The sequence below is a fragment of the Prionailurus viverrinus genome, chromosome C2, assembly GCF_022837055.1.
Source record: "Prionailurus viverrinus isolate Anna chromosome C2, UM_Priviv_1.0, whole genome shotgun sequence".
Classification (NCBI taxonomy): Eukaryota; Metazoa; Chordata; class Mammalia; order Carnivora; family Felidae; genus Prionailurus; species Prionailurus viverrinus.
In genome coordinates this window covers 100,668,906-100,735,960 of record NC_062569.1, presented here as the reverse complement: position 1 = coordinate 100,735,960, position 67,055 = coordinate 100,668,906, and the positions used below count along the sequence as shown (strand labels likewise).

The window sequence follows — 67,055 nt, the reverse complement described above, 5'->3', positions numbered from 1 at the left end:
ATTGTGACATCATGTCATCACATTCAAATTTGCTGTGCCCAAACAGTAAATGCATACTGGGTTTCATTCCATGGGAATACCAATGTACTTAGTTAACTGGACTCAGAAATTGTTTCAGAAAATAAATCACCAGGAAGACCTAAAATGGCATCCTAATCTCCTTTAGCTTTTCTACATAGTCTTTACCATATCGGATATTGCTAAATCTATCAGTGAAATCAGTTTATTTTCATCCTCCACAGTCTACTGTTAACCTCTGGGAGACATCTGCCTTATGTACTGGAGCCAGACAGGACTCTTAAGGGAGCTAGTAGGAATCAAAACTCCCACTTCAATTATTTCCATCAGAGCAGTTATTTTTTGATGCTTCCTGGAATTCTGCATTTATGAATATTTACTAGAAAGGAGGGCTAAGATAATTCCAAAGATTCTCATGTGGCATGGCCAATTAAAATTGGGCAAAGGTTGAGGACATCAGGCTTCATTCATGTATAATATCATCCCATTTACATATTCAGGTTAAGGTGATGATGACCAAATAACTCTCCAGCCACATTTTTTCAATGGGCAACATTCCCCCGTCTTAGTTCTCTTCATCTGTGGCATCTGCATGTCCTCCCAATTTTACCTTCAGGCCTTTGGGGACACCTTCTTGGTCTCCCAGGTTTATCAGGGAATTTTTCCTGCCTATCTTCTTTCTTTCTTGGGAGTTCACCAGTAAAGCAATATGGGTTGCAGACCCACTGCTTAATCATTTCCTTCCCAAGCACCATTCATCACCTGCTCCCCTGCCTAGCTTACATCTCTCTAAGACAAATGAAGTACATAACCACCATTTATGAGATTAGTTGGATTAGATTAGATTTTCTAGGAGGGGAGCTTCAGAAATGGATTTTTATAGACAAGTTTTATTGAGGGAGTAGTCTTCAGAACGAATCTCTAAGACAGAATGTGAAGCAGAAGAGGGAAGTAGAGAAAGGTAATCAGGATGTGACTTCAGGTACAAAATAGTCTGGGTTGGTTCCTTGGGGGTGGGGGTGCACTGGAGCATAAGTTGCACCACAGAGTTGTTCCCCTTTGAGATAAGGGGTTGATCTATCATACCTAGTATGAACTAGTCACTGATTGCTTATAGGCTATGGTGAGGGAGTTGGCAGTCTCCCAGAGAGGTGACAACCATCATCCAAGGAAGTAGGTGGATAGGTAGCTGTGAGTCATTGGCAGTCCACACTTCCAACAGTTTGGGAATTTGTATAACTGCCGGTAAATGCAATTGGGAAGAGGTAACAATGCCATCAATACACATGCCCTATTCCACCTATTTGACTTGAGATAATTGACTTGAAAACTCTAAAAATGTATTAAAGAGGAAACAGAAAACAGTTTAGAAATGTTGTTGATGAAGTGACAGATGTACATGTAACATTAGTGAAGTTGATAGTATGCTTTGTGAAATGAAATAGACTGCACTGGGGTTCCCTTCAGACATGTGGATACATACAGATTCAGTAGAGGTAAGAATACTGATAAGTATGGGAGCTTACCAGTTAGGGCAGAATTTACAAAATTTTGATGGCAGGAAATTTGTCATTAAAAAATTGTATACAATTTGAAATTTTTAGCAGGCATTCCTTTTGAAAACCATTACCTGTGCCCAGTCAGAGGTGATTTTTTTGTGTAATGTTTTTTATTTGAGTGTGGTTGCCACACAATGTTACATTAGTTTTGGGTGTACAACATAGTGATTCAATTTCTCTTTACATTACACTATGCTCACCACGAGATGTGATTTTGGAATAAATTCATGGGTAGCATTTCTTTATTTCTTTATAAAGATGAGAAAACTGATCTCCAATCTATACATTTGTTATATATTATATATATATATATTATTGTTATATATTATAAGCATATATATATGTATATATATATATATATGGAGAGAGAGAGAGAGAGAGAGAGAGAGAGAGAGAGAGAGAGATTGATTGATTGATTTTAAGGAATTAGCTTACATATGAAGGCTGGCAAGTCCAAAATCTACAGGGGGAGCTGACAGGCTGGAGACCCAGGGAGGAGCTGATGTTGTAGTTCTAGTCCAAAGGCCATCTGGTAGTGGAATCCTTCTTCTGAGAAGGTCAGTCTTTTTCTATCAAGGCCTTCAACTGATTGGATGAGGCCCACCCTCAAATTATGGAGGACAATGTGCTTAGCTCAAAATCTACTGATTTAAATATTGATCTTGGGGTGTCTGGGTGGCTTTGTCAGTTAAGCATCCAACTCTTGATTTTGGCTCAAGTCATGATCTCACACTTCGCGAGATAAAGTCCCACATGGGGTTCTTTGCTGACAGCACAGAGTCTGCTTGGGATTCTTTTTCTCCCTCTCTTTCTCTGCCCCTCCCCCACTCATTCTTTCTCTCTTTCTCTCTCACTCTCAAAAGTAAATAAACATTTAAAAATATAAATATTGATCTCATTTAGAAAATACCTTCACGGAAACTTCTAAAACAACATTTGACCAAATATTTTGGTACTTTGGCCTAGAGAAATTGACACATGAAATTAATCATCATATTGCCCAATCCTTTACAAACCTCTAGAGTATTCAGCTCCTTTTCTTCTCTTATATTTCATAGTATAACTTCTCCTATGCTGAGCCTTGTGCATTTATTCACCAGGCTATTCTTAAATTTTCTATTCTTAAATTTTCCTGGTTCAATGTATTTCACACATCAATCACATCCTCCCCTGAATTAGTTGGAAAGTATAATGTTCTATACTTTTTTTAAGTTTATTTATTTTGAAAGAGATGGAGATAGTTTAAATTTAGCTTTTTAAGTGTATTCATTTTGAGAGAGATGAATGGGGGGAAGGGCAGAGAGACAGGGTGAGAGAAAATCCCAAGCAGGCTCTGCACTGTCAGCACAGGGTCCAATGCAGAGCTCGAATCCACAAAGCCATGAGATCATTACCTGAGCCAAAATCAAGAGTTGAATGCTTAATCGACGTAGTCACTAAGGCGCCCCAGAATGTTTTGTACTTTTGCCCCCTCTGCAATAACTATTTGGGGAGTTGTGTTTTAAGAATGCTGAGATTAAGGTCATAGCAAGGAAAAGCAAAATCAACTCATCTGACATTGCAAATCCATGAGTCACAAGATAAAGCTCACAGCACAGGTAACAAAAGGGAAGTAGTCAGAAAATTTTTTCGTGTATAATTTCAATGTTTTTCCCATCCCAAGAGTTCATTTTGAACAGGCAGCATTGGTTTAAGGGTTTGGAGTTCTTTTAAAATATATAAAGAAAATAAATGATTTAGGAAAATGAGCATTTCTATTACACTAAACTGTCCACCAAAACAACGCAAATAATGAACTGTGAACATTCTCTGAGCTCTCTTGCTTCACATCTTTGGCTATTCTTCCCCTTAACCTGAACTTCCACCAGACAAATTCCAACTCCCTCCATCAAGACATTAAAAAGAAGAGGAAGAAGAAGAAGAAGAAGAAGAAGAAGAAGAAGAAGAAGAAGAAGAAAGAAAGAAAATAAGATAGAAAGAAAGAAAGAAAGAAAGAAAGAAAGAAAGAAAGAAAGAAAAGAAAGAAAAGAAGGTAGAAAGAAAGAAAGAAAGAAAGAAAGAAAGAAAGAAAGAAAGAAAAGAAGAAAGGAAAGAAAAAAAGGAAAGAAAGAAAGGAAAGAAAGAAAAAGCCTCACTTCCAGGTTCTGAGATTTTCACAAAAGTATTCTTGTCTGTGGATAGTTGCTATTTGGTTTTCTGGGGGGGGAGCGGATTTCATTTTATTTTATTTTTGTTTGTTTGTTTTTGTGAAGGGAAAAATAGTGTCAAGAACCTCTCATTCTGCCATATTTATTGATATCACTGTCAGAATTCTATTATTGTTTTTGTAAGAACACTTAACTAAGCAGAATCCTGTAAGATTTATTATATTAAGTCTACTCCTGGAAGAGAGTCTATGTTTCATCAGGCTAAAATTTTATATGGACCATGGGAGTCAATTAAAGAACAGTTAATGATTCAGAATAGGGACAACTTAAGATTTTGGTCACTGTTAGCTCTTAGAGTTACTATTTTAGTCACTATTATCTCTGGAAGAGCAACCATAGTTTTTCATATATATTGGCTATGGTTAAAATCCAAGACTATCTCATATTTTTATTAAATGTTATTCTTGTTATTAGGGGTTTTTTCTTCAAACTCCTGCTTTATGGTATCCTGTGTTTATTAGGAGTGATAAACTTGGATGAGATACGGTAATAAATTTGGGGATTTGTTTCAAGTTAAGAGCTATGCATGTATACTCATGTACAATGCTTGGATTGCTTAGTTATATTCCTTTATGGCTACTGAAGAGTTTCCAAATGCTTTATGGCTGAAGCAGAGCTATTTGGAGAACTGTGTTTTTAAGTTTAATTTTAGAGATTTATTATTTAAGTAATTCAATCATTATAAGAGATTAAAACCATATTGTAGCATGATTTAGAGGATTTAGAAACTTGGGTAGTTTTTGATGGTGAAGAAATCTGCTTCATTTGGTGATTATGCTGTTCGGTTTCTAATGTGTGGGTGTGGTGATTAATTACCAGTATTTTCAAGTCAAGTGGTTTGTCAGTGTTTGGTATTTTTTTACATTACTATGATCACTGAGAATCCAAAAGACCAGAATTGGGAAAATGCGGGAATAAAATTCATTAAGTACTTTCAAGTGTCATTTGTAATTACGTAACTGGATTGATTAGGGCAAGGTGCATAAGCTAGATTTTCCGTTTTTTGTTTTTTTTTTTTTTTTTTTTTTTTTTTTTTTACAATATAATTTATTCCCAAATTGGCTAACATGCAGTGTGTGTAAAGTGTGCTCTTGGTTTTTGGGGTAGATTCCCTTAGCTCATTGCTTACATACCACACCAAGTGCTTATCCCAACAAGTGCCTTCCTCAATGCCCATCACCCATTTTCCCCTCTCCACCAGTCCCCAACAACCCTTAGTTTTTTGTCTGTAGTTAAGAGTCTCCTATGGTTTTCCTCCCTCCCTCTCTGTTTGTAACTTTTTTCCCCTTCCCTTCCCCCATGGTCTTCTGTTAATTTTCTCAAGATCCACATATGAGTGAAAACATATGATATTTGTCTTTCTCTGACTGACTTATTTCACTCAGCATAATACCTTCCAGTTCCATCCATGTTGCTGCAAATGGCAAGATTTCATTCTTTCTTATTGCCAAGTAGTATTCCATTGTATATACAAACCACATCTTCGTTACCCATTCATCAGTTGATGGACTTTTAGGCTCTTTCCATAATTTGGCTATTGTTGATAGTGCTGCTATAAACATTGGGGTACATGTGCCCCTATGAATCAGCACTCCTGTATCCCTTGGATAAATTCCTAGTAGTGCTAGTACTGTGTCATGGAGTAGTTCTATTTGTAATTTTTTGAGGAAACTCCACACTGTTTTCCAGAGTGGCTGCACCAGTTTGCATTCCCACCAACAGTGCAAGAGCGTTCCCATTTCTCCACATCCTCGTCAACATCTGTAGTTTCCTCATTTGTTCATTTAGCCACTCTGACCAGTGTGAGGTGGTCTCTCAGTGTGGTTTTGATGTGTATTTCCCTAATGATGGGTGACACTGAGCATCTTTTCATGTGTCTATTGGCCATCTGGATGTCTTCTTTGGAAAAGTGTCTACTCATGTCTTCTGTCCATTTCTTCACTGGATTATTCGTTTTTTGGGTGTGGAGTTTGGTAAGTTCTTTACAGATTTGGACACTAACCCTTTTTCTGGTATGTAATTTGCAAATATCTTTTCCCATTTCATCAGTTGCCTTTTAGTTTTGTCAATTGTTTCCTTTGCAGTGCAAAAGCTTTTTATCTTGGTGAGGTCCAATAGTTCATTTTTGCTTTAATTTTCTTGCCTTTGGAGATGTGTTGAGTAAAAAATTGCTGCAGCTGAGGTCAAAGATGTTGTTTCCTGATTTCTACTCTAGGGTATTGATGGCTTCCTATCTCACATTTAGGTCTTTCATCCATTTCGAGTTTATTTTTGTGAATGGTGTAAGAAAGTGGTCTGGTTTCATTCTTCTGCACATCACTGTCCAGTTCTCCCAGCACCTTTGCTGAAGAGACTTTTTTCCATTGGATACTCTTTCCTGCTTTGTCTAAGATTAGTTGGCCATACATTTGGAGGTCCTTTTCTGGATTCTCTATCTGGTTCCATTGATATAAATGTTCTTGTGTCAGTACCATACTGTCTTGATGATTATAGCTTTGTAGTACAGCTTGAAGTCCAGGATTGTGATGCTTCCTGCTTTGGTTTTCTTTTTCAAGATTGCTTTGGCTATTTGGGGTCTATTGTGGTTCCATACAAATTTTAGGATTGTTTGTTCTAGCTTTGAGAAAAATGCCAGTGCAATTTTGATTGGGATTGCATTGGATGTGTAGATTGCTTTGGGTAGTATTGACATTTTGACAATATGTATTCTTCCAATCCATGAGCATGGAATGTTTTTCCATTTCTTTGTGTCTTCTTCAATTTCCTTCATAAGCTTTCTATAAATTTTCAGTATACAGATCTTTTACATCTTTGGTTAGGTTTATTCCTAGAAATTTTATGGTTATTGATGCATTTGTAAATGGGATCAGTTTCTTGATTTCTCTTTCTGTTGCTTCATTATTGTGTATAGAAATGCAACCGATTTCTGTACATTGATTTTTTACCCTGTGACTTTGCTAAATTCATGTATCAGTTCCAGCAGTCTTTTGATGGAGGCTTTCGGGTTTTACATGAGGAGAATCATGTTGTCTGCGAAAAGGGAAAGTTTGGCTTATTCTTTGCCTGGGTGGCTCAGTCAGTTAAGGGGCCAACTTCAGCTCAGGTCATGATGTCCCAGTCTGTGAGTTTGAGCCCTGTGAGCCCTGTGTTAGGCTCTGTGCTGACAGCCCAGAGCCTGGAGCCTACCTCTGTTTCTGTGTCTCCCTCTAGCTCTGCCCGTTTTCTTGCTTGCTCTCTGTCTCTGTCTCACTCAAAAATAATAAACATTAAAAAAAAATTAAACCCTGATGTCTTAAAGAGTCCCGCGCCATGTGCCCCAGTTTTGAGGAAGTGCTACCAGTTTCAGGGAAGTGCCACTCTGCACTGCCAGATATATTGTCTCTGGCTGGCAGGCGCAGGCAGTCTTTGTCCTTTGAAAGGTTATATACCTTCTTCCCACAGCACTCCAGGGAGGGGATTGTTTTCTCCTATTGCAGACTGTGCCTCTGAACTAGTCACCAAGCCCAGGGCTGGCTCCCCTCCTCCCCTGGTGCGGGAACAGGGCAGCCAGCCCCAGTCCGAAGAAAGCCCTGCAGTTAGAGATTGTATCTTTCTCTAACCTGGTCTGTGATTTCTCTCTTGTCCAGATACAGTCCTATACTTCCCCTAACCTCTCTTTCTCTTCCCTTTATCTTTCCGCAGGAGGGGATCCTTCCCTTCCATTCCTCCACCACCCATTTTATCTCTCCCAGTTCACAATCACACACCTATGGCCTGCCAGGTCATCCCGGTAGGTCCCTGGAGGTGTCTCTGTCACTTTGACGCCCAGACTCTTGGAGTTCAAAGTCCTTTGGCCTCAACACTACTGTGTTTGAGGGATGAGGGCACTTCGGATCCCCCTACTTCTCTGTCATGTTGGATCTCTCTCCTAGATTTTCCAGTTTTCAAAAATTGGAATTGTAATAACAATTCTCTGATGTGCTAGTTCAATTTTCAGTAGCAAATGTGTATGTAGAGGATCTTATTAAAACTGAGACTTATTTGAATACCTTAAACCATTTTTTTGTGTGTGATCAATTTTTAACTGTTTTGCACTAAGTATGAAAGTTGGTGTATAATCATTGGAAGATATCCAAGTAGGTAAGAGAATCTATTTTGGAGCTCTGAATGTGAAACCAAGAATGTTCAAAGCAGGGTATGTTTAAGTAATCTCAGATGGTTGTGGGTGTGGATTGGCCAATGTTAGAATAATATTTTGAATAAGAACACTGCAAAAATGCTTCTGCTATATGATTTGGTTTATAAAGTAATGCGTGGTTCTAATAAAAGTAACATTGGAAATTGTGACTGACTTGCACAGTTTCTCTAATGCTGTCAAAAAGGTTATTTTTAAATAGTTTGCCAAGTTTTTTCTAATTCTTCTCAGTAGGAACGTGTTAGCCTGATTTACCCAGATCTCCTTTAATAGAAACAGAACATACAGTTCACTTTTCAACAATGCCAAGTATTTGTGTTATTTCTAGAATCAATTATCTAGTCTAAAATTTTAAATTACTAACTTGCATGATTTGTCAAGGAAGAGAATAGCGTTGAAATTTTTTTTCTTAATTTCCAAATTTTAAAATTTTGGGTCCAGTGTAAATAGACTATTTACACAGAGTGGGTCCACTCTATAAACAGAATGTGGTAAACAGATATGGCAATTAAAGTGAGTAATTGGGTACAGATGTTAATATGTGCTTGTGGCTTCCAGGTTAAATATTTAGAATACAAATGTGCAAGGAATAGTGTTTTTATTAACACTAAACTTCCAATTAATAATGACGTGGTAAGTAACTCATCTGAAAGCCCTCTTTTTTTTTTTAATGTTTTCATTTATTTTTGATACAGAGAGAGACACAGTATGAGCAGGGAAGGGGCAGAGAGAGAGGGAGACACAGCATGTGAAGCAGGCTTCAGGCTCTGAGCTGTCAGCACAGAGCCCGACGTGGGTCTAGAACTCAGGAACTGTGAAATCATGACCTGAGCCGAAGTCGAATGCTTAACCGACCAAGCCACCCAGGCGCCCCTGAAAGCCTTCTTTTTAATGAGATATCTTGTTCATAATTTAAGTTGTGAATAACGAATCCTGAATATACGAGTAACAGTCATGAAGAGTGCTTTAATGCAGATATATAAAAACGCTAAATGTCAGTGGTTAATTCTTATTGTACTATCACTAGTCCCAAATGCCTGGAAGTTGAAAAAGTCATAATTTTTATGCCAATTTATGATAAAGCATAGACAGCAGGAAATTGTATTGCTATGGGAGTGAGAATGATGTCATGGCTTGGACAATAGCATTGTTTTGCAGTGTAGGGTAAAAATCCAACTAGTAGGAAAGCTCTTACTATTATGTTTAGCTGAGAATAATGCTCTAACAGGAATTAGATCATCTATGAAGAAAGGAAATCATGAATGGAGGCCAACTTCAGCTGGTTTTATGGATGTTATTATAATTAATCTTAATAAAGTTAAATTGCTAGAAGAATTTAATATAAAATGAATTTATGGCTTTGTTGGTTATGATGAAAAATATCTGTAATATAAATAGCATTGAGATAAAAGTTTTTGTTTTCAAGTTTTTTTTTTTTTAATATTTATTTATTTTTGAGAGACAGAGTAAGACAAAGTGAGTCTGGGGGAGGGGCAGAGAGAGAGGGAGACACAGGATTGGAAACAGGCTCCAGGCTCTGAGCTGTCAGCACAGAGCCTGACGCAGGGCTCGAACCCACAGACTGTGAGATCATGACCTGAGCAGAAGTCGGACGCTCAACCGACTGAGCCACCCAGGCGCCCCTGTTTTCAAGTTTTTAATAGACTAGATTAACTATTGAGAAGGAGATAGAAGATAAAACTTAAAATCTATGAGAAATAGAGACTTATTTCAAATAATCTTTATTTTTATTTTTTTCAAATAATTTTTAAATAAAGGCTATTTAAGCTAATTATGAGGCTATATAAATTATAGTTAATATAAAACTTAAGTTTTTTGACAGATAATTTATTGTTAGTAATATGAGTGTGGGTATAAAATAATTAACATTGAAGTAGAATAGTATATTGGGCATATGAGACTGTATGTATTTGACACTATTACTAAGAATGCCAAACCTACATTGGAATCTCAAGCTACAAATGCTAATAAAATGAGTGGTATTAAAACCAATGATGTTAAATATTTGTTTAGGGTAAGCAAAGTTATATAGAGATAATGCTATGCACTCTAAATTTAATAGTGAAGATATTATTTGGGACTGGTAAATGAAAAGTCACAGTACAGCCACAATGAAACTAGTGAGAAGTTCATTTAAATGGTGTGGGGGGTGCATTGGCATGAAGGAATGAGTGAGTCATAATCTAATGAGTCAGTATTATTTGCATATTGCTACACTATTCATTTGAGTCTTTTGAGGAACAAGCTCTTAATATTATAAGAACAAATGGCAGAGCAAGCACAATTTGTAGATCATATATTCAGTATACTCAAGATAGTGATAATAAAGAGGCAGTCTCTGGGTTAAAGGGCTGGAGGGTGATAGCTACTGGGAAAAATTTTGTTGGAAATAAATGTGTAGATTCTCAACAAGTCTATATTCAGACTGGTTTTTCTGTATATGCATTTAATTGTCATATCATAATACAACAATAATTAATATGAAAGTTAATATTTCATGAGTAGTAGTGATGCCATTTGTAAGTTTATTCTTCCACATTAGACTGAAAATAACTAATTGGAAGCTTGCTATTAGTCAGGGTTCTCCAGAGCAATAGAACCAATAGGATATTACATATATGTATAATATATATAATATATACTATCTTATAAGATATATATATACTACATATATCTATATATCTGTATAAGATATCTATTTAGATATAATCTAGATTTAATATTTATTTATGTTATTTACTTATTATTTAGCGTAAGGAATAAGCTCACATAAGTACAGAGCCTGGTAAGTCACAGAGTCAACTATAGATCCAGGAGTCCTGATGGGTCAGCTCCAGTCTGGGTCTGAAGGCCTAAGAAATGGGAGAGCCAAAGCCATAGTTCTAGTATGAAGGTGGCAACTTCGAGACCCAGGAAGAGTCAGTGTTTCAGTTTGAATCTGAAGGGAGGGCAAAAGCCAATGTCTCAGTCTGAAGGCCTTCAGAAAGAATTCCCTCCTACCTAAGGGAGAATCAGGCCTTCAACTGATTGGATAAGGCCCACCCTCACTGAGGAGGGCAAACTGCTTTACTCAGTCTACAAGTCTTTACTCAGTCTAAGTGTTAACCTCATTCAAAACCACCCTCACAGAAACAACCAGAATAGGGGCGCCTGGGTGGCGCAGTCGGTTAAGCGTCCGACTTCAGCCAGGTCACGATCTTGCTGTCCAGGAGTTCGAGCCCCGCGTCAGGCTCTGGGCTGATGGCTCAGAGCCTGGAGCCTGTTTCCGATTCTGTGTCTCCCTCTCTCTCTGCCCCTCCCCCGTTCATGCTCTGTCTCTCTCTGTCCCAAAAATAAATAAACGTTGAAAAAAAAAATTTAAAAAGAAACAACCAGAATAATGTTTCACCAAATATCTAAGAGCCCTGTGGCCCAGTCAAATTGACACATAAAATTAACCATGACAACATCATAGCTCTACTAAACAAGAGAAATATAATCTTACCAATAAATTAATGTGAATGAAATCCTCAAAATGTCAATATTAAATGGCAACTTCTAGTCTAAAATGGTACGTATAACAGATATATTCACATATATACGTAAATGTTAATTGTAGTATATGAATTTAATTATTTTTAATTATTTAAGGAATAACTGGAAATGTTGTTCCTATTACATATAAATGACAAAATTCCATCTCTCAAAAAATGTTGAGTCATATCCACTATTGGAAGGTGAAATAGTGTCTTGAGTATTCATATATTTGTACCAGCATTAAACCTCTAGGAGAGCGATGGAAATAATTAATGTCTTTTCATTATTCAGACATTGTAAATATATTGCTTGATATTCCTACTATTAGTAAACCTGATATATTAATTTAACTTTATCAAAGTCTAGCCCAGAATTTACCACCACAGTACGCCATGGGGGTGTGGTTGAACTAGGTGTGGTAAACCACTTCAGTGAGGGTATGAGGCCAGCTCCATCTGATCTTTTGTAAACCCAAAGGTATTTTTAAAGGCGATGGGCATTGAAAAGTCATAAGGTTACTAATAAAAGGGCCAAGACCAGGCTCTGTGTTTATGGGTATAAAACAGCATTTTCAGCACTTAGATTCAGATTAAACTATATAACTCATTTTTTTTTAATTGTAAAAAGTCCTTCTTATGAGGGCTTTCAGGAGTGCTATGGCAACACTGATAAAATAAAAAACTTAATCCATATGCATTCAAAAATGTTTTGGAAAAAAAGTCCAAGCTATCGAAATAGAAAAAAAAAATTTAATGATGAAATTTGAATAACTGTCATGGAAAAGAAGTATTATATTACTTATATAACTCCCTAAGATTATCAAGTGCTAGTAAGTAATAGTCATATTTGGGATGTAAATTGTAATATTTAAGTGTCAGGAAAACATGTCTTATTATGCCTTTCGTTTTTAATTTGTGAATGCTATCTTAAAGATTTGACAGCCTGGAAAAATCCGGTTGGTACTTAAATTTATAAATATAAATTTATTTTTAAAGTATACTAATAATTAAATTTATAATTATCTACTTGTTTATTATTACATGTGCATGTATATATATTTATAAGGGTATATGTGTATTAACTTGTGTATGTGAGTGTATACGTGTGTAAATGTGTACATGTAAGTGTAACATTATATCTAAGATTATTATTACATGTGTATTTGCATGTGTTTGTATTATATACGAACAGGAATAATGATATGTGTGCATGTGTATTATTGGATAAAATTTATACACAAAATTCTTGTGTTCACTAGGCATTAAATAATATCTTACAGCAAATGCTGCTAATAGCAAAAGTTTAATTAAAGTCTAGCAACCGCTGTTTAACTGTTAAGGCCTTTGACAGCCATAGCTGCGATTGCCCACCCTAAGTTTGAACATATCAAATGAAAGCCATTACAGTTAAATGTGATCATATGTTGATTGTCATTAGTCTAGGATTATGTCATAGTTAAGAGAAAAAAGTAGGAAACTTTAAATGAGAAGTTTCTGAAGGGCAAACCAGATACCACTTTTTGTTATAGGATCGTGGAGAAGGGTCAAGGAGTTGCTAGTTTCTTGATGCTTAGTTAGTGAACAATTATATTGGAGATAATATGCATAATGGTGAGGATTTTATGGTATAATGATATGTATAATTAAAGGTTTAATCCTATGTAATTAAAAAATGACTGCTTTGAAAGCTGAACCAGACCACATGTGACTTCAGGTCCCTGAGACCTCACAGCTTAATCCTCCTATTCCTCTGGGGCCTGAAAATCCAGTGGGCCCTCTGATGCTCTAGGACCTGTGTCTCAGGCTGTGTAGCACAGCAGAGCCAATTTACTTCTAGAATTTAGAAACCATTTTATTTATTTTTTTAAATTTTTTTAAATGTTTATTTATTTTTGTGAGAGACAGAGACAGAATGCGAGTGGGTTGGGACAGAGAGAGAGGGAGATGAATCTGAAACAGGCTCCAGGCTCTGAGCTGTCAGCACAGAGCCGGACGCGGGGCTCGAACTCACGAGCTACGAGATCATGACCTGAGCTGAAGTCGGACGCTCAACCGACTGAGCCACCCAGGCGCCCCTAGAACTCATTTTAAATAGCGAAGAATATCAGAAACAAAATTACAAAGATTAAATCAAAACTATAAAACAAGAAATGAAATTGTAACAATGTCAGCTCTCTTAATCTATTAATGCAATTAATTAACTAATAAAAATAGTAATAGGTTTGGGAGTGGTGATATTTGTGTTTTTATAAATTCTTTGTGTGTTATTTTTAAAGCTGATCAAAACTTGTTGAAGTATATATTAATCCAATCAAAACATAATAGATAGAAATAGTTAATTCTAGCAGGTGTAATGAAAAGGAAACATATTCATGAGGATTATATTTAAATTAACTACATTCAAAAACAGTATTTTATAAAATGTAATTCTGTCACAATTCAATAAGAGCAGCTGTAGAATCAATTAAGTAACTACAGCTAAATTTTGTTTCTGTTTAGAGAATGAGTGGGGGAGACGGGCAAAGGGAGATGGAGAGAGAGAATCTTAAGCAGGCTCCATGCTCAGTGTGAAGACTGACAAGGGGTTTGATCCCATGACCCTGGGATCATGACCTGAGCCAAAATCAAGACTCTGATGCTCAACCAACTGAGCCTTTTACATTTTTACAAAATAAAAACCAAACTTTTAAACTTGCAATTGTCCTGCTGCGGTTTGGGGTTTTGGGGTTTGACTGCTTTGAAAGCTGAACCAGACCACATGTGACTTCAGGTCCCTGAGACCTCACAGCTTAATTCCTCTGGGGCCTGAAAATCCAGTGGGCCCTCTGATTCTCTAGGACCTGTGTCTCAGGCTGTGTAGCACAGCAGAGCCAAAAAGACCACTCGGGAAAAAGTAGAATTTAAATTCACTTCAGTCATTTTTGTTTGTTGTGACCATTTTTTTAGTGCATTGAACTTTTTCTCAGTCAACAGAGCTGTCAAAAGGAAACTTTCTAAAGCTTTTTCTCTCACGGGAGATAATCTAGCTTTGATAAAAAGGAGTAGATTTTTCTAATTCTTTCTCAAGGTCCTTTATTCCAGGATATTTGTATAGCAAACAGCCTTGGAAGAAAGAGATAATGTCTGCCTCCAGAGCAAATGGCAGGCATGCTTACTAACCAGTTAAAAGATCAGGTTACTTAAGTTTGGAGTTCCTGTCCTGCAACCCACTGTTTGTGCAGGCATCCATCTGGGCATATCTGCATCATCCTTGTGGTACTTGAGGGGCAAGGGTAATGGACACAAATAGGCTGATGCTCATGTTGTTTGCTGTGCCATGAATGAAAACATCCTTTTCTCTGGTCCAAGGATCTCATGTCTTCTCCCAGAACCCATGAAATTGTGGCAGGTTAACTTGTCAGCTTGCAAGTAAGGTAAAATCTCAGACCTTTTACAGTTCTTGCCATTAAACTTAAATTTATATACTGTGTGATTCTATTTATGTCAAGTTCAAAAGCATTAAAGCTAATATATGGTGTTAGAAGTCAGGATAGTTTCATTGGAGAGTAGAGGCATGGCTTGGAGAAAGCATTAGTGGAGCTTCTGCTGTGCTGGCCATGTTCTGTCTCTTGCTCTGAAAATGTGCTGATTGCATAAACTTATTCAATTTAAGTTCAACAATCTTTGTACTTACCATTTTTGCTTTCCTCCCCTTTATGAATGTTTTACTTCTATAAAAGTTCAACTTAAAATTTAAGAAAAAAAAATAATAAAAATCAAAGATAGTGACCAAGATAGCCACATCAATGAAGTAAAAAAAAAAAAGTGGAACTGGGGTACCTGGGTGGCTCAGTTGGTTAAGCATCCAACTCTTGATCACACTATCAAGTCCCGAATTGAGCTCAGCACTGGCTGTGGAGCCTGTTTAAGATCTCTCCCTCTCCCACTGCCCTTCACCTACTCATTCTCTCTCTCCCTTTCTCTTTCTCTCTCTCCTTTCTCTTAAAAAAAAAAAAAGGTGGAACTAATTATCCATAACTCAAAGAAAGAGAAAAAGAACTGAACATTATTAGCTAAAAGGTAAAGAAAATGGAGGAGAGATCCAAGAAGAAAAATACACTTTAGTTGAGATTTCAGAAGTAGAGACGAATCAAGGAAGACACACATTTGGATATATGCTATTTTATATTCAGAATTTCAAGGATAGAAAAATAATCTCTGTAACTGTCTAGTCAGAAAAAAGAAAGACAAGCAAGTTACCTAACATGGAAAAAAATTATATTTACAACAGACTTTGTTTCCATAATATTCAATGTCAGAACCAAATAAAACAGTACCTGCATCATTCTGGGGTTGGGGGGTGGGTGGGGAAGTTATCCAAGAATGCCACGTTACCATCTATATATGTGGCAAGAGAAATATACTCTCAGATGTAGATGGAATCAAAAACTACACCATTTATTTACCTTACTGGAAAAAAATATTGGAAGAAATATTTCAGCTGCCGGAGAAACAAATCTAAATGGACATCCAAAAACCAGGAAGACATAGTGCAGAAGAGAAAACTACTACTAAAAGAGCATTGAATGCTTTTAATAGGCTTATAAATTACCCAGAGATGGTTACATTACCTATGGGACAACGTAACAGTCTTCCTGCCTCTCAGGCCCCCAAATGGCCCTACGGTGGCATACAGCTGTAGAGATTATGCCCATTCTGGGTGAGAAATCTACAAAGATGGAGAAGGAATCTTTGCTATTGTTGGAGCTGTTAAGGCAGGAGTAGGCCAAAGACCCTCCTGGTACCCTCTCCTGCCTGACTTCTCTGAGGTCTCCAGCTTATCCCCCTACCCACTCACCATATATAAACAATTTGGGATATAAAGCAACCCCAAGACATTTCCATCAGGCGGAACCAAGACCAATTTCTGAGACTCCTCCTTTAAGTTCAGACATTAAGTTTTGTCTGAAGTCCAATCTTTCACTTAAACATCACTCTGACATATTTAGCTATCAGATTCAGATGAAACCAACCATTCTCTTCCCCCATGTGCCCAGCAGGAACACTAAAGGTACAGATGGATGGCAGTTTATATACACGAAGCCACCTTCTTCTACCATCCCACAGCTGAATATTCGGATAGATATTAATGTGAAAGCCCAGTAGAAGGCTCTGGCAAGGCTCCTAGAGCAGCCTAAATCAAATACATCAATCAGAGTGAGTTTATTTCCTATTCAGGCTTACAAAACACAACTCTTTTAACTGATCATTTTCACTTCCCTGTTTAAATGGTTTACTGAGACAGAGGGTCATCTGTCACTTCCTGTTTTTGAATATGTACATTTTAATGGGACTAGGAGTTTTATCTTATATGAAATGTCCTTGTTTTGGTGTAGTCAAGCTGCTATAACAAAATCCCATAAACTGGGTGGTTTATAAGCAATGAACATTTATTTCTCACAGTTCTGGAAGCTGGAAGAAAGATCAGGGTGCCAGCATAATCAGGTGAGGACTTTTTTCAGGGTGCAGACTACCCATTGTATCCTCATATGATGGGAAAGGCTGTAGATTTCTCTGAGGTCTCTCTTGTAAGTCATTACTCTCATTCATGAAGGCTCCACCCTCATGATCTAATCACTTTCCTAAAGCCCCACCTATTAATATTACCTTTGCAGTGAGGGTTTTAACTTATGATTTTGGAGGGACAGAAATATTCAGACCATAGCAATTCTCAGAGGATTGAAGTAAATGTCATGTTCACAAACCATTCAATGGCTTTCCCGATGTCTATTAAATATATTCCAAATCTGACAACCTAGCAGACCCACAATGCCTTTCCTAGTGCTAGGGATACACAAAGGCCAATGATATCTTAGTCTTTATTTTCATGCATAAGGACTTCATTTATTTTCTACCTATGTGCTTTCTCTTCTATTCCATTGATCTGTGGGCTCTTCCAGGGGTTCTCAACTGATAACTAAGGTTGCAGATTTTTCAACTACTGCCCTAAATCTGTCAGGTTTTGTTTCATGTGTTTTGAAGCTCTACTAATAAGTTCAAACACATTTAGTATTGTCCTTTTCCTTGAGAGGTTGACACTGTAAAGTGTCCTTTATCTCTGACAAACTCTTTGTCTTCAGTTGTACATTCAACAATCATACAGCCTTTTCAGCTTTATTATGATTGATGTTTGTGTGATATCTTCTTCTACCCTTTTACTTTTAGCTTATGTATTTTTACTTAAAATATATCTGATATAACAGCATATAGTACAGTCTTGTTTTTCAATTTGAAAGTTTCTATTAAGTGGAATCCATAGTTCATTTATATTTAATAAAATTATTTATACAGTTAGGTTTAAGTGTGTAACTTAGTATTTGTTTTTATTTGCCCCATATGTTTTCTGTCCATTTCCCTTCTTTCCTGATTTCTATTGAGTATTTATACTATATTTGTATCTCTTTAATTGGTTCTTTAGCTAGAATTTTTTTTTAAAAAATTTAGTGATTGCTCTATGGATTTCAATTTGCATCCTTAACTTATCACACTCTATCATGATGTATTATTATACTTCCATTTACCACTTTCCCATTCTTTGGGCTGCTACTACCCCATATTTTACTCCTACATATTCTATACAATTTACATTACATTATTATTTTTCTTTAAACAATTATATTTTAAAGAAATTAAAAATAGGATTTCAAATGTGTTTTACATTTACTACTTATTTCTTATGTCGTTTCAATAGTCAGATTTAGAGACAGTTTTTAAGAGAAAAAAAATCATGAATGTATGCTTAGACTTTCAACTGGAAACTTGGATTTCAGGATTCTGAACATCTTTAAGTTTGCTATTTTGTTATATTGTGTTGTACAGGAAAGCTTTATTTCTAAATATATTAACATAGTTATGTATTTGCTTTATCCTATGTTATCTACATGTTTATTTTTAAAATAATAACATCAGGGTAACTGTGAAAAATGCCAAATGCAGATTAAAATATATGTTTTTTTGTTCGTATAATATAATCTCTACAGGATGTATAGCTAAAACACTGATTAAAGTCATTTAACGTAATTACTCTGTATACATGGTTATTGACCTGAGATACAGTTAAGCTTGATTCAGTTTGGTTTATTTATTTATTTTTAAAAGTAATTTTCCGGGATCTTTTTTAAGTTCATTTATTTTTGAAAAAGGGAGCATGTGCGCACATGAGTGGAGGAGGGGCAGAGAGAGAGAGAGAGAGGGAGAGGGAGAATCCCAAGCAGGCTCTGTGCTGACAGCAGGGATCAATCCCATGACCATGAGATCATGACCTGGGCAGAAATCAAGAGTTGGATGCTTAACCAACTGAGCCATCCAGGTGCCCCAGTTGAGTTTGTTTTCAGTTTGGGGGGATTACTTTTTTCTTTATGTATTGTTATTATTTAACTATGCAACTAATTTTCATGATTCCAAAGTTAAAACTCTATACCAAGATACATGTACTGAAAGTCTCATTTCCATCCTTGACTATTCCACACTGCTCTTTTCTTCCACCAAGGGGTAGCCATACAAATTAAATTAATAAATGATAAAATTAATTTTTGTTTTAATTTTTTAAGTAAAATTACATATGCATATGTATTTATATGTCTGTGTATAGGTATATGTATATGTGTGTGTGAGGATATGTGTAGATATGTTACATCCACTACCCATACCATTTTTCTGATGTTTCTGGGATGTGGTAAGGCACTGGGGATACTTGTAATGCAGAATAGGGCAGTGCATTTTACAGACAAAAGAATCTTAACATTGTTCTCGCCACTTGGAGAATCATATACCACGAGGTCAGCATAATTTGAAAAGAGTTGCCAGTTATAAGAGGTTAAAACTAGGACATTTTGTGATATGTGGGTTTTAGCAAATGGGACACTTGATTTTCCCCAAGACCACTAGGGTGCTTTTGTAACTCAGGAGCAGTGAGACTTACCTTCACCGAAATTTTGGTCCAATGATTTTACTCCTGAGACTCTGGGCCTTATTTTTCTCTTGGCTTCATCACTGTTTGTCTAATTGGTTTTTCCAACACATTGATACTTCTCACGGGGAGGAGAGATGGAGCAGTGTTGAGAAATGTCAAGTCTGCCCAAGCCCCATATCTCCCATCACTGATGCTGGCATCCTTAAGATTCACTAACCCCTCAGTTTCACACCGGTCTGCATACTTGTCTTTATCTTCAGTTTTAAGTGCATCACACTGAGACATCAGGTTTGAGTAAGACCAATGTTAGAGACTCCTGCATTCAAGTGCAATTGGCTCAGATCCAGTTGCATTCATGCTGCTGAGCCCTGTGCTAGTCTCCTACCCCATGCTTAATCTCATTACAGTATCCTCATTATACCCTGCCCATTTTTGTATCCTCCTATACGTACTTACCCTGATGGCCATTTTATGATCTGTCCTTGACATCAGCATATGTATTATTCTCTCCAGTGTAATTTCAGGTCCTTGCCTGGTACAATTCCTTTCTTCTCTCAATGGCCCAGAACTGGGAACTGGGAACCAAAAGCATCACTGGGTTACATAGTGTTATACATGGATTGCAGGGATTAGTCCAACATTTTTGGGTCAGCTTCAGCAGATAGATCTAAGGCATTATAGAATGAGTCCAGAACAGCTCAAATCCTTCTCCATTGCTCCTTAAGCTGATGTTGCAGTAAGAACATGGGTTCTGGAATCAGATAACTAGGTTATAATTCAGATTCTACCACTTATTAGCTCTGTAAAATTGGACATGTTAGTTGACCATTATGTGCCTCAGTTTCCTGATCAGTAGAATGAACACAACAGCTACCTACTTCATAAGGTGATTGTATGAATTGAGCAAGTCATACACTTAAAAGGCTTAGAACAATGCTTTACACATAGACAAGCACTCAATGAATAGTATATATCTGTTATGATGAACAATAAGAGGTGGGGCGCCTGCGTGGCTCAGTCAGTTAAGCGTCCAACTTCAGCTCAGGTCATGATCTCAAGGTTCCTGACTTTCAGCCCTGCATTGGGCTCTGTGCTCACTGCTCAGAACCTGGAGCCTGCTTTGGATTCTGTATCTCCCTCTCTCCCTGCCGCCCCCCTCAAAAATAAATAAACATTAAACTTTTTTTTAAAAAATCATAAGAGGTAAAATATTGTCTAGTGATTATTATGCTTGGTTATGGACCATAGAAAGCCCCAGGGCACAAGACTCAATTTAATATAGCAGTCAACCTATGGGCTATAGCTCCACTATGGATCCAATTCTATTTGGATTACTTCCTTGGAAGAGATTCATTATATTATTTAATTTGCACTTCTTAACTTGAGAGACATACTAAATATTAATATCACTCAAATAAAAGTTGAGATTGAGATCTTATATTATTCAATCTCTACATAGAGTATCACTCAAAGAAAACACAAATTCCCAGAAGTCTGAAAAACAATTCAATCTGTCGTTATCCGGTGTGGAGTTATTATCGTTTTTAGCCATTGTAAGGTAGCTGGAGAGAGTTGAAAGTTTCTAACCTGATGAAATTCTAGCCAGTCGTGACCCTCCTTTTATTTTAAAAAACCCCAAATAAAAATTATTTATCAATTGTTAAGCTTTAAGACTTGGATAAGTTTATAATGATATTGTCTAAACTCAAAATAAAATGTATGGCTATATCAGGATTTTAGTTACATACCAAGAAGTGTAAAGAAGCATAAAGAGAAAATAGTTGCAATAGAGCTCTCTGTTTGGCATAAAGTGTTTGGTATAATATACAGGAAAGCACTTTGTAACTACCTATATGCTATTTAGATGACAATTACAACCAAAATTTGGCTCGTATCTTGTCACTTCCTCTAGTAATTTAACACCCACTAAGTACTTACCAAAATTAAAAAAAAAATCATTCTTTTGCTTTCCTCACATTCTTACTCAACTTCTGAAATCGGTGTTTCACCGATCTACCTTCTTGCAGACTTCCCGCACGGAAAGACGATTGATTTCACTGACTGGAGAGATGGGCAGAGCCCCTGGCTCTGTTAACCACATTAACCTTGGGAAGAAGCCCTTGCATTAAAGGCAAAGGAGGCTGTTATCACATTCCTGACTCTCATTCATTTGCATTTAGGGAGGTTTGAGGCAGACTGACATCTCCCACTTGGCTGGTTGGGTATCTCTCTTTAGATCTAACTTTTCCTATAAATAAGTCCCAAAGTCAAGCAGGATTTAGGGGTAGAATTGGTAGGAAACTTATGTTGTCTTTGGACCCAAGCCATGCTCACCAATTTACCATTCCTATTAATATTAGTCTTTTCCCCCAGTCTGACTTCTTTATGTTTCAGGCAGTCAAGGACCTGTAGACACAGAGGGCTGAGAACAATTCAACTATTAGAATATATTTTTTGTTTGGTTTCTATCTCTTCATCTATGCTATAAACAGTGATGAGCAGTAATGGAATCTTTCTCAACCAAGTCACCTCAGAACCTAACAAACTAGGTGCCTAGTCTGTGATCATAGATTGTTTGCAGATAAAGCGATTCCCATGGAACATTTACCCTAACTTCAGAATAGAGTTTGATTTTAAAGATCAATCCCCAGAACTTGCTTTTGAACTTGTAATTTGATTTCTAACATAGGATTTTCAGTTCCTGTCTTCTCAAGTTTAGCACAAACATTCTATAAAGTAGTAATGTTTTCTTTCTCACTTGCCATTTTTACTTTCTGGGCTGGGTGGTGAGGCCCTTCCTGTTCCTGCCTAAAATAGAACTTTCCAAATGAGTCTATCATGAATGTGACTTGGCTTCCTGCCACACCTGACTCCTGGTGGGGACATGTGGGTTCATAAAGGCTAAGCTTCACAAATCATCTGAGTGATCTTGTGAAAAATGCAGATTCTTATTTAGTAGGTGAAGACTGAAATTCTACATTTTTAACAGTTCTCAGAGGATGTCCATGCTACCGACTTGAAGACCATCCTTTGAGTAGCAAGGAATTAGACGACTCACTTCACAAACAATATCATCCATTCCTTAAACACTATTTAATTCTACTGTGTGCCAAACACTGGGAAACTAAAAAGAAACTAATAAGAAACTAAAAAGAAAAACTGGGAAACTAAAAATAAACTAATAAGAAACTAAAAAGAAATGTAACCTAATCTCACCCATAAGAAGCCCAGAGTCTAATATGGCAACAAATTTAACAAATAAATGTTCTGGGGTGGCTGGGTGGCTCAGTTGTTGAGTGTTTGACCCTTTATTTCAGCTCCGGTCATGATCTGGTCATGACTCAGGTCAGGGGATCCACCCCCAAGTTGGGCTGTGTGAAGAGTATAGCACCTGTTTAAGATTCTCTCTCTTACCCCCTGTCCCTCTCCCTTACTTGCTATGTCTCTTTAAGTTAAAAAATATTTTAAAAAAGCAAATAAATGATATGACCATTAATAGAATGAGAAGACAATCCACAACCTGGGAGAAAACAGTTGCAAAAGCTGTATTTCTTAAAACATTGTTCTCCAAACTATGCAAATAAACTCTTAAAACTCAACAATAAGCAGACAAGCAACCCAATTTAAAACATGTGTAAAAGATTTGAATAGATACCTTGCCAAGAAGATACACGGATAGCAAATAAGACTATAAAAAGATGATCAACATCATATGTTGTTAATAGGAAATTGCAAATTAGGACAAAGAGATATTATGACACACCTATTAAAATGGATAAAATCCAGAACAGTGATAACACCAGATGCCAGTGACGATGTAGAGCAACAGGAACTCTCCTTCATTGCTAGTGGGAATGCAGAATGGTACAGCCACTTTGGAAGGCATTTTGACAGTTTCTTACAAAACTAAACATACTCTTACCATCCTGAAATCATACGGTATTTGCTCAAATGAGTTAAAAACTGATGTCTATCTATGCAAAAACCTGCATAGGAATGACTGTAGCAGCTTTATTCATAATTGTCAACTTTTGGAAACAACCAAAATGTAAGTGATTGGATAAATAAACTGTGCTACCTCCAGACAATAGAATATTATTCAGTGCTAAAAAAAACAAATGAGCTATCAATGGGGCGCCCGGGTGGCTCAGTCGGTTAAGCAACTGATTTCAGCTCAGGTCATGATCTCATCATTCCTCAGACTGAGCCCAGCATCTGGCTCTACTGTCAGTGTAGAGCCCGCTTGGGATTCTCTCTCTCCCTCTCTCTCTGCCCCTCTCCCACTTGTGTGATCTCTCTCTCCCCCCCTCTCTCTCTCTTACTCTTTCTCTCTCTCTCTCTAAATAAATAAACATTAAAAAATAAAAAATAGAAATAAATGTGGTATCAATACACAAATAGACATGGAAGAATCTTAAGTGCATATTATTAAGTGAAAGAAGTCAATGATTACATATGGTTCCAACTGTATGACATTCTGGAAAGAGCAAAACTGTGGAGATAGTAAAAGGATCAGTGGTTGTCAGGAGATTGGGGGAGGGAAGGATAAATAGATAGGGCACAGAAGATTTTTAGGGAAGTGAGACTATTATGTACATTACTATAATAAAGGATACATTTGTAAAAACCATACATTTGTAAAAACCAATAGAGTTAAAACACCAAGAATGAATCCTAATGTAAACAATGGACTTTGATTGATAATGATGTGTCAATGTTTGTTCACTGATTGTAACAGGTGTACCATGTACCACTCTGGTGCAAGATGTTGATGATGAAGGAGGCTGTGCATGCACAGGGGCAGGGAATACATGGGAATTCCCTGTACTTTCCACTCAACTTTACTGAACCTAAAGTAAATTGAGAGACAGAGAGAAGAGGAGGGAAAGAAGAGAAGAGGAGGGGAGGGGAGAGGAGGGGCAAGGAGGGGAGAGGAGGGGAGATAATCTGGCCAGAGAATCAATTCTGGGGCCTAGAAAGTCTTCATTGGTAGGCAAAACTGATCAAATAAACCACATATACCAAACTAGCCTCTACACTGGGAAACCTGCATTAAATTACCTGGGATACCTTTCATTGTGAAAATTGTAGAACCGTATTCTGGATCTCCTGAACTAGAACTTCTTAGTGCTAGCAGTTGGTAGTTTACAGTTTATCAAGCTTTTCAGGCTGTTTTTTGTACCATAAAGTTTGAGAATCACTTTCTACTTCATGTCCACACATGTTTTTAGTACAAAAGCCAATACCAAATTGATTCTAAATAAATTTTAATAACTTTACTTTCTTATAGGTAACGATCAACAAGCTTAAAATTCATGAAAAATCTGTTTTCACTTTTATGTGGATCCTGAGAAACTTAACAGAAACCCATGGGGGAGGGGAAGGAAAAAAAAAAGAGGTTAGAGTGGGAGAGAGCCAAAGCATAAGAGACTCTTAAAAACAGAACAAACTGAGGGTTGATGGGGGGTGGGAGGGAGGGGAGGGTGGGTGATGGGTATTGAAGAGGGCACCTTTTGGGATGAGCACTGGGTGTTGTATGGAAACCAATTTGACAATAAATTTCATATATTGAAAAAAAATAAAAAGAAAAGAAAATCTGCATAAGAAATTAAAAAAAGAAATAAGACGCTTGTATCTATTAATAATAAATACTCCTGAATTGTCAAAAAAATTCATGAAAAATCATTAAATTATATACATATTCTTTTTCTCATATTTCCTTAATTAAATACACCATGTAAATAATACTGAGTAGATTTCTTGGGGGAAATACATGTATAACTCTGATAGCTTTTATTAAGAAGGAATAAAAACATCAATGATTTGGAATTTTGGCAGCATGGTACAAATGTAAGAATAAATCATTTATAGAAGTGAAATCTTTACCAAAATTATTTTTACTATAAGACATGCTAAGAATATCCTCAATAATACACAGACATATTTTGTTTAAATTTTAAAAAAATTATGAAGGAACTGTTCAGCATTGTGTGTTTATCTGATAAGGACAGCTAAATGTATCCTCCCCATACTTCCTGTTTCTATATTTAAGAATACCACAAACAGTTATTCTAATATATCTTTTGTACGTAATTGCCCATAAATGCAGCTTGGCTGAAAGAGCCTACCTGGAACTGATTGCTCAAAATTTCGGGTATAGCCATATCATACTGGCTAGATAACAGTGACTCACAATCTCAATCTAATGGGCAAAATCTTAATGCCAGTGTTACATGAGGAAAGCTCCACCACAGAATCCCAGTTTTATCTTCATGGCATAAAAAATTGTATGGGATGTCATACTCCTGTCCCCGCAACTTCATACATTACTTTCATACATTTTCTTTAATGATCCATTTGCTGTAGTATTTTAAACTTTTTAGGAAACTGAAATGGAATGTCAGTTTTGTCAGTTTGTCTTTTTTACCACTTCTGTAAGTCATCTATCCTCCCTTATACACACACACACACACACACACACACACACACATCCCGCATTCATTTGTGCAGCAGCTCACATATTTGTGCAAATGGATCCCAACCTTTGCTGTTCACTTTGTAAGAGGTCTACTGCATTCTTCAGTAGCAGCACCTGAGAAGCCTAATAGACTCATGCTGTTGAATGAAGTTGTAGGCTATTTTTGACATAATTAGACTCAAGTACTCTGGAAATTCAGAAAGTTTGAACCCATCTCTTTTTGCTCTACTCAAGTGGTTGCAACTACAAAATTTTTAATGAATTGTTATGAAGCTATACCACTTCACTCTGGATGATTTGCCCTGACTTCCCTAGAAATGAGTAAGAAGAACAGCAAGATACAGATGTGCTTAGTGAAAGTATGGTGACCTGGGCTGGCCAACTAAATATTCAAGACTTTTCTCCATTCCATTTTTTTTTTTAACATTTATTTATTTTTGAGAGACAGAGAGAGGCAGAGCATGAGCAGGGGAGGGGGAGAGAGACACACACACAGAATCTGAAGGAGGCTCCAGGCTCTGAGCTGTTTGTTAGCACAGAGCCTGACGTGGGGCCTGAACTCATGAACCGCAAGATCATGACCTGAGCTGCAGTTGGGCGCTCAACTGACTGAGCCACCCAGGCACCCCTCTCCATTCCATTAATAGTTCTTTTCATTTGCTATCAGATCAACTATGAAGCAGTTTAAGTCATTAATCTGCATTTGCTCGATGATGCTTATTTTTATGTTTATTTAAACAACCACAAGTATATTAATTCAGCAGCATTATATCACATTCATATACATTAGTCCATGTGACCTAACCACTGAGTCACAACTTTGTTTATAAATGCACCACACATTAATTGCTCCACTACTACCTATATTTGCTCAACAATGTAAAACCATTTGCATGTCAGGTATGGGGAGCATCTGCTCTACGGTAGTCGGTGTAGCCCACATCTTTACGGAACCATTTATGCTTTCCATTCTTTTCTTATATCAAGTCTAAAGTTACTTCTTTACATTAAAAAAAAAAACAGTATTAGAGGGACAGAGGAATATTTCTCATCATGGAAGAATGACCAGAAATAAACATATTATCATGACTGTGTTGATGGTTAGTTAGTCAAATTGGGACATCCTTTCTTTGTCAAGAGAGTGTAGTGAACTGAGCCAGATAACACAAGCCTCTCTTACTTACATGTGTCTCTTATCCTCCAAAAAACATATTAGCTTTGTACATTGGGTAAAATGTAGCTACGTTTAAATATTCTGCCACTCTGCTACTCATAATATCACTTAGTCTTGGAGGGAAAGGTTTTTGTGTTGTTGTTCAAGGGGGTCATATAAAAAGTTCCCTCAGAATTTGGGGGGAGAAATTTTAGTCATTTGTTCTATGAACCCTTAAGACCCGAGCACCAACATGAACCTCCTTAAAGTGAAGCTTCTCAGGTCAAGGAATGTTATTTAACCTTTTGTTGGGCTTGGTAATGGTGTTGACATGCATATCTTTCAGTGATCACCAGTTGGAGATCAAGATCGAATTTAACTCCTCACACATATGGCCGCATATTCTGTAGGTGTTTCTTTCACATTCCTTGATTGTCTTGGGTTTATTCCAATGACAGAATGGTTCAAAGAAGCGTAAACAATGCCCTGCTTGTTTTCCTCCAGACATGGGTTAGAATAAACTTCAGACTCTTCCTGGACCCTGAACCAGGGGTCATTATCATAAGTACCAGTTTCTGATAGCAGTGTTTGGGGATTTTGCCCGGTTCCCACTTCAGTTTCCTCACTCCGAAAGGGCTGGGGAATATCAACCTATAAGAGAAAAAAGATTGTTTTAACTACCATTTAAGGATGTGGTAGTGCATACAATTAGCAAACTATTAGTATATGCTAAATGGAGTCAACACATCACCAGAAATAATTTATTCTTCCTCACATTTGCTGCTGACATCCACATTTTTAGCATATTCTTATTTGTTAAAAGATGAAAGTCTTAGGAACACTATGTTCCTCCCAAGTACTTATTTTGTGCTTTGTTATTGTTTACTTTTGAGGTCACAGAACACTTTTCTTTAAGTTTTATTTATTTATTTAGAGAGAGACAGAGCATGAGCTGGGGACGGGTAGAGAGAGGGAGAGAGAACCCCAAGCAGGCTTAGCACTGTCAGCACAGAGCCCAAAATGGTGCTCCATCCCACAAACCATGAGATCATGACCTGAGCCAAAATCAAGAGCTACATGTTTAACCAAATGAGCCACCCAAGTGCCCCAACAGAATACTTTTCAATCTCTCAGCCCAAATTAATAAGAAAAGCATAAATATACCACAAGAAACTTCAGACAGCTTATAAGATAATGGATAGCATTAACACAGCTTAGAAGTAAATGATTAAAAATAAAATAGAACAGATGCCCTCTAAGGGGTCAGAAAGAATAAATATGACGAGTTATCCAAGATACATTATTATGATTTAAAACCTGGAATTAGAAATTGCTTTCAATTTTGGAAAAGGAGGGCCTAACTGCAGGAAAAATTTTACAATATTTGGATTATCACAAGAAAATTATTATACTTCCAAATAATTCAAATATCTTAAAGCTTCTGAGAAAGAGGTGAACTTAAAAAAAAAAAAGAGAGGGACACCTGGGTGGCTCAATCGGTTAAGCATCCAACTTGGGCTCATGATCTCACTGTTTGTGAGTTTGAGCCCCGCATCAGGCTTTCTGCTGTCAGCATAGAGCCTGCTTCGGATCCTCTGTTCCCCGTCTCTCTGCCCCTCCCCTACTCGTGCTTTCTCTCTCTCAAAAATAAATAAATATTTTTAAAAATTAAGAAAAAAAAAGGGGAAAAGAGGTGAACTTACAAAAACTAAAATAAAATGTGTCCTGATGCTTCTCACTCTTTTCAGTTATTTGTTACCCACTCCTAACTATTCAAGGACATTACCAGGTAAAAATGAAGATATTATTTTAACTCTAAGAGTTGTTAATTCAATTTTTAATCACAATTTTGCCAGTCAATTTACATACATGAAGTTTGGTCTAACTCCGTGAAGGTATCAGATCCACAGTCTTTGACAGTCTACATGCCTGTCTGGTCCTTTATCGTCCTTATTTTGTATGTGAAGTAACCCATATCCTACCCCTTCCTGGCAGAATTCTACCACACGTGCACGTCTGGCCCTATCCTGAGAAACTAAGCATTAGATGCTGAGTACACCGCTACCCTTCAATGAGGTGGCTGCCCAGGAAATAGCTCTAAGGCAGGATGATTGAATGAGGCAGGAATAGCTTTACCCTCCTCAGTCTCTTAGCTCAGCTGAAAAGTGTCCCAACCCCAATTCGAAGGAACCTGGGTAATTTCTCCAAAGAAGCTTTGAAGAAGAAAACTGTCATGTGACCTAATAAATAGCCATAAGTCCTCAATATAGCAACAAGATCCCTGTTGTACTTTTACAATTGTATAAAAGTCTGTCAACTCAGTTACCTGGCTCCCTTCCCAAAAGATGGCTGGTTTCTGTGGAAAACTTGGTTAGAATGAATGATGTAAAAGAAAACACGGTGTTCTGTGGCTGAGCCTATCCTGTAGGACCTCAGGAAAGTGGGTGGAGGCCATAAGGCTCTATCTGTGGATAGAGATGACAAACGCCAAAGCCACTATCCTACTCTATATTTGTAATGCCATTTTACAGTTTACAAAGCACTTTAAAAAAATACACAGTTCCGGGTTTTCAGTATTTTAACTATTTTTATATACTCCAGGGACCATTGTCGAATAAGATGAGAATTTCAGCTTTTATATGTACCTGCCATAATTTTACCAGTTCTTTGCTCTCCGTTGGATTTCTATTCCACTGATTTCAATACAAGTCCCTTCCTAAGAAATCTTTAATCTCAAAGATCTAATATGGCATCACTATATTTTCTGAAATGTTGGCCAACTCAAATGGGCCAAAGCTGTGAGTTCCTGCAAAAGACACAGGCATCTTAAAACAAAATTCCTAAATAATTGCACACATAGAGAAGCCCGTTCAATTCAACTTCAGATCATAAATAATTTGTTCAGCCTACACAGGAAGACATATGACTACATTTTAACCAAGCTGGGCTTTATCTAAACAAGAAACTATTTATTGTTTTAGATAATTTCATAGATCTCAGTCCTGATTGTAACAGAATGTAGTTCGTTGTTGTTCACTATAGGAAGAAAGAAAACAACATTTAAGAAAATTTTCCTATTTGAAAAAACAAAACTTCAGCACCCAACACAATGATGCCTACTGCTGCTTACTAAAAACTTAATATGAGTTTACAAAGTTGAATGTATTTGGTTTGATTTAAAATTGGGCAACCTGGTGAGGAATGCTGAGTGTCATTTAATATTATACATAAAATTATTGGCTGTATCTGCTTTTGGTATTTCTGGAACTTTTGAGAAGGTTACTACAACTTTATCTCTACCCTTCCACAGTGAAACATGCACACACACACACACACACACACACACACACAGACACGTTCCTTTGCAGTACCTCATTTACGATTATTTGTTTTTAACCGAAGACCCTCATAAAAATTTTTTCAGAAATGTATTGCCTCATCTTCCATTTTTTTTGAGTTCCAATATTTACACAACATTGAGCCCCAAATAAAAAGCCTGTGTTTAGATTCCAAGAACTTGTAGGGAAACGACACTGCTTCCAAAATGCCCTTGGCTTTGTCTGAGAGGTCTCTTCCTTGATGAGCCCACACACATTATGAGAGTTTTTGCATAATAACTAGACTTAGGGTCATGTTTCTTTAGCTGCTGGGAGTCTGTGAAGAAATCACATGTCATTTATGAGATTATTTATGGTTCATTCTTTCATTAACTCTCAATTCTCTACCAAAAGACTTTAAGGTGTTTTTGTGAGAATATTTAAATAGCCTGAAGTCACATCACAGGCCAACAGCAAGCCAAGGCTGTACAAGCTACTCTCTGACTTTTCTGCTTCAGGTCTACCCTGCCACTAATGCCCTTCCAAAAGGCCACTTATTGTGAGACTTGTGAATTCTGAAGAATCTTTGCTGCAGATGGAGATTAATGTAAAATAAACACATCCTGGGTGGCTCAGTCGGTTAAGTGTCCGACTTCGGCTCAAGTCATGATCTCACAGTTTGTTGAGTTCGAGCCCCGTGTCGGGCTCTGTGCTGACAGCTCAGAGCCTGGAACCTGCTTCGGATTCTGTGTCTCCCTCTCTCTCTGCCCCTCCTCTGCTCTCTCTCTCTCTCCAATAAATAAACATTAAAAAAATAACCACATTTTTAGAAGTAAGTCTATATATAGCATTTAGAACAGTTCCTGGGACAGGGTAAATGTTACATAGACTTATTAAATTTAAAATATTATATCAAGATTAAGATGGTATAACATAGATTGCATTTGTTTTAACAGATGCATGGAACATACCAGGTTAATTTCCCTTCCTGATGTGTCAGAAGGCTCCTTTTTTTCTGCTGGAATTCAAAAAGACAAATAAGAAACCAAGAAGAGTAAAGAACAACACCAAATTATTTCCCAATTCCCTGTAAGTTAAGGTTGTGGTAAGAATATGTGTTTTGGAATCAGATTGCTAGGTTGAAATTCTGGGGCAGAGGTGGGATGCCTCCCAGGCCAGTGGCAGCGTTGCTATTTGTTTTGACGTGTTTATTTGCTGGAACCCACAAGGCACATACACTTCGGTTTGTGTACATTCACTGGCTCTTCCCTTCTGACTCCGGAGAGTCCTACGGCATATCCAAGAGGAAGGGGCAGGATGTACTGTATCACTTTAAACAGGCTGGAAATCCTGTTCTGGGGACATTCTATACCTGATGCCAGACACACTGCTGTCCCCTCACCCACAAAGGCCAGGATCTCCTATGGCCCAGTTCACTTCAGATATAGTAGATCAAAGCATTCATTCCTGCCTCTTTTTCTAAAGTTTTCTAAAGCAGCCTCAAGAAAGATGGTGAAAGCTAGGGAGGGACTATCGAAAGAGACTTGGAGTTGCACATGTGAAGTGGGGGTTACAGAGGATTCCTTCAGTATTCTGAGAATGTTCTGGGGTCCGGAAGTCCTTACCACAAAACACCGAAAGTACTTTTGCCCAGACAAAGCTTTCTCTTGTGGCAGAGAAAAGGGTTGCTCTGTCTAGCTCTGTTTCTGTAGCTACCCTGAGGCTGCCCATGTGGGAACTGGGATGGGAGGAGATGGCAGAGTGGGAAAAGTAAAGAGAGAGAGAACAGGGATGTTTTGGAACAGAGCTGCATCAGAATTCTCTACACATCTCTTTCTTACTATGTTTAAGTGTTTGCTCCCGACACCAAAGGAATTCTTAAACAAGAAGAAGGGAATTGTTACCAAGATTTCACACCTCTCTTGTCCTAGCCAAACCCACATTTTTTCAAATGCATTACTTTTGGGTGAGAGTTCAGTTCAGGCCTGTGTTTGTGGTGGCAAAAGAAAGTACAGACATAGGAATTTCCTTCTGGGAAATACAGTCTTCATTTAGGCAAGGGCGTGTATGAGTGGTATGATGTGGTGTGGCTCTGAAAAAGAGGATGAGACAAACTAACTCAAAGCAGACTTGTTGGCCTGAGAGATTATGTCAACCTCCCTTTCACTACCCTTAAAATTTAGAAGAGCTGCTTGTCACATAAACTTAAGACAGACACAAGTGGAACGGGTCAGTCCCAGCCACATGCCCTCTTTAGCACAGGCCCTGCCTGGAGCACTGTGCTGTGGAGAACATGCCTCTCTATGACTGGAGGGGACCTGAATTAATCCATTTGTCTTTTTGGTGGAAGGATGTTGTCCCTGAGGAAATCATTATCCATGGCTCCTTGCAGAATATGGGAAAGAAAACAAGAACCAACTAAAAATCAAACAGCCCTAGTAACTGACCCCCAAATGTGTAGCATATAAGCAGCAGATGGAAGGTAGAACCCACCTTGGTGCCTTCTAAGGCAGAAGAACAGGCACAAACAGGTAATGAGCAGAGGCAATGCCCCCAAAGGAAGCAAACTATAAAGCATCCATCGTTTGTCCGCCGTCACTTCCTGAGAGGGTGGTCCTGAGGCACCAGTTGTATCTGAAATGTGAGTCAATGCTAAAGACAGTTAGGAAATTTCAGATATAACAGGATCGGAAATACCTCCTGCATCATCAGAACTTGAATGAAGGAGATTTCCAGCTGATGCCTCTATTTCCCTTCCGGGATGCATTCCCACAGAACCCCTGGCCTCAGTATTCTCACCCACCTCTTGCTTTATTGATGAGCATATGTGGGTGGCTCTGGGTTAAAATTCATCTTTTGTAAGAATTTGTAATTCTGCTAGGATTGATCCCCTCGAAAAGAATACCCATAACAGCTCTCAGAAAGCACTTCACCAAGCCCTTTCATTGACATTGTCTTACTTAACTCTCATATTCACCACTAAAGAAAAGTAAGGAAACTGTTATTTTTATCTAGTTCCATGCCTTGATAAAAGGGTTATTGTTCCAAGACTCTTACCCAAGGTCAGATAGCTAGTGAGTTGTAGTTGGGACCCAAGCCAACATGTTTTTGATACTAAATTCCAGTTTCTTTAACACAAAGGTCTTTTTGTTGTCTCCTAACTCTTTGGTATCTCCATATACTATATAATTTTGTTATCTACAGATAGCCTTGTTATCTCCAAATATGCTCTGCTGGGCATACAGCTTATACTCATTGCTATGATCAATGTTAACATGTGTTAATGTTCTGTTTGTCCATGATAGGTTGCAACTAATCGACTGATCGTGAAACAATTTAATAGACCACAAAAAACATTAAAAATAAGAATCACAACAGGATAGAAAAAAATCAGAATGCATCACACAGCATTAATTTTGTATATATGTTAAGTATTTTATGCAGCAAATTTTTATTTCTAAATATGTTAACATAGTTATCTACCTTCTTCCTCATGTGCTTGGTTCAAGGTAAAGGTGGTCAGGAGCTACTGAAGCTGGGCAAATAGTGCTTAGATAACAACAGAGTGGTAACAAAGTCTTCATTATCCATGCTGCAGCTGCTGCTTAGGTTAGGACAGCAGCCAAGTCATTACCAACAACAGACACAGCTGTCTGGGGGGAGGGTATGAATAGAAATAGGGACAAGGGTTCCCACATAGAAAACCTAATACAAAAAAAAATTCACTCCATTAGGAAAATCCAACTTTTATCCTTTCTTCAACCATGAAACAATCTTATTTCCTTATTTTTATTTGACTAGTTTGATACTTACTTATTAGAGGGTATTCTGAATTATTTTGAGTCTGTTCTGAAATAGAAAAGCAAGATAAAGAATTGAAACTGGTTGCAAAAACAATATTTATGTGTGTCTAGAGTCAGAGTTAGTGTGAGAGGACTCCTACATTTGCACACTAACCGAACCCAGTAACCCAGCTCAAAGGAGTTTGCATGATGTGCAAATCACCACCTCAAAGATCACGGACACAAAGTTAAGTCCCTAGATTTATTTTGAGGCTTGAAAAATTACCCTAAATACAACACAAACGTCATCTGTCTGCGTTGATTCCCTTTTCCCTATTACTTAAGTATAAGGACAGAATACAGCCTGTATGACACCTTCCGGCACTGGGAAAAACAGGACGCTCATTCAGCAGGTGCTCCAAGTGAGTGTGGAGGGCCACAAGAAAAGGATGCTTTGGAGGCCATGCTGACTACTCACTCTGAAACAGAGATTGTGCCTTTCACTTCCTGCCTACTCATACCACTCTCACTTTTCTGCTAAGAGAATGACCACTTGACTTTGTGAAGTTCCTAATCACAGACTGACCAAGGGAGGTTGGGGAGGATGTACAGGCCCATGTGCATTCCAGGGATTGTTCCCCAGCTCTGTCACCTTTTCTTCTGGGGCTTTGCTTTGCAAGGCACTTTTCCTCATTCTGGGAGAATACTGCTTTCCCAGCAGTGTCCAAGCCCTGACTCTGCCACAGCCCTATTCTTACATGGACCAATTCTTAACTTGGACAAAGAAAGAGAGTCAGATGCGAAACAGGAAAATTCCCAATAGCGCCAAAGAAAGATATTTGAAGGGGAGAAATATTTTTTGTGTCACACCTCCACATCATTTTTATGCAAAGCATTGTTTTTAAATATAATTTTATAGTACATTTTTCTCCTTCGGTACTCAGCTCACTGAGTACTCCCACATACAGAAGGAAAAGGAATTTTTCTTGAACTCTTTCCCTATTATGTTTGCTTTCATCACTTCATAAAAGGCAAATTCACACCCATTTCAAAGCCAATTCTGAAATAATTCATTTGACGTTTGTGAAGGAAGCAAGGATGACCCAGAAAAATATGACACAGTTCCTGCTTTCCAGACATTATAATTCTTCATGGGATAAAGAACATTTCCATACATTACTACAGTGCAAGGAAATGTCTGATAAATGAGAGGCACAGACCTTAAATGGCATAAAATTTGCTAGAAAAGAGAAATCACTTCCCCTAGGGTGAACATGGAAAGCTTCCTTAAGAATGTGGGAAATGGGCTGGGCTTGACAGGAAGGCCAGAATTGTGGTAAGTGGAGGCAGATGAGTGGTTGCCCTATGAGTGGAGAGAGCAGCATAGGGTGAAGACATGCGATGGCAGGTAAGGCTGTGGGGCTGGAGTAGAGGTTCATGGTGGAGTCCAGAAGCAATCAAGGAAGGTAGGTGTGGGTGGACTGTGGAAGGCCTTGAATTTTGGTTAAATGTGAGCCCAACATGGGAAGCACCGCAGATGCTCTGCGGGGACTCAGTAAAGGAGCGGCATTATGGAAGACATTTATTAGGCAAGTGAAGTGTATTAGGAAGATGTTTGGCTGAAATGGACTAAAACAGGAAACACTAAAGACAAAGAGTCCATACGGCTGATTGGAAGATTTGGAAGGAAGATAATGAAAGTTTGAGATGCTCATGAAGCTACAGGAAGGAAGCAATTCCAGAGTGAAGGTTGCTGCCAGACAAGAGTAGACGGCCAAAGCAAAGTCCTGGGGACCTCCCCTTAGGGCAGGAGCACTGATTCAAAAGTGATAAGAAAGTCAGGAGAGTACAAATTAGAATAGGAATCTCCAAAGGGAAATTTAAAAAGCCCTTCCTGTCTTCTAGGTAGCTTTTCCTTCTCACATCTCCATCTTTCTTGCTCATCCCCAGTGTGATCCTAATAAGCACATCGCCCCCCGCCACCCCCACACTCCCCCCCCCCCCCCCCCCGCCCCACAGGCACAGGGTTCAAGAGAGAAGCTGCCTCTCTTCCCTTTGGCCCCTTCCTCCCCAAGGGAGACAGATTGTTGATCCTAATTTCAGCTCCGACTTTTTCCTAGAACAGGAACCTTCATGCACTTTACAAACTGTGCAACCATCTGTAGTGGCTGTGGAATGACCCCAAAATGGGACAGAGGAGACACAGTAATACCCCTGGGACACTGCCATGTCATAAGTCATTTTTGGGTTGCCTCTGACCTTGGCTGAATTCCTCCCTCTTGCACAGAAGGGGGTTAATTCCCACAAAAGAAGACAGAATTACACAAGACAGTCCCTCTTCCAAGGAGAGTGGACTCAATGCCACTGCATTTAATTTTATTATACATTATATTAATATACATTATATAAATAATCTAATAGCACTGAATTACTATTTCATAGTATCATTAATATCCTGGAAGTAATGTTTTGCAAGTTTTGCTTATTTTTATCATTTTATTTTGCCAGTTAAAAAAGTACTGCTTCTTAAAAAATTCAATATTTTACCTCATTATGTGAATGTGCAATTTTCTCCAGAAAGGATTCATTCCATAATCTATAGTATAAGCTTCTCCAGGTTGTTAAAGGCAATTGTTTCACTTTGCATAGATGATGTTATTTAATTCATTTAAGAATTATAAAGAAATATTTATTGAACACCTACTATCTGCTACACACTGTGCCATCTATTTGTAGAGAAGCAAAGATGTTTAAGACACAGCTTCCATTCCAAAGAGGTTTATAAGCCAATGCACGGATAGTCACAGGCAATTAGCATTGAGTTTGATAACAAATTTGCAAAAGCAGGGTCTCCAACTCTGCCTTAAATCCCTTCTACACTTCTGTGCTTGATGATAGAGGTTGTAACCAGCACTAGATTGTTGTGCATTCCTTTACCAGACTGCTTTCAGAGGTCTTAAAATAACTTAAAAGATTTTTAAGGAATTTAAGTGGATTCCTTCATTGGGTTACTTTAAGGGAGTTAAAAGATGCTCCAAAGTGTGCATATATAGTAATAAATTAATTTTTACAAACACAAAGTGTATGCATTCAAATGAATGGTGTCCATAGAGGAAGTGACTGCATACGTCTGCATCCAGATTTCAGACATTACTATTGCACCAGAACTCTTTGAAATTTCTCTTTGCAGCAATCTTCATGGTCAATTTAACATAAATATTATTTTAATATTTTAAAGCATACAACTTAGTGTAATGTTGTACAACTCTCTAGTGTTGTGCACTATCTACTTTCAGAACATTTTCATCATCCCCAAAGGAAATTCCATATACATTAAGTAGTTACTCCCATTAACCCTTTCTGCCAGCCTCTGGCAGCCATTAGTCACTTTCTATCTCCACAGATTTTTCTGTTCTTCGTATTTCATGCAAACAGAATCAAGATTATAATATGTAATCTTTTATATCTGGCTTCTTTTACTTAGCACAATGTTTTTGAAGTTCAACGGTTTTGTAACATATCAGTACTTCATTCCTCTTTTGCCTGAATAATATTCCACTGTATGAATATAACACATTTCCTTTATCAGTTTGACAAACATTTGGATTGTTTCGACTTTTTGACTTTTGTGAATAGTATGGCTATAAGCATTCATGTACAAGTTTTAATGTGGACATATACTTTCATTTCACTTGGATATTGCTGGGTCTTGTGGAAACTATGTTTAACCTTTTGAAGAAAGGTTGCCAGACCTTTTCCAAAGCAACTGCAACATTTTACATTCCCACCAGCACAGTACAAGGAGTTCAATTTGTCCACATCTTTGCTATCACTTGTTATTTTCCATTAAAAAAAATTCTAGTAATCTTAGCGTGTGTGAGTGGTGTCTCATTGTGATTTTGATTTGCGTTCCTCTAATAACTAATGACATCGAGCATTCCTTCATGTGCTTATTGGCCATTTATATATTTTCTTTGAAGGAATGTGTATTCAGTCTATTGAGCAAAGTCTATTGCCCATTTTAATTGAGTTGCTTATCTGTTGTTGAGTTGTAAGACTTCTTTATATATTCTGGGTACTAGTCCCTTATCAGATATATGATTTGCAAATATTTTCTCACATTCTATATGTTGTCTTTTCATTCTCTTTATAGTGTCTTTTGATGTACAAAAGTTTTTAATTTTTATGAAGTATAATTTATTTATTCATGTATTTATGTATATATGCTTTTGATGCTGTAGCAAAATAATATTGACAAATCCAAGATCATGAAGATCTACTCCTGTGTTTTCCTCTAAGGAAAAATAGTATTAAAATTTTATACAAACATAGATTCTATTGTTTTAGTTCTTATATTAAATATCTGATCCATTTTTACTTATTTTTACATGTTGTATGAGGTAGAGGTCCAAACTCATTTTTCTGTGTATGTATATCCAATTGCCTCAGCACTATTTACTGAAGAAACTATCATTTTTCCATTGAATGGGTTTGGAAGTCTTGTTAAAAGTCAATTGGCCAAAAGAAGACATCCAAATGGCTAAGAGACCCATGAAAAGATGCTCACTATCATTCATAATCAGGGAAATACAAATCAAAACTACAATCAGATTGGTCAGAGTGGCTAAAATTAAAAACTCAGGGAACAACAGATGTTGGTGAAGATGTGGAGAAAGGGCAACCCTCTTGCACTGTTGGGGAATGCAAACTGGTGCAGCCACTCTGGAAAACAGTGTGGAGGTTCCTCAAAAAATTAAAGATTGATTACCCTATGACCCAGAAATGGCACTACTAGGAGTTTATCCAAAGGATACAGGAGTGCTGATTCATAGGGGCACATATACCCCAATGTTTATAGCAGCACTTTCAACAATAGCCAAATTATGGAAAGAGCCTAAGTGTCCATTGACTGATGAATGGATAAAGAAGATGTGTTTTATATACACAATGGAATACTACTTGGCAATTAAAAAGAATGAAATCTTGCCATTTGCAACAACTTGGATGGAACTAGAGGGTATTATGCTAAGTAAAATAAGTCAGTCAGAGAAAGACAGATATCATGGTTTCATTCATATGTGGAAGTTGAGAAACTTAACAGAAGACCATATGGGAAGGGAAAGAAACAAAAATATATAGTTACAAACAGAGAGGAAGGCAAACCATAAGAGACTTTTAAATACAGAGAACAAACTGAGGGTAGAAAGGGGTGGGGGGCAGGGAAAATGGGTGATGGGCATTGAGGAGGGCTCTTGGGATGAGCACTAGGTGTTTTATATAAGTGATGAATCACAGGAATCTACTCCTGAAGCCAAGAGTACACTGTATACACTCTATGTTAGCTAACTTGATGATAAATTATCAAAAACAAAAAAAGTCAATTGACTAAAGATGTGTGGATTTATTACGGACTCTCAATTCTATTCTATTGATCTTTATATCTATACTATGTCAGCACCACACTGTTTTGATTATTGTAGTTTTGTAGTACATTTTAAAATAAAGGAGTGTGAGTCCTCTAACTTTGCTCTTCTTTTTCAAGATTTTTTTCAGCTATTTTGTATTTGTTGCAACTTTATGTGAATTTTAGGATCAGCTTTTTCATCTATGCAAAAAAAGAAAAAAAACGTTTGTTGGGATTTTGATGGGAATTGTATTGAGTCCATAGATCACTTTGGGAAATATTGCCACATTAACAATTTTAAGTCTTTTAGCCATATTTTGTTCAGTGTACAAGTGTTCAGTCTCCCAGGTTAGATTAATTTGTGAGTATTTTATTCTTTTTGATGCTATTATAAATAGAATTGTTTTTGTTTTTAATTTCCTTCTCAGATTGTTCATTGGTAACGTATAGAAATACCACTGACTTTTTTTAGTTGATCATACAACCTTGTTGAATTCATCTATTCACTCTAGTAGCTTTTGTGGATTTTTAATGATTTTCTATATATATAATCATATCATCTGTGAATAGAGATAGTTTCACTTCTTCTTGTTCAATTTGGATGCCTTTTATTTCTTTTTTCTTGTCTAAGTGCTCTGGCTGGAACTTCCAGTCCAGTGTTGAATAGAAGTGACAAAAGCAGACATTCTTGTCTTCTTCCTGTTCTTAGAGGAAAAGCTTTCAATCTTTTACCATTGAGTATGATGTGAGATTTTCGTAAATCAAACTTTTAAAAAAAATTTTCCTCTACTTCTCTCTTTGCTTTCCATTTTTTATTCTAGGTTTTTAACTTCAACCTGTTCTCCTGATATTTGAGCCTATTTGAGGACCTCTGGGAGGGACTGGGGAGGCAGCTAAAACTATGAACGTCCTCAAATCACATCAGGGAGTCAGGTTTATTTGTGTGCTGTTTGCTCTCTGTGCAAACTGTGAATTATTAACAAGCTTATAATTGTCTGAGCACCACAAATGTAACTTCAAGGATTTGTTATCAACAAAAGTCAAGGACTGGTAAGTGGACGAAAAAATAGAAGGAAAAGAGGACAAAGAATAGACAGCTATCTACTACTATTGGTATTCACTTTGTAATTTTTTCCATATTTCAGTGATCTACTTTTGGATTTATCAAATAAATGCTACACCCCCTAAAGGCAAGAACAAGAACTTTTATTGTATTTTTGTCTCTATTCTTTTTTATCTCACTCATCTCAAAATTACATACACACGTGCTCACACAGATAACCATCTGAGGAGTGTGGCAACCTTCTCATTTACATGAGTTCAGTGTCTAACATAATCACTTGAGAATCTGGGTCCTCCTTTTCCTTGAAACATGTTGAAAAAATATCAGATAGCCCTGGAGTGCAGAACTCACCTGTCACATTAATGGTTACTGAATGGCTTTCAATAACTCCAGATGTAAAATTCGCAGAACAGCGGTATGAACCAGAATCACTAGCCAGCACGTGATTAAAATGAAGACTAAAAACTGAAATATTCTCCCCTTCTTTCCAAGTTGTGTATCCCAGAAGTTTATATGCAAGAGGTAAACAGTTTTTTCCTTTGAGCTTGCACCAGGTCACAATAGGCCTCTTAGTACAGTATTTCACAGGGCACTCCAGATTAAATGGATACCCTGCTGACACAGTGTATGTGGAATATCTCTTTACATACAGTTGTTCATTACATGATCTTTGCCCTGAAAGATGAAAACAAAATTAAAATCAAATATGCTCCAGAAGGACCAGATATTTGCGACTCAACAGTTTCTGCCAAAGATTTCTCAAATATGATCTTACAATTTTCCCAGATAACATTCTCAGTATATTAACCCCTAGTAACAAAGTGTCTGGTACATGGTAGACACATAATAAGTATTTGTCGAAAAAAATTTTCCTCAATTGTTCAATAACTTCCTCAATTTCTTAACTATTACTGATATTTTTAGGGGTGCCTGGGTGGCTCAGTTGGTTAAGTGTCCGACTTTGGCTCAGGTCATGATCTCATGGTCCGTGAGTTAGAGCCCTGCGTCGGGTTCTATGCTGACAGCTCACAGCCTGGAGCCTGCTTCGGATTCTGTGTCTCCCTCCCTCTCTGCCCTTCCCCTGCTCGCAATCTGTCTCTCTCTCTCAAAAATAAATAAACATTAAAAAAAAAATTTAACTATTACTGATATTTTTATTATTATATTTTGCACTTACCATATTCTTTTTTATTTTTTTATTTTATTAAATATAATTTATTGTCAAATTGGCTATTATAAAATATTTTATTTTATTATCTGGTAGCTACTTCAATAGTAGCAAATAATAACAATTTCTGTTCAATTATTTTATTATATTCCAAGGGCTGTTCAAAACACATCAAATATCTTAACTCATTTCATCTTCACAATAAAATATATATTATTATGAAACCTATTTTACAGATAAGGAAATTGATGTGCTGAAATTTGCCTAGTGTTATATGCTAATAATTAGGGGAATCACAACTCAAACTCATACTAGAGTCCATTATTCTATAATTCATTAACCATTACTCTGTTATTGTGTCTTGAGGAGTAACCACATTTTCTATTACTAGCTCTGATATATTCTAATAAGTGGGAGAGAGGAACTTTTGTTAACAACTATTTCCCTATAGTACCTGGCATTAGAAATTTTCTTTACTTGTTTCTCAAAGGTTTTAGTACTGCCTTGTAATTTTTTTCCATGCCTTTTTCTATGTAGGACACATGCAGCTCAAGATAATTGTTGAAAGATAGGATGTTCTGACATAACCTGAATGTTTTGTCTTCCCAAGTGGGAGGAGGAACACAATGTACCTCTTTTGGTCTGCATACAGGAAATTGCCTCCCTTTGTTTTGGTGGGAGAGTTTTTTCTTGGAAACAGGTTTTCTGTTATCTTCTACAAACCTTCTGTTAGTAATTGTCAATTGTACATAAAATCTAAAGCCAAGAGAAATAATTTATTTTTATTATTTTTTAAAGTTTATTTTTTGAGAGAGATAGAGAGTGAGAGGGGAGGGGCAGAGGGAGAGAAGGAGACAGAGAATCCCAAGCAGGACTTGAATAGAGGGCTTGAATTCCCAAACCATGAGTCATGACCTGAGCTAAAAACAAGAGTTGAACGTTTAACCCACTGAGCCACCAGGCGCCCCAAGAAAAATAATTTCTTAAATTATCAACATGATTAAGCAAGTTCTACTACCTTTAACCTGTCATGAAAGTATTTACCTTGTAACCTCAATATCTAGGACGCAACTTAGAACCAAGATACATGATAAAGAAATGTTCTCTAAACAAGCAAAATAAATATGGCAAGATCCCAAACTCCTCTCACTTGATACATAATCCTCATAACTTCATGATCATTTCCTAATTAGCCAGAGGGAATGATTGTGTTATATAACAGAGTAATAACTATGCTCATAATGAGAAGATTGAGTCCACAGCAAAACTTTCAATTAAGTTTAATATATCCATTTTTTTGAAGCAAAGAATTCAACCCATTTTATTCAAAAGAATTGCATCAGAAATAGTCACTTCAAAAAATGTTTTGGCCTCCAAAGGGACAAACGTCAGTTACTTGGAACATATATATTCATTCTCTGATAATTGTTGGATTATATTGTCCCTCTGAAGACTCATGCACGTGAGCAAGAGAAATGGCACCAGTTTACGACAACCACTTAATATTTTTAGCATCAGTTACATGATGAGTGTATATAAATCATAGAATATTCCACTACTGAACTGACTCTCTGTGTTGGCAAATCAAAATAACTAAAATAGGCCAGACTCCTTTTAGTTAAGAACTCTGTAGAGGTCCATACCTTTCTATTTTTCCATTAGAGCTAAGGTCTTGAGAGTGTGTTCTCTTTAAGTTCCTTTTCCTACATCCTGATAGTTTTTATCTTGAGTGTCTTTCCCTGTTTTGAACTATTCTCTCAGCAAGACATACAATACATCTGCCTAATTTATTTCACTCATCTTCAAGCACCGTTCTGAATAGATGTACTGTCTCACACGTTAAAATGACATAAGCATAACCAAGGTGATACCCTAAACTCTCTTAAAAAAATTTTTTTTACATTTATTTATTTTTGAGAGACAGAGAGAAACAGAGCACAAGTGGGGGAGGGGCAGAGAGAGAATGCGACACAGAATCTGAAGCAGGCTCCAGGCTCAGAACTGTCAGCACAGAGCCCAACCCGGGGCTTGAACTCACAAACCGTGAGGTTGTGACCTAAGCCGAAGTCTAACGCTTCACTGACTGAGCCACCCAGGGGCCCCAACCTAAATTCTCTTTTAAAGACAAAGCAGGCTAAGGGCTACTCCAATGTTGAAGTGGGAGACAGCTTTTGGCCCTGCATTGCACATGCTGCTTTACTTATCTTACTGCTCCACTTTATTTCGACACCTTTGCCAGCATAAATATTCTCATTTTTAGTTATTTCCTAACCTCCAAAAAAACCTCTCACTGTAATTTCTGCTCACATCTTGTCAACCTCTGTTCAGACACTTGGTTGAGTTTCCAGGAACCAGATTGAGAGAAGGGCCCTGCAGAGAACATTTAGAAACTTGTAGTATTTATTATATATTTATAAATGTATTGACACCTCAAACAAGTTCACTTTAAGACTTACTAATTCAGTTGCTTCCAAAAATTCAAAATAAAAATGAAAGCAAACTAAAAGCCAAGGTATGAGCATGAAGTTTTCAAAAACTTGAAGAGAAAGGGTAAGATAATCTACCAAAAGGAAGTGCCTAACAATATAACACCTGGATGTGGTTAGACTTACGACAAAAAAGCAAAGAGGCCAGAATCTGAAAAGCCAAGTGAAACTCACATTTCCAGAACTCCATGCCCCCTAAAGTTAATAGATTATCTCAACCTCCTCACTTCCCTTTTCTTGCACTTGGATAAATCAGTCATAGCGTATGGAGCCTAGAACTTGGTGCCAACATTGTGGAAAACAATAAGGTAGTTTTAGACAAAGACTCCTCCTGCCCTCAAGAAGCTTAGCATTTAATTGATGAGACAAGGTTAACTAACAATGCCACTTTCCCAGAATAAATTTACTATCTTCCATTTTTTTAATCTTCAAATTGATCTGAGTTGAAAGAAGGGCTCAGAGAGAGCTTGTGTGTCCTTGTACGTTAGTTGTTAGGGGGTAGAGAAATAAATAAGGCAAGGTGTCTTCCTTCAAGGGGCTTGCCTTCTAATGGGAAATAAAGATGTTTGACAAACAAGAGAATGAAATAACACTATAAAGAGGTGTAACTTCGCTTGTGTGTACAGAGGCTTAACTTCAGCTGGGACTATTGGGATAAGGCTTGATGGAAAGTTTACATACTTTGAGCTGAACCTTAGTGAATGAATAGCCCTTTGATAATCAGCAGTGAATGGGACAGGGGAGGTATTTTAAGACTGAGCACACGGAAGGGCAAAGGCAGAGAAGCCAGGAATCTCATGGCAAATTCAAGGAATCGAAACTCACTTCGATCATGCTTTTCTCAAATAGTGACATGGAAACCACTGGTTGTTTCAGAATAAATGCAATAGCGTTAGGAAGAACACACTAAAAGTTTGCTTATTCACCATGAGAAAATACAGAGCCTGATTCTTTTGGGATATTTGTAAAAGTCATGTAAATAGCTAAAAATTGGAATATTTATTCAAACATGGTTGTTCAAATACTAACACATTGTGTGATGGTGAGATAGCCACCCAGTCTCTCTGGTCCTCAATCTCTGTAAAACAGAATGAAAATAGGAAAATTCTTACTCACCATCCTCTCCTACACAAACACATACACAACTTCATCTCCCTCAGTGTGTGACCGATGTGATAAAACCAGCTCTAAGTCTCTCTTTTTACTACAGTACGTTACCTTTCCATTTAGCCATCAGCTCTCACCCAATGCTAGTAGCACAAGTGAATATCCCTTCTAGTCCCTACCTGTGTGGTTATGTGGTTGAGGGGAGTGCACAGAGCAGGGTAGGCAAGGAGAGCCAGCTGATGGTCCCAACCACGTCACTGACTCTCCCAATGGGATTACAGAAACATCACGGTGGTTCCTGCATACTCTTATCAGTAGGGCAAGGATAACTGACTGTCACATTGACTGGCACAGGGATTCTTCTTGAATGGAGGAATGAATAGACAAATGAAGACTTGCCAACAGGCACTAAAAGTCATCAAGAATATTCACTTTTCGTACAAAGAAAGTATTAACACTTCCCATCTCCCTGAGACTCAAGCGGATGTTTGTAGCACAGCAATACTGCACAGAGCTTAATGGCACCATTGCAAGTCTCCATCGGACAGGCACGTGGACACTTTGCTGCTTGTCCTGAATTATGAATAGCTATTTCACGGCATTCAGGAAATCAAAAGCTGTACCCAAGGGGCTTGTCTTGTGAAACAATTATTTTCTAAAGAGAGGTGAAAATTGCAGTTGTTTTTGTTTGGGATGTATCAGCTAACATTAATTGTTCCTGCTGTTATTCTCAAACATTCATACTAATGCATAGGGAATTTTCAATGCTAAAAATAATTCAAATAAACATATGCAGTAAAAGAATGAAATTTCTACCATCCTCAGTCTTTCCTGTGATGAAGTATCCCTTTTTAAGTAACTGTAGGTTTAGGAAGACTTACATTTAAAAAATCCTTATGAAAACCATGACTGTTTAGCACAGCATGCATATTCCATGACCAGGGTATACCTAGCATATTTGATGCCCAGAGTGCACCATTAAAAAAATTTTTTTTTAATGTTTTAATTTATTTTTGAAGGAGAGAGAGAGAGAGAGAGAGAGAGAGAGAATGAGCAGGGGAGGGGCGGGGGGGACACAGAATCTGAGCAGGCTCCAGGTTCTGAGCTGCCAGCACAGAGTCCGATGAGGGGCTCGAACTCACAAACTGTGAGATCATGACCTGAGCTGAAGTCGGACACTTAACTGACTGAGCCACCCAGGTGCCCCTGAGAGTGCATTATTTTTAACAACCTCTTCCTCTATATGGAAAAATGTTTTCAGAAATCATGAAATGAAACAAACCATAAAATGGCCAAAAAATAAATATTCATTCAACTTCATATATAAAATCATGCAAATTAAAAAATACTTTTAAAATATTAGAATACAAAAAAAGAAAAAATGCACAGCTATTTATTTAATAATTTTATTAAATAAATTAAATTTAAAATAATTAAATTTATTTAATAAACAGTGTGAACTTTGATAGTCTGATATAGTTTATATAAGTAATTTTCCAGTGACTAACAAATGAATTTTATTAAAACCAAAATTCTACAAAAGATACAATTTAGGCAATTACTCAATTGTACCCTGAATGTGAAGTTTTATTTTGATTCATTCTTTAAGTTTAAAACAACACTTGAAGGGGGCGTCTGGGGGGCTCAGTCAGTTAAGCAACCAACTTTGGTTCAGGTCATGGTCTCCTGGTTCATGGGTTTGAGCCCCATGTCAGGCTCTGTGCTGACAGCTTGGAGCCTGGAGCCTGGAGCCTGGCCTGCTTTGGATTCTGTGTCTCCCTCTTTGCCTTTTCCCCACTGGTGCTCTGTTTCTCTATGTGTCTCAAAAATAAACACTTAAAAAAAACTTTTTTAAAATAAGTATAACAACACTTGGAGGAGAAGAATACATTGAAGTTGTATAGATAATAATAAAACATGAAGTCTTAAACTTTGAAACTAAAGTTCATACTTGGAAACAAATTACACTGCACAGTTGGAACTCCTTGTTTTAGATTTAATTCATTAATTAATTAATTTTAAGAAAGAAAGAGAACATGAGTGGAGCAGGGGAAGAGAAAGAAGGAAAAAGAGAAGCCCAACCCGGGGCCCAATCCCATGACCTGAGCCAAAATCAGATCCCAAACTGGGATCATGACCTGAGCCAAAATCAAGAGTGAGACATTCAACCGACTGAGCCATCCAGGCTCCCCTCACTGTTCTAGATTTTAAATAAATAAATATTCAAAGTGGTTGGATAGGATGAAAGCAATGAAATGGCTCACATTCTGTTTCTTTGGTTGCATAATCACAGTGGTATTGTTGTTTATTTAAAATCTACTCTGGAAATGAAGGAATATGTAGTGTCACAGGGATCAGAGACACAAGCTGCCTAGAGCAAGCTCCAGCGATTTTGAATGTTATAAATTTACTCATGAAACGAACACACGAATTTGTATGAGTCCAGAGCCAACTCCATCATGAGGAAGTTCTTTGAGTTAGCTTTCATGTAGAATGCAATGTTTATCAAAAGGGAAGTCCTAAAAATGTGCTAATTTGAAATTTACATACATATTATTTAGAGTAATTATTCAGAATTTAGACCAAAGATATTATGAGGGGGAAGAATATTTTATCACTCATATTGTTCAGAATTGCTGGTATATGGTGATAATTAAAAGTACCTTTATTTGTTTTTAAATTCTGTACAGATAATGTCCCCTTAGTGCCCACACCCAGGGGTGTGGGCAAACCCCTGTCTATGACTACTTAGTAACGTGACAGTTTCTAGTGCAAAAGTAATGCAAAAAGAGACTTCCATTGCTCTTCAATTTTCCCTTCAGATCTTTTTTTTTGTTTGTTTTTTGTTTTGGTTATCCTACACAAGATACAATCCCTCAGAGCTTTCAAATTTCCAAGGAGGGAGACTTCTGGCTGGGTCAGTCATGAAAGTCTTCAAGGAGGAGGTTGAATCCCCTCCAGCCTCAAACCCACCCTGGGGCAAAGCTAGCCCACCTTCTATTATCACAGTATGATACCTTCACCTACCTATGACATGGTCTGAACCTGGGAGCCCTCTTGGTTCTTTCCTCCTTCCTGCCCCATTCCATCAGTCATAAGGTTAAGTTGATTCAGCATCCGAAATATCTTTCAAATTTGTTTCCATGACACTGTCTTAATTTGGGTTTTATTTTGTTTCATGTGGATTTATTGTCATAGCCCACCAACTAGTCTCCTACAGTCCAAACTTGGCCTTGTTCCCCTCCCCCACCCCATTTATTTTCCACATCATTGTCACAGTTTGCATTCTTTTTTTTTTTTAAGTTTATTTATTTACTTAAGATGGGTGGGGGAGAGCAGAGAGAGGGAGTGAGAGAGAAGTCCAAGCAGGTCTGCAGTGTGAGCACAGAGCCTGATGTTGGGTTCAAACCCACAAACTGTGATCATGAAACCAAGAATCGGTCGCTTAACCGACTGAACCACCCAGGTGCCCCACAGTTTGTATTCTTGAAAGTAAAATCCAGTTGTAAGATTTGTGTCTAAAACCCTCCAGAGACTCTTCAACACCTGTAAGAAATGTCCAGACTTCATCAAATGAAATTTGGCTCCTGCTTCCTTATGCGAACTCACTGCACCCCCATCCTCCAGCCACCCAAGCCCACTTGACATCCCCCTACTCCACGAACGTCTCAGGCTGTTCTGTGTGACAGGCAGCATTCTTTTATAATTAAATGTGTGTGTGCATCTGTCTTCCTATCAGGGCCACAACTTTCTTGATGAGCTACTACCTGTCTCTGCAGGAGGAGGTGGCCTTAGAAAACGTATGAAAGGAAGAAGGCATGATGTAGCCCGAGACTGAACAAAGAGAGCTCAGGAAGAGAAAAATTTCCTGTTCACAACTCTGACTAATGCTTTCTATGCACTAAGGGTGCAGAGCAGACACCTCTGAGTTCTTACAAAGGTGGCCTACAAGGCACTGAGGTGAAGAATATATGCATCTCAATATACCCTAAAGTGGTTAAGTTATAACCACTAAAGAAAAATTAGACCTTACAAGTATACAGTGTGGGAAGGCCTGATTTATGTCCACTCAGGGGTGATATTCAAAGTACTTAGCAAGTGATACTCTGTGGTCATTTAGATACCTGGATCCAGCCAATCAGAAAGGCGTGCCAGCCACAAACAACTACACGGGCCAGTACCTTCCAGCTGAGCAAGTGTATTTGCAGGTATGAATACCATCAGGAGCCAGGGAGGGTAGATAAATCTGTTAGCTCTTAAAAAAAAAAAAAGAGTTTTGTGATTATGAATTTTATGTGAAGTAATTATTTCTTATTTTTAAAGACCACGTACCTTGATTGTAAGTATCACCATGAGGAAAATCCCAACTACGATTCACTCTTTCTCCATAGAAAAATTCTTACATATGGAAGGTTCAAAATGGTTACATGTACTGAAAGAAATGAATGACTGTAACAAATGCAGGCTGCCTTAATTTGAGATAAGACAGAGTTAAACATAAAAGTGCAAATAATTTTTGAAAACTACAATGGTTATGAAAGGTATAATGCATCAGTAATTTTCTGTGTCACGAAGCAGCATTTTAGTTTCTGTCAGAAGATATTGTGATAGACAAACACGAAAAAACAAAAACTTCGGACACAGGGCGGGGGTGGGAGCTACAAAAGGAGAAAAGTCTTCAGACTTAAGAGGAAAACAAGCCTTCAGAGGGTCATGGTGGTACAATTTGCCTTACTTTCGAGGGCCTGTGTGATGGATGGCAGGGGAGGTCTGATGACCACCAGGGAAGAGAAACAAGTGCTTCTTCCCTTATAAATTGGTATGGGCTTAGGGGCCCCCTGAGGCAGCGGAATGAACAAAGTCAAGGCCAATTCATGCACAGCAACAGCAGCCATGTGATCACACATCAAAGATTCTGAAGGACATCCACCTGGACACCTTAAGGAATCCCATGAACAGCATCAGAAAACCCACGTGGCATAGTTCTCATCATAAGCTAGCTGGCTGGCATAGCCTCGGAAAATCACAAAAGTGGTGACATGAGATGAAGTTCCACCTCATACAGATGCCACTGTTTTAATGTTGTATCACGTAGTGTTGATTATATTTATTACTTTAACTCTCTGGTAAACACACCCACTACATATGTCAGGTATCCCCAGAAGTTCTAGGAATACCTGGGAAATTTATTGTATGCGTGCAATGTTAAAACAGGGCTCCTATTGTAAAGAGAACATCGGTAATCTAAGCAAAACCTTGTGACATGATCTCAGGGGTACAATGAAAACTGACCAAGCCTCAGTCCCTACCACAAGATGAAAGCTACTCACTCACATATATCTACCTGACAAACAACAATGTAATAGAGATCAAAGACATAGAAGTAGTATGAAATAGTAGTTCAGATTTTTCTTCTTCTCTGTGATTATTGTGTGATACTGGTCTTCAGATGGGGATAGGCATCTGTTCCCTGTCCAAACACATGCAAACATGCACACATACAGAGAGAGAGAGAGAGAGAGAGAGAGGAAGAAACTCATATAATATAAAGTTTCTATAGCAAAAAGGGAACTGGAAAGAATTAAGGAATTAATTTCACAACAAGAGTATGCATAGTACAAATCCATATTTATTCCCTTTGCTTAAAAAAACAAAAAAAAATGAGAAAATTGAATTTTCACAATCATCTCCATTATTGTTTCTTTATTTTTATTCTTTTTTTATTTTTTAACATTTATTAATTTTTGAGAGACAGAGAGAGACAGAGCATGAGTGGGGGATGGGCCAAGAGAGAGGGAGACACAGAATCTGAAACAGGCTCCATGCTCTGAGCTTTTAGCACAGAGCCCAAAGCGGGCCTTGAACTCACAGACTGCGAGATCATGACCTGAGCTGAAGTTGGACGCTTACCCAATTGAGCCACCCAGATGCCCCTACTATTTCCTCTTGAAAATTTTTGTTATACTGGTATGTGAAAACATTCTTTAAGTTTGCTTTCATGTGGTATTTATTCAGCACACTTTGAGGCAACTTCTTCTAGGCCTAGAATTTCTCATTGTGCGATATGACTATTTGAAGGAAAATTTGAAGTCTATCTCTTCAACCTAGTTTTATTGAGCAATTTGAGATTTTATGCCATATATCTCTTGGTTTTATCCAGTCTGGGATAATTCTAAAATTGTTTTGTCTTAAAATAGTCATTTTAGTATTTGCCATAGCTTTGTAAGTTAGCAAAACTTACAAAGCACCTGTGTCATTCCCTCTCCCTGAGAGGACAGGACCCACAGAGAGCTTTAGTGATCATCAGGTCAGACAGCACCCGGATAGTGGAAGCCACCTCCAGAATCACTGCTTCACATTCATTGCTGCTTGCGCACAAGCACATGGCACCTTGCGTTATCAAAGTGCTGCAGACTCATCCTCCAGATGGGAGGAAGATAGGGATATAGCTAATATTTTTGAATTCTTATTATGTGCTATTCACTTTTAGGTACCATGCATATATCGTTTCATTTGATCCTTAAAATTAGTATCTTTATATTTAAGTTGGAGAAACCAAGTATTAGAGAAGCTAAGCCACTTTCTTAAGACAACCAGCTGGTGGGAGGCAGAGCCAGGACCAGGATTGAGTCTAGGCCTGGCTAACTCCACAGCACGAGCCCTTACCTGCCAGGATAGTTGTGGAAGGAAATGAGAACACACAGGAAGAGTTCTTAGCACTGTGCTTGGTTTGTAATAAACAACAATAAGTACCAGGTATTATTATTTGTTTAGGGAAGGGACACAGCAGTTGAGCAAAGCCTACGGGTGGCAGAGACAAGATAGAAACCAGAAGGTCTGCCCTAAGTGCCTCTGCTCTGAGCAGTTATTCCCAACTGTGTTCAAGGATCAGCAGTAATGCATAATGACTGGTATATACATTGGGCAAACAGATATAATAGACATAGAAAAGGCAGTGTATCCCATAGGAAAATGTCCTTTTGTGTGAGAGATGAACTCCTACTGGATTATACTAACCAGCAAAGCCAGCCTTGGCCAAAAGTGGGAAGTAAAACTACCTTTGACTTTGGATATTTTTCTAAGATTTCTCTCAGTACTTTCCCATTACGTCTCTACCAAGTGATAAATGTCTCTTTGTCATGGACTGTCTCTCCAGCCAAAGGATTCATGTGTGTTCCATTTCTGCAGAGTCCTGCCCACCCTATTTGACAAGAATGAGTATCTAGTGCAGTGTTTGTTGGCCAATTCTGCAATCTTCTCAATGGAGTAGCAAATGTTTTTAGCCAGTTTAATGGGCTGTAAAGAACAATGACTCATATTGACAATTTAAAGAATAGTTCTGGAAGACTTTGACTGCCTGCTATATAGATGGGCCCTTTCCTTCAGAAATGCTAGGCCCTCCACCTTGATCACAGTGCCTTCTGGAAGAAAATCAGTGCAGAAAAAGCCTAGAGAATACCTTAGAAGCCATGTCCAGTAGTATCAAAGAGAGCTTTGTCATTGTATCAGAAACCAACAAAAGTATTTCTATATATTGCCTTCAGTGATAATGTAGTTACTTGTGAGCTCAGAGTAAGTGTGGGTTATGTGTTACTCCAAAGACCCAGGGAACATCCATCTTGACTTCTTTGCCAGGTACTTCCTCACCTTCCTAATGCACCCTAACACAGAGATCACAATGAGATTCACTGGCTTTTTCAAAACCGAAGAAGATACTTAACAATATCCATGTGAGCAGAAACTGCCAATTGTCCCCCAACATTAATTATCTTCCTTTAATATGGTTGAAGAAAATGAAATAGGGCCATGACCACTCAGCTAGAACCTAAATACCCCAGCCTGCCTTATAGCCACTTCTGGACAATGAGCTGTTTGTGACATATGTGAGTTGCAGGTTGATCTCACAACATAAATATGGCTAACAGGAAGGAGAAAAGGAGAAGTTAGCTACACCAGCTAAACCTGAGGTTTCCCTATGACTGACCCAGATGACCCCTCCAACATTCTCATGGACTCTGTTCAAAGTGAACCTCAAATTATACATGTTTAGATTCTAAGCATATGAAAATGATAGCCCTGCATGTGTACAAAAAGACACACGCACACAATAATTTCTTCCACAGAGATAAGCATGTAAATCAGAGCCTATAACCATGAGAGGATAGGTGGATAATATTGAGCTTATTTGGAAGTAAGGGAGTGAGGAATATTACGAAAGTGAAGCAAATTACATATGACAGAACAGCTTGCTGACACAATGTAACTCAAGTCACATGACTACCAAACTCTTATTGTTATTTATTGGTAACTGTGGATGATCTTAGACGATGATATGGAATTTATAGGCAACTTTTCTCAACCCCAAATGAGAGATGGTCTCCCAATACTACTTTAAGGGAATTATCAAGCTAATTAAATTTTGAACTAAAGGAAAAAAAAACAACATTATTAGCTGAATTTACACAACACTTAGTGATGCATCAAGTAAGTCATGGGAAATCCTCAAGATATAAAGGTTAAAATTAATATGTTCTAAGTGTTTTACAGAATTAATTCACTTAATACTCACAAAATTCCTATATTGAATCAGTGTCAATATTGTCCCATCACTTAGATGGGGAAACAGAACCAGAAAGATTATAGTTACAGGACCAGGAAATGGCAGAGATGGGACAGTAATCCAGATGGTCTGGCTCTAAAGTCCCTGATCCTAACCATTCTGCCACTGCCTTTCCAAGAAACATAGGAAAAGACCGACTTAAGTTTTGGGCCTGATTATGAATGCCTGTGAACATTTTGCGTTCAATAATTTTGAATTCTTTTTTTTTTTTAATTTACTTTTGAGAGAGAGTGTGTGAATGGCAGTGGGTGGGGGGCGGGGGCACAGAGAGAGAGGGGGAGAGAGGATCCCAAGTGGACTCTGAACTCACAGCAGCAAGGCTTATGCAGGGCTCTAACTCATGAACATCGAGCTCATGACCTCAGCTGAAGTTGGATTCTCAACCAACTGATCCACCCAGGAGCCCCAACAATTCTGACAGAGTTTTATCTTAAGATAAAACTTACAAATAAGGAAAATTAAGTAGGAAAGCCCCAGTGAAGCAAGATAACCAGCATTTGTCTTCAGTATGACAATAGAGAAAATTTTGATAGTGGAACAGATAAAGGAACTATTAATTAAAGAATTATCAGTGTTAGGAAAGTCTACTCAAGGCTCTCATCAGCACAGGAGTTCATCTTTTCACGCCTTAATCCACAAAGTCCTTTAGCTGCAGAATATATTCCTAGACATTTACGTAAAAGGTAATCATATTTTGTGGCAGACATTTTGATAATAACAAAGCACAGGCACTTGGCAGAAGACGGAGTTCTATCTCTAGCATACCATGTACACATTTCAATAGGAACAGATAGCTAGAGCCATAGAAATAAGTCTGAAAAAGATGCCATGTTACAAAACAGAAACTTAAAAAATGATAGACAGGCACAGGACACCTTCTTCCCTGTTTCTGCCCAGACACAAGGACATGGCCAGTTTGTGGTGGAGCGGCATACCCTGTGTGGGATGTGGGGTACGGATCCATGGGCCGTACTGAACTATCACAACGAAGGAGAAAGGACACAGGCAGGAGCCAAGTGGAGAGTGGCCCTAACTACTGCGTTTTCAACGGAACTATAAGTGTCCACTGGTACTAGACTAGAACTTTTTTTTTTAATCACAGTAAGCAGCAAAGATTTACTACTGTCTTCATTTCAGACCATATATAGTGCTAAGAAATACCCACATATTAATTGCAGTACTCCTGCCTGCTTGAAGACAGAATCCTTGGTCCAAAGCCTCGTAGCTGGACCTGCTCCATGGTGATGCGTCTTCACCTGCAGCCTAGTTCTTTTTGGTATAATCTGCCCATCTGTGCATGAAGGGAAGGTGCTGACACCTTTATTACTTTCATCAGGACAGAAGTCATACCCAGATACCAAGAGGCAGAGTTCCCTCTGACTTTTTTGAGAAACACAAAAAGCAAGCAAGCATAATTTTAAGGAACAATTTTAAATAAGAAGTTTGTAGAGAACATAACATTTTTCCAACCTTATTACAGACACAGATTCATTCCTAGGAAGAGGCACACAGATCTCACGTTGCTTTTAAGTGGATGGAAAGAAATCTATAAAAATTATTTTTAAGCCTTTTGAAACTCTGCCGGTGTAAAGAATTCAGTAGTTAAGTATAACATAGGAAACCCCCAAGATATGTAGGTTAACATGAATGTGGTTTTAAGGAACAGAGCCTTCAGCTCTGTCTGGAGGAACAAATTTCACCACACATTTATCTCAACCTGTATCTTAAATGTAATGCAAGTCATGTTGCAATCTATCAACTGCTTTATAATATACCTGGCTGGCACTTTATCTGAGGCTTTCTGTTTAATTTTCCAAATAATTCGATCCACTATAGTTGGGACTAAACATATTGTGCAACATATTTCATTTTTTCATTTTGTTTAGCTTTAAAAGCTCAACTATTTTAAATGATAATGTTAATGCTTATTTCCCATTTAACTGAATTTTTGGGAGGTTTGCTTCGTTTTGCTTAGCAAAAACACCGTTAACATTTGTCAGCTTTTATTATGTGCACTTTTTATACCAGGCACTTCACCCATATTATTGCATTTATAGTCTTCACAATAGGCCCATAATTTAGGTACAATTGTTATCTCTATCTTACAAATGAGGAAATGAAGAATAAGAGAGAAGAAGAAACTTAACCAAGGTCACACAGCAATGGGCAGAGCCAGTAAACAAACTCGGGCGTAACACCCATGTATGGTTTTATAAGCATATTGGGAAAGGAATAAAAGTTGTACCCCACCTCCAGGGTGAAATAGCACTGAAAATTCTTTTACTCCATTTCACACAGGATAGTTTATGTGTTCTTCAAATTGGTATGAATTCTGTTTTTTAATGTTTATTTATTTTTGAGAGAGAGAGAGAGAGACAGAGAGACAGAGACAGAGAGAGACAGAGAGAGAGAGAGACAGAGCATGAGTAGGGGAAGGTCAGAGAGAGAGGGAGACAGAATCCAAGGCAGGCTCCAGGCTCTGAGCTGTCAGCACAGAGCCCGATGCAGGGCTCGAACCCACGAAATGTGAGATGATGACCTGAGCCAAAGTCAGATGCTTAACTGACTGAGCCACCCAGGCACCCCAGAATTCTGTTTAATATTTGACTCCAGTTGTAACTGGGATTTTAGGCATCTGACGGAAAGTGAAAAACCCAGCCAGCCATCTAAGCACCCCATCAACATAATACCAAATATTTGCACACATGAAAATGTTTAGGTGACTGGGAATTCTTACTTTGCACCTGGTTGTGAGCCATCCTTGGATCATGAAGACAAATTCCAAACCACACTGTTCCAGAATTTAAGATGACGTTCTATAGGATTTCAGCGACCATATTTTCTGATTTAAAACCACAGCACACAAACTAATATGAGTATGTGTATTTGCAGGGATAACAAGGCAGGATATTTGCAATCAGACCTGCGAACATCAGAAACACCTGCTAGCTATTTATAGCCTTTCCAATATATGGGCTCCTATATCAGTGCAAGGGAGCAAAGGAACTCACCAGAGGAAGAAATTGCTTTTTTGCCTGCATAAAATCTTTGCAGAAGAACACCATCTATGCAGAACCCAAGCTGTTTTCTATATCATATGACACCCAAGTAGGAACCATCCTCTTTCAGCCTAATAGAAGCAATGACAGAATGCTCCAATCCTAGATTTCTGAGCATTTTCTCTTTCAGTATTCTCCAGGTGCACACCCCACTGAAGCAAATAATACGACTTTATTTAGTGACACTATTCAAGAGTAACCAGAGTCAGATATAACCTCAGTTATCAAACACCTACCCAACGGAACACTATAGCACTCTGCTTGCTTCAGTTTGGAAAAGACCAGCTATTTAGTCACCATCAAGATGGCATCAAGAGCATTTTTGCCAGAAATAGTGATAAATTTGTACTTTATTTAAACATCCGCCCAATTCTCTGTCCTTACTATCAGAACATGTTTTTTTTTTTAGTTTTATTTATTTTGAGAGAGAGAGAGAGAGAGAGAGAGAGAGAGAGAGAGGGTGTGTGAGTGGGGGAGGGGCAGAGAGAGGGAAAGAGAGAGAATCCCAAGCAGGCTCCACACTGTCAGCACAGATCCCAATGCGGGATTCAGTCCCATGAACTGTGAGATCATGACCCGAGCCGAAATTAAGAGTCGGACACTCAACCAACTAACCTGCCCAAGTGCCCCCCATCAGAACATGTTTTTAAGAAAATCAGCCATGCCATGACTTGAAAACGATGTTAATTAGTTTATGTTCTAAAATGTGCTCACTGAGCAAACCTCACTCTACGGTTTCATCTACCATTATCCACTTGACATAAATAATACATCCTGCTAACATCGGCAAGCAAAATTATTCCCTCCAATACCCCCTGGGAAATAAAACAAGACATTATTTAAGTAAGTGCCTTACCGTTGATACTCCAGATGCCCAGATGTGGGATTAGGAAGAGCACCCAGGACATTTTCTCAATTCCAAGCATGCCAGGTGATCTCTTCATTTCCTGTGCATATCAGGGATGGAAAAAGTCCAGTAGACTTCTCTTCTTTCCTTGAATTCCTCAGGCTTGGACCACGTTACCTACCTCAGTGACATCTGTGAGATACAGAAGAGCAAGGAGGCAGCAGAAGATAGTAGGAAGAGCTTGAATAAATTTGTAAAACAAAGTGAGCAGAAAGATTACGTGGTACTCTATTGTGTGGTTTTTGTTTCTTGTCAAATCGGCTTCTCACTTTCAAACACTATGATCTGCAAAGCAGCTCAGTCCTTAACTTCTCCTTCCGCTTACCACCCTTTTTGCCCCACACTGAGGTTTTCTCATGTTCAGTGACATGAAAAATCAAACTTTAAAGAAGTCTATAGTGTTGCAATCTTTAGGTTGAGATTTCAATCACATTAAGTTCAGGGAATTCATGGTAAAAAGTACCTATGGTAAGTATGCCTTTCCCCATTTCATAGCTTTAGATTATGAAACTTCTTTTATGTAAAAGGTCTTATATTTTTCTTCCCAAACATCATGTCATGGCAAGATGAGAATGCTTATTGTCATTACACCAGTGATTTATCTGAGGTTATGGAGAATATGAGTGACAGGAAGCACTTCCTCAACAGATGAGGGAAGGGCAAGTGTCTTTAATCTGTAGTTAGATATCAATGGAACAAGACCATCGTTAATATTAGCTACATGTTCTCTCTAAATAATAAAGTTCCGAGCTAAATGACATCTTGAATATCAATTAAAGGAAACTTCCATTTTCAACATTCTTCATGTGGTTATTGTCTGGATGAAACAGAATAGAAATAAGAGGAAGAAATGGAAAAGTTTAAGATCAGATACCTCAGGGTGGAGGTAGGACTGTTTTCTCCAAGTTAGCTGTGCTTCTAATTATAGAAGCTAATTAAATTCACCCATTTGAGATTCCAAATGAGAAACTGAGACTTGTGACATCTCTGGTCATTGGCAGAAGTTGACCTTGTAAGTCTTTCTCCCAGAGGCTGGTGATTTTCTAACAAGACCAAACTTCAATGGTTTTAAACAAGTTAAAAAAAAATAGTTATATTAATTTAAACAGATATTGTGTGATGGTTGGAGAAACCAAGATGAATGAGCCATTGTTCCTCATTTTAAAGAGCTCAGTGAATGAGTACTGTAATCTCCTCATATCTGTCTTTAGTGTGGGAACTGAAACATTCATGCATTTCAACCACCACAGTTTAACATACAGCAACTGTACCTGTCGTCTTAGAGCATCCATTACTTACTAAGTAAACATCCTGTGAAATATTTATGCAGCATTTATAAACTTTTTTTCCGGTGCTCAAGGTGGAATGCAAACTTTCGGTGACAGCTGAGGCAAGGCTCATTATGTCTTTGAAATGGTCCCCGAAGTGAAAAGCCATAAACCATAAGCCAAAGATCTCAGAATATTGTCCCAAATCAGAGAGAAGTCATATATGCTTTGTTTATCTCAGCATAAATCCTTTATGATCCACTATTTTAAAAACGTTTTTCCATATTAAAAAAGCCCAAGTTGACTAGATAAAATTTGGAAAAGATGTTAGGCAACATCTAGTGTATTTTTTAAGATATCTATTTTGTTACTTCCATCAGCATGACTTGCCCTTTACCCCTCCACTGCTGCGGTCCTGATAGACCCGCTGTAGACAGAACTCTCCCTCAAAATCTCACTCCTGTCTTCCTTCTAGTGAAGAAGAATGGAAAGAGGCCTAGCTTCAAAGTTTGTTAGCTCAGCTATAAGTCAACTTTGCTTTACATCTCTACCTCATCTAGTAATTACGTTTCTATCCTGACCCTCCCCTCGTTATAACCATGTAATTTTTGATTTAAAACAACCCAGGTGCCCTAACTTGGAGGTGCTTGGGTCATTCAGTCAACCCTTGGTTCGACCCAAGTGTTCGACCCTTGGTTTCAGCTCAGGTCATGATCTTATGGTTCGTGAGTTCAAGACCTGCATCCGGCTCTGCACTGACAGTGCAAAGACTGCTTGGGATTCTCTCTCTCCCTTTCTCTCTGCCTCTCCCTCACACACACTCTCTCTCTCCAAATAAATAAATACATAAAAAAAAACCTTCTTACTTAAATGTGAAAATTTAAAGAATTTAGTACATTTTAAAAAGAAATTGTATTGTATTTTAGAAACAATTTTAAAAATATGCGTCTATCTCCAATTTTATTGTGAAAGACAAAAATCAAAGTAGACTTTGGTTTCTTAAAATTCATTTTGCAAACAGTGGCACTTGGGTGGCTCAGTCAGTTGAGCATCTCAGTCTTGATTTCAGCTCAGGTCATGATCCCGGGGTCATAGGATTGGATCCCGCGTTGGGCTCTGCACTGAACATGGAGCCTGCTTAATTAAGATTCTCTCTCTCTTTCTTCTGTCCCTCTCCCATGCTCTCTCTCTCTAAAATAAAATACTAAATAAAATTCATTTTGCAAACTTCTTAGGAGGTACATAGAGGGCAAATTCTTCAGTTCACTTACAGATTCAGTTGCTTTCTTGAATCATGAAGCAGCTGTACTTTCTCCAAGATTTTTACCCCAGGGGTGGGGTCAGAAAAACAGGAATCACAAAACAGATGCCAGACCCTAGAGAGGTCTTAGCACTGACATCGTATTCTGTGTCTCCCTCTCTCTCTCTGCCCCTCTCCTGCTCACATTCTGTCTCTCTCAAAAATAAATAAACATTAAAAAAATTTAAAAAATTTAGCACCCTGAAAAACACTGCATAGCTTCTACTGTTACGGAACCAGACTGGAACGCTGGCAGAAAAACCAAGTGACACTCAGAGATTTTGGTGGATTGGAGATTTATTTAACACCGGCGGGCTCAGAGGAGATCATTTCTCCAAAGATCTGAGCACCAAATGCAAGTGGGAATGGTAATTTGTAGTTATCAGCTTCCATATCTGTGGGGGTTTTCACGTGCGGCAAACAGGGCAAGGAGAACCCGGAAGAGGGGTCTCTAAGCTAGAGACCAGAGCTTGTTTTAGTCCCGTGTAAAACCTTATTCATTTTTCCAACACTACCACAAAAGTAGTACAGCATTTAAAACTTTTTCCATTCTTCTGCTTGTTGTCCTCTCCGCATCAATATTCTTGATAGCATTGGTTTCCAAATATGCCTGTACTTTAGAATCAGTCTGGGCATTTTTTATATAGTGGGTGGGATTCCCAGATCCCATCTACATCCATTGGATGAGAATCTCACAGGATTGAGGCCACATACCCCTATTTTAAAGAAATCTCCCAAAGTGATTCTGTTAGCTGATCTGAATGGATACTTGGAAACCAAGTATGAATTTGTGGGATACATGGACTTTTTAGTCACAAAAGACTTGGTACCAAATCTTTGCCACTTATTAGCTATAGAACCTTTCATAAATTTCCTAGATTCTTAGAGTCTATAGTAGACACAGAGATGTACCACGTGGGTACCCCTTCAAAGACATTTTTCTTAGCTGTGGGGAATGCAGTCAGTAGACAGCTTCCAGGCATAAACTTCTTTAGGGACTGCTTGGTTGAGACTCACACTGTCCAAGGTCGTGATTTTCCAGGACAGCCTGCATCTAGTGATGGAGCAGGGAAAATGCATAAAAGGCTGGCCATTTCAGCCTCCCATGTGATGTTGATGGGCCATACTTGATCCAGAGGTGCTGGTTGTCAGCCAAGGTTATGGCAGGCCTATATCAGTTTAACTTCTTCCTCTGCCCAGTCTTGCTTCTGCCCTCTTATTTTCACAGGTGCTAATCCCTAATTTATCTTAGTGTCTGCTTCCAGAAAATCAAATTTGTTCCACATCTTGATTTTATGTTCTGTAGAACACAGATGGTAATAACATCAATCTGTCATGTTGGTGAACTGCGATAATGTATGCAAAGTGATCATTAAATTGTATCTATAATTATTCCTGAGTCAACGATGGGCTTAATTTGGACAAGATGGATACCAGGAAACCCCGTGTTAATAAGTCAAAATACAATGGTGGCAGAACAATTTGAATATGTTTATTTGCTAATGGGAGTCACTGTTGCATGGAGATTGAGACTGTGAATAAGCATCGTAACAAAGCTTTGATTAGCAAATAAATGTAGCAGATTAAAGATGGTCTGAATTCCCCCCCAAATTTACAAGGATGGATCGGTAATGCCAGGAGGCCTCAGAAGTAAAGGGCAGAAAGAATTAGAAGCCTGAGGGCAGGAGATCTAAAGAAGGGCCTATACTGAGAAAACTCTCCAACCATACATAAGACTGGAAGGAGTCAAAGCAGGGGTGCTATCACAGTAGAACTAGAGGGCTGGGTAGATAACCAAGGCATGGAGGGACCATTCATCAAAACTGGAATACAAAAGAAGGATCCACACCCCAAGATGGGCAAAGAGGCCAATTTGATATTGAGCCCTTCTCCTTTGCTTCTTAAAGTATCCCTTGGGTGAAAGGATTGGTCCCACACTATGAGGTGGAGAAGGTTGACCCAAAACATGGTATAAAATACCCTCAGCTGCAAAACTTAGAAGACTGAAGATGCTTTGGGCAGGCAGATGTATACACAGAGAATGCCCAAGAATGCCCTTCTCCCCTTACTTCCCTACTGGCAGACTTGAAGTGTATTCTGGTTCTATCATTTACTAGATGTGTGGCCTTAGACAAATTACTTAACTTTGAATCTATTACCTCGGGAATAATAACACCTACTGAAAGGTTGCTATAAGTGTTCAATAAGGGGCTTAAATAGTGCTATATATTTTAAGTTACTATGCATGAAACCACCTACCACAGTGCCTTACTCAAAACTAGGATCCTGACAAATGCATTTTCCTTTCTTTCTTCCCATTCAGATACGGACATAAAGTTGACTTCTCTTATATCCTATGCACCTGTGTGTACCAAATTTGTATGTGTTTATAGTACTTACTTGTACTATACTTTTGTGCTATTGTGTATGTTTATCGCATTGCTTTCCTCATGAAACCAACTATGGTTGCATCCATAGCTTTGAATGCATCATAGCTTTACAAATTGTTTTTTATCTTTTACTTTTGTGGATGTGTACATGCTTTGATGTATTTGCAGCTTCAGGTCTCAGCAAAATGTTAGAGTCTGAAGCCATGAACTTGTTCTTTCAGGAGGAATTATGGGGGCTACATGGAAAAGAAGGGTGGCATACCTTATAGATTTCCAGCTACAAGCAGTATAAAGGACCAGGAGCCCCAGGTTCTGTGCCCCCAAATCCATCATCCACTTTGTGAAAGAGGCCATGCTTTTTAGCCAGTGACTAAAGAAAATGCAAATACCAAAGCAGGTCCATTTCTGAGACACAGGACTCCTCTAATGACAGACTTTGGCTTAAGAACTCCCTTATAGCCTTGCCAAACCTTCCTTAGAGTTCATATTAGTCTAGGATACTTCCCCCTAACCTACTTCCTGCTCCCCATCACTATGGATCAGGGTTGCTTTGTGGTCTTTCTCCCTTCTCCCCATTTTTCTCTCATACCTCCCCACTTTTTCTCACAGGCATTTCTCCTAATCTAATCCTAGAACAGTTTGGAGCCTGCATTTGGAGAACCCAGTCTAACTCGTTAATTTTTCATAGTTACAACAACATAGAATATACAATTTCTTATCTTGCTTCCCCTTTCCTCTTGTTCAGTGGGTAGTAATCTTCATAGGGGGAAAATTTTTTTTAGAAGGTAGGAAGGCATGACAGCTAGTTAGTAAAAATACCAGGATTAAATTAGTCAATTTGGGAGAAACTGTAAAGATCAGCCAAATCATGGAGAAAATAGTGAAAACACAGGCAGAGAAAAGAGATAGAGACATGGAAAAGTCACAGTATTTTAACTATAACAGTGATGGTAGCTAAGAGCACTGTGGGAATTTGACCAAAAAAAGTGAAAGGCTTTTTCAGAGCTTCACCGCTCATGCTCACTCACATTTGTCTTCACGGCAGAGTCCTCTTCTTATTTATATGGCTTTATGAGGAGAAAAAAATGCAGATGAAGTAAACTGTAATTTGAAACAAAACACAATGGAGTTAGCTTGGTTTGGAGTAAGGTTAAAGAAATAATTTGGAAGAAGTTGTCCTGAAATGAAATATATACACATTTAATAACCAGTATGGTACCAGTCAGATCACATGCTGGCCACAGAGCTAGAAAAGCTTTCTGAAGGCCCCAAATGTGCCAGTCATCTTACTTGGTCAATAATTAGGAGATCCAAATTGAGAGACCCCAAGGAAGGGTCCCAGGAAGTCAGGTAAGCAGGGACTACTTGAGGGCTCAGGATAGGAACTAGTTGCCATTCACCAACTGGTCTGGAAGTGCAGCATTCATATTTTAATGTCTGGTAGAGCTGTGCCAATGGTAACTGACTATCTTTCAGTTGCTTATCCCTTTAATATTGATTAGTCAGTGTTAATAAATCCAAATTACACAGCTGACCCTTGAACAACATGAGGGTTAGAGGCCCCGACTCCCCCCCCACAGTCAAAATCTGAACATAACTTTTGACGCTCTCAAAACTTAAGTATTAATAGTGAGAGCCAGGAGAGATCACTTTTTACTGTGATCTACAATTTGCTGGAGAAAGGAACTGCTCACACAAGAGATGATTAATCTCACAGGGCATTTTAAGTGGATACTGGTGACACTCAAGGTCACTGCAGTAGCAATAGCAAGTGGCTATGAAATTACTACAACACTACAGTATATACTATGGTACATTTTATGAAGTTACAATTTAATACTAGGTCTATATTTGTTTACATTTCTCTCAACTGTGTATGTCACCATATATACTCCATTAAGTGTTTGTGTTTGTGAGATTTGATAAATTTTAACTTTCTATATTTTGTGTGTATTTTATGTATATTAGTGTACATTTTATGGTAGTAAAGAATAAACGACTAGTTATCTATGCATTTATGACATACCTTTTTCTTAATTTTTTCTATACTTCCAGGCTATGAGGTTCATCTGCGAAGTTCTTCAAATTGTTGCAAATCTCCAAAACATTTTCCAAAATATTTATTGAAAAAAAAAAGCCATCTGTAAGTGAACCTGCTCAATTCAAACCCATGTTGTCCAAGGGTCAACTGTGATTCTCAATTGTCCAACATAGTAGCATCTAGTGGGTAGAGGCCAGACATGTGGCTCAACATCCTACAATGCACAGGACAGAACTCATAACAAAGAATTATCCAGCTCAAAATGTCAATGGTGCTAAGATTGAGAAATTCTGGTGTAGAATGAACCAATATGCAGTATCTGCCTCAAACTTCTCTAGATTCACATTCCCTGGTGGCAGTGGAGGCCCTAGAAGTCATTTCTGGAGACTCAGAAAGCAGAGTCTTACACTAAGTACTAAAGAACCACACAATGATCATGTCCAAAAAGGAAAAAAAAAAAAAAAAAAGAAAAAAGAAAAAAAAAAAAACAACTTTGTAACAAATATAGGGACTATGTTTTGTGACCACTTGAGTTTCAGGCTTCCACCCCACTTTGCAAGGCCTCTGCATTACTGCATCTTGGAACTGATGAAAATTTATGATAAATATAGAACTCTCTACTCCTTCAATTCAAACTTGAAGAATTTGAAGAAGTACCTATATCAGTCTTTTACCAAAGCCATCTCAAGTTCCATTTTAGATGGGTTCCCCCTAAAGCAAACCCCAATTCAAGGACTCAAGTGCAAGCAGTTTATTTTGAGATGTTCCCAATATAGTAGGGGAGTGAAGAACACAGGAAGGAGAAGAAGGCTAATAAGTAGTGTGCTTTCTAGCAAGTTATTGCTGTGAATCACGTACTTAATCCTCACCTCAGGAACGCTGAAAGCCAACAATGAACGGATGCCTCAGTCATCCCACTCAAGGACTGAGGAAGTTGGGGCATTTAACCATTTTATTAGTTTCCTATTGCTACTATAACAAACATGGTGGCTTAAAATAATACAAATTTATTATTTTACAGTTCTGAAGGTCAAAAGTAAAAAACAGATCATACTAGGCTAAAATCATGGAGACAGCTGGGCTGCATCTGGAGGTTCTAGAGGAGAGTTTGTTTCCTTGCCTTTTCATCTTCTAAACATGACCTGTATCCCTTGGCTAGTGTCCCCTTCCTCCATCTTTAAAGCCAGCAGCATAGGATCTACAAATTGCTCTCTGTGACTTCCTTCTTTCAGTTATAAGGATTATGTGGTAAAACTGGCCACACCTGGATAATTCAGGATAATCTTCCTTCTAAAGATCATGAACATAGTCACTTCTTTTTTATTTATTTATTTATTTATTTTTATGTTTATTTATTTTTGAGACAGAGAGAGACAGAGCATGAACGGGGGAGGGTCAGAGAGAGAGGGAGACACAGAATCTGAAACAGGCTCCAGGCTCTGAGCTGTCAGCACAGAGCCCAATGCGGGGCTCGAACTCACGGACTGCGAGATCATGACCTGAGCCGAAGTCAGTCGCCCAACCGACTGAGCCACCCAGGCGCCCCAAACATAGTCACTTCTTACAGAATAACTTTTGCCAAGTAAGGTAACATATTTGTAGATTTAGGGGATTAGGATGTGGACATCGTTGAGTGGGCCATTGTCCAATTATATACATATGCTCTTATCAGTCATTAAAGACTGCTCCCAAGAGGGGCATTAGCATTTCTAGCCTGATGCTCAGGGAAACCAACCAGACTCTGGTGGCCAGGGAAAGCTTGTAAGCAGTGAAATACAGGTGCCAGCAATTGGAAGTTGGGCAATGTCCACAAAAGTGGCTGAGGGTAAGGAATATAGGTGGGGCCCAGATACCCTATGCTGCAATTCCTCTTGGATACAAGCTAATAATCAGAAAGCACAACCATTTTGTTAGTTTTCATTTTGGTTTAAGAGGGAAAAAAAGGGAGGGAGGGTGAGGTGATTAAAAATCATAGGAATCTATGTAAAGATAATGTCTATATGTAAGAAAATGTTTACATAAAGGTGGAGGAGAGACACAGAATTCAAAACGCAAGCCACCATATTT

The 67,055-nt window shown here is 38.0% G+C and overlaps 1 protein-coding gene across 3 annotated transcripts; it reads right to left on the bottom strand.

Moving 5' to 3' along the window:
* Nucleotides 1-27,056: 27,056 nt before the first annotated feature.
* Nucleotides 27,057-58,276, bottom strand: BTLA (B and T lymphocyte associated). Of its 3 annotated transcripts, none has more exons than XM_047875733.1 (6): nucleotides 57,939-58,276; nucleotides 40,994-41,317; nucleotides 34,207-34,242; nucleotides 32,887-33,027; nucleotides 31,365-31,408; nucleotides 27,057-27,727 (listed from the first exon to the last, which is right to left on the bottom strand). In XM_047875733.1, the coding sequence occupies exons 1-6, from the start codon at nucleotides 58,024-58,026 to the stop codon at nucleotides 27,452-27,454; spliced, it is 909 nt and encodes a 302-aa protein (XP_047731689.1). In that variant the 5' UTR covers nucleotides 58,027-58,276; the 3' UTR covers nucleotides 27,057-27,451. The 3 variants fall into 3 exon arrangements, with proteins under 3 accessions (XP_047731689.1, XP_047731688.1, XP_047731690.1); XM_047875732.1 differs by having other exon boundaries at nucleotides 31,365-31,411; nucleotides 57,939-58,273; XM_047875734.1 differs by lacking the exon at nucleotides 34,207-34,242 and having other exon boundaries at nucleotides 31,365-31,411; nucleotides 57,939-58,273.
* Between the last annotated feature and the right edge of the window lie 8,779 nt (nucleotides 58,277-67,055).

What these genes read in the sequence shown, in the direction of transcription:
- BTLA (XM_047875732.1), bottom strand. Translation starts at nt 58,026, where the DNA reads ATGAAGAGATCACCTGGCATGCTTGGAATTGAGAAAATGTCCTGGGTG. An exon ending in AGTAACCATTAATGTGACAG is followed by an intron (nt 34,243 to 40,993) that starts GTGAGTTCTGCA and finishes TTTCTATTTCAG; the next exon opens with AACAGACTCAAAATAATTCA. An exon ending in CAGGAAGGGAAATTAACCTG is followed by an intron (nt 27,728 to 31,364) that starts GTATGTTCCATG and finishes TTTCTCTTATAG; the next exon opens with GTTGATATTCCCCAGCCCTT.